The sequence below is a fragment of the Homarus americanus genome, unplaced genomic scaffold (assembly GCF_018991925.1).
Source record: "Homarus americanus isolate GMGI-L3 unplaced genomic scaffold, GMGI_Hamer_2.0 scaffold24523, whole genome shotgun sequence".
NCBI classification, from domain to species: Eukaryota; Metazoa; Arthropoda; class Malacostraca; order Decapoda; family Nephropidae; genus Homarus; species Homarus americanus.
The window spans coordinates 3,579,790-3,647,847 of record NW_024744357.1 but is presented as its reverse complement, the minus strand read 5'-3'; the positions used below and the strand labels follow the sequence as shown (position 1 = coordinate 3,647,847).

Below are 68,058 nucleotides of genomic sequence, written 5' to 3'. Positions count from 1 at the left end.
TTACCAAGGTTGGCGCCACCCACACCAGGGGAAGGAGGTGATGTCGAACACTGAAACATGCCGAGGTCTCATTCCTACCATCGTCGTCACCAACAGGTAAGTCACATTAATTTGTCACATAGCCCATGTCGTCCTTATACTATTGCAGGGTGTCCCATGAGTGACAGCAGATATTTGTAGAGGTGAAAGAATATGTGATATTGAGTTGAAAATCTTCTATACACATAAGCATTTTTCGGTTTACTTTAGGCGTGAGGTGGGTTGTAAAAATTACGCAGGGCAAAAATTTTGCCATGTTATATTTTATTTTTCTTACCAATTGCAGCCATACTGTGTGCTGTTGTAATCCTTATTGGTGGATTACATAAGGCCTATTAATAGCGTGAAAACCCGTTTGAAGATACTGTAATGTTCCATAACTTGCATTAAACAACATCATACGTTCACGAGTTCCAACTCCGCGCCTAGCCTCCCCCCCCCCATCCCCGTGCCTCTACCCACCCAACTATTAAACCTCATAATTTGAGCATCGTGGGTTACCACACCTAAACACTAATCGACTACTTATTCTCTCCCCACACTCCCCCTCCACCATCCCCCCACTCCACTCCTCCCTCCCCCACCTCTTCCCTTCATCCCTCCCCCAAGACTAACGTCAATCGAACATTCCATCCCATCACATTACCTTCCCCTGCATTCCCCAACCCCCCTCCCCCTATTCTACCCATGGCGACGATTTGGACTACTGTAATGAACACTCACAGAACCGACGACATGGCTCCTCCCCCTTGTATTTAGAGTTAAAACCTTTACAACAAAGGTCAATCCCACGTAACTTGAGCCGGATTAAGATATGTGGTAAAAAAACAAGCAACACCCCTGGCCACCCCCCTACCCCAACCTAAAATCATAACCACCACGTCTCTATCTCCATCCGTTTCCCTCTATCCCTACTCAGAAAAAATAATGAATGGGCCCTCCAAACAAATTAAAGATGAGGTGCACCCCACCCAAATAGGGATGGGCCCTCCATTTCCTTTCGCCTTCTTTTCTCCACATCCTTTCCTTCCTCCCATCGCCCCAGTCACCCCAACCTACCACCCAATACCATGCAGTGGGCAGAAGGCCACACACTTTCTCTCCTCCTAAAAGTCTGTTCCGTTTAACCCACATTCTTTCACTTCTAAACCTTCTTCCCCTTTCCTATATTTCGCTATCGGTATCTCCAGCCTAGACTCCGCCATTTGTAATGGTTGCCTTGCGTAATTTGTAAAATCCACCTCACGGCTAAACGTAAACCGAAAAATCCATATATGTATAGAAGTTTTATACTCAGAATCACATATTCTTTCACCTCTACAAATATCTGCTGTAATTAGTGGGACACCCTATTATAATTATATTGACAGTTGTTATATGAGCTCCTTAGTTAACTTCACCATAAAAATATGGTGTTTGATGTGCTATGCGTTTGCCGCACGTTACCTTACTCGGTTATGTTACACCCCCAGTTGCAACCTGGGAGTTTGGGTTGGGTAATGTAGTATTTTGAGCAGAAATGGAATTCAGAACGACTCAATGAACATGAAGAAAAACGTTTTTATATAGCGAACCCTAACGTAATGTAACCTATTACAGTTATATGTAATCTGGGACGAACATGTCATAGCTGAAAATTCTCAAAAGAAATATGTAAAGCAGTGGAAAACCCTATATTTTGATTATCGGCGAGGCTAACTACCTATAAACAATTAATATTTGACGATTGGCAAAAGTCCTGGGAAAATGAACCAACAAGTCATAAGCTAAAATGATCAAATCATCAGTTTATCCTTGGTCATCATCAAAACAATCCTCTCAACATCACAAAACTATTCTGAATTGTCTAAGAATTGGGCATACGCGATTGATGCATGGCCAACTCATGTCTTCCCCTAATGGAGCCCCACCTATATGCTCCAACTGCCGAACACAAATAACAGTCCAACATATTCTCATTGAATGCCCTATTTATAATCGGTATCGAACAATGTGCTTCACTAACCCTACAATGTAAGATATTATAGCAGAGACCCCAAAATTTTCCCTAAGTTCAGTTTTGACCTTTTTGAAATACTGTAATCTCCTCCAAACAATATAACACTAAATTATAGAAACACAAATATATGTTAACTAATCCCTCTGGCCAGCCCTAGGAGAGACTCAAATGGGTGTCAGTGGTCTTGTTAAACTAAATCTTGATGATGATGATGTTCACTCTACAGTCGCAGGGGTGGTGGTGGAGGTTTGGGGGTGGGGGGGGAGGATCCACTTGCAGTTCACTATGAATACATGAAATAGGAAGGGTTTCTTGGGCAGTTGATCCAAAAAGATTTACCAAAACGTTATGTCAGAGTAGTAATACTTAACCTAGGTGTTACTAATACCATTAATTTACTCTAGTATATAAAAGCCTGCCTCAGTTACCACAACATAATATTACTCTGCCATTTCAGATATGCCTGCAGGATGAGCAAATTCGTCGGCAGTGATTGCTGAGATAGGCCAAATCATTGGGATGTGGAGAGCCGGGGCAACTGTGTCAAACATTGCTCTCGAAGTGGGGAGGAGCACTAAGACGATTAGGCAGTGGATCCGCCGGTGGGAGGAAGAGGGCTCAGTGGAGACGAAACCTCGAAGCGGGAGGCCACGAGTAACGTCGGCAAGGATGGATGCCATGATCGTGGCAGCTGCAACGGCATATCCAATGCCAACATCAGTGGAGCATACAAGAAATCTGGGCCTCAACTGCCATCACATGACGACGAGACGCCGACTTCATGAAGCCGGGATCGACTGCCATATTCCAGCTCACAAAGGGTGGCTAACACCTACTCACAAGGAGTGTCGACTCGGCTTTGCATTGGAACACTTTCCACATAGACAAGAATACTGGAGAACCATTATATTTACCGATGAAACGGTGTTCAGGTCAGTGGGAGCCGAAGCAAGGCAGTGCTGGCGGCCCCCCAACACATGCTACCATGAGAAACACATTCAACATCGTGCAGTGAGTGGTAGGGTGTCAGTGTCATTCTGGGGGAGGATGTGGGCACATGGGCCAGGTGAACTGGTCAAGATCAATGGCTGTTTCACTGGTGAGCAGTATGTAGACATCCTGGAGCAAGTGCTAATTCCTATGGCAGTTCTAGCCCCCCACACTATCAGGCTGGTTCATGACAACAGTCCCATTCATACCAGCAACATAGTGAAGGACTACCTCCAGGATCACCCTGAAATTGAGGTCATCGACTCGCCAACACTAGGATGTGATATTAATCTGATTGAACATATTTGGGCCATGATGAAACGTGATTGGGATATTGGGGAGCAGCGAACCTGTGCAGCAATAGAGGCCAAAGCTTACGGCTTGTGGGAGAGTATACGTCGATGACCAGGGGTGTGCCTGAAGCTGGTCGACTCCATCCCTAATCGCCTTGATGAAGTCCTGAATACAATGGGTGGCTGGACCAAATACTAAGATGTATGTATTGGTGTATTGTTTGGATTTTAGTATTGTTTGTAAATACATTTAATATATATTAACTCACCTACAGTGTTATCTTAAATCCATGTCCTTAATGATGTCTTAAACTATATCACATGAAAATTCATAACAAAGTAACTTAACAGCCACAAATTATGTATTGTGTGGTATACGTACAATAATCTGTATGACACGTCGTGGAATGTGTTGTCTTATAACACAATATAATTATATAGTTACAAATGCTACCATCATTGAAATGCTCATGATGTTCAGCACACAATATTAACGGTAACGTGTGTAATTCCACTTTTTCCTGGCAAGCTCAATCTCTGATTAGATTATATGAATAGACGTAGGAAATTCGCCTGACCTGGAGTGAGAGTTGTGAACTCTTGGAACAATCTACCAGAAAGTGTTGTGACGGCACCGAGTGTGAGCTCTTTCAAGACAAGACTTGACCATCGCTGGAGTGGGTTCAGGTACATTCAGGAGCCGGTGCATGCTCAGTACTTGCCAATAGTGAGTAACAGAGACATGACCGATTGTCCAAGTGGCTAACGAGCCAATCTTTTGGTGAAGAGGATAAAAGAAAACTAAAAGTGGCATTAAGTGTCATACTTAATTGTACAGCAACTGAGTTAAATGTAATTTCTGTCATTGCAGGATTAGCCTTTCTGGCACGTGTTCCACACAGGCCTAAGTTGCCAGTTAGCCATATATAAGCTCGTGCACGGGGGAGCGTCACATCTCTGACGCTTCTCCATCATTATCTCCGGAATGTGTACGATTCTCCGCCCGCCATTTTAAGACAGTTTAACTCGGTGAATTTTGTGAATATCAGTGTTCATGCTGTAACAGTGAAATTGTCATTTACCCAGTGAAAGAATTAATGTAACGTAAATATCGTCTGTCGTTGCTAAACGAAAGATTGTTTGTGATTGAGTTATTATTCACATCTCTGACGCTTCTCCATCATTATCTCAGGCACTGTCTATGTTGCCACCACTACCAAGGTTCGGTAGCCGCCTATGGGCAAGATGGTCGTGGAAGGATGTCTTTAATATGGCAATACTAGAATCTGAGGACGGGAACAACCAGGGAAGACCGTGCTATGATACTACAGCGAGTCTACCCCTGGCGTTACTAGCGAGCGAGCCTCGGCTGTGTGTAGTAAACTACCCTCGCAGCGCCCAGTGGGCTCAGTATTGTCTGGTTCATTGATCTTCGTTATATGTACCGAGCAGTATTGGTATTACCAGTAATACCGTGTTATCAGGGCTGTTGGGAGTGCATCCTCCATATGGCCTACCAGCTGAGTCCTATCTAGTATTATTGTTGTTTATTATTGGGGATAATTAGCAGAAATATAGTTACCCCAGGTTGAGGAGTGAACCCATAAAAGTTTATAGTATCAGAGTAAATATGTACGTGAGTCGAGTACATCAACTAAAGGAAAAGTGCCATGTTATTCATTCCGAAATAGCATGTTGCTATAGATAATATTTTAATTCGGGATATTGTCAAGTTTGTCATGTAACCATCTGTATTGGCATTGAAATAATATAATGCTTGTTTAATGTTGTAACCAAGAATTGAAGATTTAATTTGTTACTTGTAAAAGTAAGACCTGAGGAAGGGTCCAGTCCTATCTGAACGTGTAAAATAACCATCTTATTTGTCAAAGAAATAATACAACAGATGTTTAATGATGTAATAAGTAATTGAAGATATATTTTATGAATGGTAAAGTAAGACTTAAGTGGACCAGTCTTGTCTGAGTGAACTTAATTAACATCTTATTCACTCCTTATGTTAATAAATATTAAATTAGTAAATAACGAGTATCACCGCTCTATTCCTTCTACCCACTGGTTCTCAGAAAATAACTATTGTAACTCACATGTCTAGAAGCTTGTGGGGTTTTTGGGATGTTTGGTTCACACTCAGGATGGGATGGAGAAAGGAAACTCACAATGTGCTCTCTATATACATGTTGTATTGGATGTACAATGCAGCTTGGTGCTGGGAAGGCAGCATGGTTACAAGCGTGATGTAGAGAGAGCTGGTTGGTGAGGATGCTCAGAGGAGGACCAGCTTGTGGGTCGCCATGCTCTCCGGCGGGAGCAAGGACCGCCAGGCAGGCGGAGGTGTTGCTAGCTGGTTGGTGTTGGTAGAAAGAGACAGGTCACCACGAGGTCAGGTCTTAAATAGCGGGGGGTAGGCGTGGCTTAATAGTTGACCCCCGCTCCGTGATTTGTAGCGGCGCTGGTTGACCTAGACCACGAGGCACACACGGTGGAATTCGTGGGGTCGGCTACGCAGCGACAAACAGCGTTTGGAGGGGAGAAATCCACTACAATACTCCCCCTTCCCTCCAGGCGGTGTAGGAGACTTGTTGTCTGCAGGGTTGCATAGCACATGTGAGGCAGAACGGGCGGCGCATGCCTCATGTGAGACAACGGCGATGGCGTGGATGAGCCGGCCGCTGGAGACAACTGTCTAGATACACAATATCTGTGGGAGTAGAGAGGGAGAAAAAGGGTGTGTGGGGGCAATTAATGTTGTGCTTCCCTCACGGCAGGTACAGAGTCGTCAGATGCGCCTGCTGGGGTGTGTGGGCCTGGGTCAGGAGCAGGGGCTGCGTCAGCGGAAGCGGATGAGGGCTCGTGACAGCAGCTGGGTCCACGACAGCAGCAGGGTTCAGGACATTAGCAGGGAGTACATGAGGGAGAAAAGAGGGGTGTGTGGGTCCGCACTCAGGAACAGGGGCCGCGTCAGGAGAAGCGGCAGGGGGTACTGCTGGGCCGGGGTCGGCGTCTGAGGCAGGACTGGTGTGCTGGGGTCGGTAGGACGTGGTGCTTGGGGCAGGAAGGGGAGCTGGTGTCTGCTTAGAGAAACAGTGCTGCTCTAGGGTGTCTAACCTGCGGTGCAGAGGCAGTAGTTGTAGAGCCGATGAGAGCTGCTTCTGTGTGGATAAGCCAGTCTTCCATGTTGCTTGAAGACTGGGAGCGTGATCAGTTTCTCCTCCATCCTAAGTGAGTGCGAATCTCCGGGAGTCACCAATTGTGGGGTTTTTGGGATGTTTGGCTCACACTCAGGATGGGATGGAGAAAGGAAAGTCACAATGTGCTCTCTATATACATGTTGTATTGGATGTACAATGCAGCTTGGTGCTGGGAAGGCAGCATGGTTACAAGCGTGATGTAGAGAGAGCTGGTTGGTGAGGATGCTCAGAGGAGGACAGCTTGTGGGTCGCCATGCTCGCCGGCGGGAGCGAGGACCGCCAGGCAGGCGGAGGAGGTGTTGCTGGCTGGTTGGTGTAGGTAGAGAGAGATCACCACGAGGTCAGGTCTTAAATAGCGGGGGTAGGCGTGGGTTAGTAGTTGACCTCCGTGATGTATGGCGGCGCTGGTTGACCTAGACCACGAGGCACACACTGGGGAATTCGGGGGTGCTGGTGGTAGAGTGGTACCGCTCTTGCCTTCGCAAGCGAGATGTCACGGGTTCGATTCCCGGGCCGGTGGAAGTTGTTTGGACACACTTCTTAGCCCCCATTAGTCCCTGTTCACCTAGCAGTAAAGTAGGTACCTGTTGTAAGTCGAAAGTTGCGAATTCGTATTCAGGGACAAGTTGTTGGAGCTTCCAATAACTTGATGACACAAACCACTGACTCTTCAGGCTTCTACGTCCTTAACTCATGGGACATAAAGGCAAGCATGAACTTAGCATGCTTCCCTGTTGGGCACTGTAAACGCTTCTGCGCTTCACCTTACACAAGGATGTAGGGAGTGCCCAATAAAAAAAAAAAAAAAAAAAAAATGTGGAATTCGCGGGGTCGGTTACTCAGCGACAAACAGCGTTTGTAGGAGAGAAATCCACTACAGGCTAATCCCCGTAAAAAAAAAACTCGCTGATCAGCTTGTTTGCCGTTAGCCGCACCTTTTAGGCATATCTCGTTCCTGCAACACTTGATGGTGCTAGTGCTAGAGTGCTCTAGGCGTCTGACGAAAATTATATAAGCACCAGCGAGCTGCCCACTTTGAACAACCATGATTGTTGGTATCTCCATAGCGCATCTTTTCCGACGGAAATGAAGGCCAGATTCCTTTGAAACAAAAGAAAATACATAGGAAAACCTATTTTTTTATTATTTTCCTTGGTGTAAGTTTGTAGCCAAAACGAATCTGACTCCTACAAATACGTACCCCCCTATGACAGCTGTTGTCTCTGTAACTGTCTTTAGAAACTGGACCATACCAAGTACCTAACTTACCCTTAGGCCATACTACCATTCCTTATGTTTCTGTTCATTTGTATATCATACGTGGACCTGATCAGAAAAAAAGTTGTTCAATAATACATTAAGAGCTGGTGGTGGGCGTCACGACAGGCTGACTTAACTCTGAATATTTTCAAACAGACTGAACGGAGCTTAGTCAGCTTAGTCATGTTTGGAAGTGAAGTTTGAAAATACGTACAGATTCTCGTTCTCGTTAAACCGAGGCAGCAAAGTAACTGAACCGCATCACGATGAAGACGTGTATGTAACAGTCGGTATATATAAGGCTGAATCAATGACCAAAGACCAGTACATTAGGGGCAGCTAATAGAGCCACATGACAGTGTCCGGGTAAGTCTACTGTACTTGTATTTTAAACATTGGGTACGAGGTACAAAATTTGTCAAACTTATCGTAGGACTTACTGTATCCTGGCATTGATGAACAGTACTGGCAAATACTAAATTATATAGTACCTTACCTAACATACAGCTGAGATAACAGCTGACAAGACTATAAGCTAAATGTTAAGTTGTTACATAAGTGTTCTTGTCTGACTATTACTACTGCAAGAGAGCTTTAGTATTACCAAGGTTTATTATTTGGCTGTGGATATTTGTCCGGGGTAAATATTCGTTTAGTGGCTTTGGCTCCTTTTTGTTATGATAATAGGTTTTTTTTTTGTGTACTTAAATCTGACCTTCTCTTGTTGGGCAAATGAGCGAATTTTGTGAAAAATAAAAATTTCTCTTTATTTTTTGACAAAATTTACTAATTTTCCCAAGAAATGAAGGTCGGATTATAATAAAACACACCTAAATACACAAAAAAAAACTATTCTCATAACAATTTCAACTCCCAAATCACTGTTGAAACCAAACCAACCAAACCTAATGTGTGTGCAGTTTGAAAAATAAAAGCCGTTGGAAACTCGGTGCACATATTCCAAGCCTTGTCACGTCACAGTGGATACACACCGTAGACTCAGTTCCCATGCTCCAAGCCTTGTCACGTCACAGTGGATACACACCGTAGACTCAGTTCCCATGCTCCAAGCTTTGTCACGTCACAGTGGATACACACCGTAGACTCAGTTCCCATGCTCCAAGCTTTGTCACGTCACAGTGGATACACACCGTAGACTCAGTTCCCATGCTCCAAGCTTTGTCACGTCACAGTGGATACACACCGTAGACTCAGTTCCCATGCTCCAAGCTTTGTCACGTCACAGTGGATACACACCGTAGACTCAGCTCTCATGCTCCAAGCCATGTCACCGGAGGATAAGACATTGTCTGAGAGTGGGTGACTGGCTGTGGGAAGAACATCAGCTGACTTGATTTATTTCTGGTAACGTTTTTACTTATCTCCATGCATACTAATTTGCCCAAGAAAAGAAATATATTCGTTTTTTTTAATACGAGAATAACCAAATATGAAAGTCTTGCTGCAGCCATTAAACGAATATTACCCCCCCCCCCTTTCATTGGTACCAGATATCAAAATAAGGGTAAAATTGCAGATTACAGCAACCAAAGAATCTGATAAAAAAAATGTGTTACCTAACCTAACCAAATGTAATATATGAAATTGATCATAGTAAAATAGTTATACCGATTGAGTGGAGTGAATTTCAGGATTTTTATGGTTGCTGTTTACTGCAATATTTCTAAAATAAGTATTTTCTTTTTAATATGACAGAAATATAGGGGGTGGAGCTCCTTGGTTATGAAGGTAGGTAAGGTTAGGTGGGTTTTTTGGTTTGTTAGGTCAGGTTCTGTTAGGTTTTAGAAAATGCGGGCTTTTTTAAAATACTTTGTATGTAATAATGATAATATCTGAAAAAAATTACTGAAATCGAACAACTCCTTCTGGTATTAGCCCTCTGCTTCAGTATTACCAAACTTACCTAACCAATAACTGGACAAGCTAATTATTGATGAGATACCTTCTGGCGATTTTTCATTGAAAATTATTTTAGAAATGCTGCAATTTCACCGCATTATGTAGTGGACACTATTGTAGTTTGGGTAATTGTCTTTAAAAAGTAGTTGTTTTTAAATTAAGCCTAACTTAACCTAAGTTGAAAAGAAAAACAAGCTGCAGAAGCGTTGTTGAAGATGCATCAACCTAACCAAAGACTCCTACCTAAACTTATCTATCTTATTAGCCTTGGGGCTTCACCCTCTGGACGCCCCAGCATATTAACAGAAAGAACTTGCTATAGTATGTTGTAATTTGATAATTAATGTATTAGCGAACTGATCCACCAGCGATTTTTCATAGAAAATTATTTTAAAAAGTCGCAATTTCACTTTGTTTTAGTGTGGACACTGTGTTAGTTTGTGCAAATATGTTAAAAAGTTGCTATTTATAATTTTAACCTGAACTGGGAGGGAGACAGTGGGTCACTACTGACTCCTGCCTCTCTCTTGTGGATCATCATCATCATCTTTGACTGCTGGCTGTGGTCTTGGGGCAAAGAACTTGTCCAATGTGGTCTGTTGTTGACAGTACAATTTTTCAGTGTACAGCTCCTTATCGCCCTTCATTGTGTACTCCAATTCTCTTGCAAACTTGAGGCTGTGTTCATGATCTGGATTGTGTCTCAGTGGTTTACATCACATCTTGCAGTTGACTAAGCACTTTAGACAAAACTTTTGTTGTCAATTCACGGGCTGTAGATTGAACTTCTGTACAGGTATCCTCCTGTTCCTCACCAACACCTCACTCCTATTCCATTAACAAGTTCCTCATTGGACTAATGGTCTCTGTGTGACTGTAATAGATCAACCACACCATCCTAATCCACTTCCTCGAACCCTGCACCATTTGCTAGAGTTACAATTTCCTGCTGCACCTGATCCAAGGTCTGAACCTGAGGAAAACCTTGGAAATCATGGACACATTCTGGCCAGATATTCTTCCACACACCATTCATAGTTGTACATTTGACTTCATCCCATGACTCAGCAATGTTTTCTACAACATTCATGATGTTAAACTCTTCCAGAAATCTCAGACTGATTGCTGATCTTCATCATCAATTGAGCTATAAGTTGTCTAAAAGTCCTGCATAAATATTAATCTTACCTTGATCCATAGACAGTAGCAAAGAAGTTGTGTTCTTGGGCACCAGGAACGCTACACGATCTTTGGAAGCTCTATACCCAGGAGCTTTTTCCTCCTCAATTGAAATAAATGTCTTGGCGGGCTTGTGCTTCCAAAAGAGGCCTGTTTCATCAACATTGCACACTTGTTGAGTGTATCCATCAGCCTTATTGATTGCCTTTAGTATTGCTGGATAATTATTAGCAGACTCAGTACTGTATCAGCACTGGCTGCTTCACCTACCATCTTAATGTTGTTTAGGTTTGAGTGTTTCTTAAAACACTCAAACCTCTCTTTGCTGGCATTAAAGGGTTTTTCATCAGAGCTAGCACCTTGTTCCTGGTTTAAAATTTGCATACAGACTCTTATCCTTTTACTGAATTATCATGGTGTTAATGGGTACATTTTGCTTGGTCTGGTCCTCAATCCACACCCTGAGTAAGTGTTCCATGTCATCTCAAAAGTTATCTGTGCTTGTAGAGGTTGAAGACTGTCTCCAAGAATTCATATGTCAACATAGACTACAGTACCGTATTGTACTGTACTTGGGAGTTTGTGCAAGTGTTCAAAATGCACCAGAGAATTGACTGAACAAGAAATATGTGCTTCAGTGCAACGACCAATCGTACTCTTATGAGCAGAAAGATGTAAAATTACATAATGCAGTTTCAAGAAAAGTGTTTTAATTGGTATCTCATATGAAAGTCAGTTCTTTCTGCTTAATATGCCAGGGGGTCCGTTAGGAAGTTTGGTAAGGTTTGCTGGATAGGTTAGGTTCTGTGCATTGTTGTTTTCATTTTCTTGTTTAGTATCACACAAATAGCATCTCCAGAAATTTTGGTGCTACAGTAAAACCCCCATAATTTAAAATTATAGGAGCTCTAGCCCTTAAGAATTATGAGATTTTACGAAATATGAGGGACACCTCCCGTGGGAAAACAAAAAAAGAAAAACCTAAACTTCGTCCATCTGATTAAATTTAGTGTCTTTAATACACTTTTTAGTGTCACCACTTTTAGTATTGACTATGAAAGGTCTCCTTTATCTTTTTATTTGTTTGTATCATCGACTGTTGTTTGGCAAACACCAAAGTGTTTGCAGAATAATTATCTCCCTTGGCCAGGTTAGGTTTTAGTTTTGTTTTTAGCCCCACATTTTCCCTTTGCTTCTAAGGCCAGACCACCTTGGTGGATCAAGATTGACAGGGTAAGAAGGGTATTAACTCAAGTACAGTAATATGGAAATTCCCAAATTTTCAATATCACCTATGTGTTCAGCATGAAAAACTGCTTTATTCTGCAAACATCAGCTTATGAGTTAGTGGTTGTGAGGTCATTACCATATCAAGTACAGTACTGTAACCAGTCCCCATACCACAATCCTCCATAATTTATTTTGCTTCACACTTTAAAATTTGTTTATAATATTGATCTTCTGATTAATCGTTAAGGAAATATGTTTCCTTTTTAATGGATTTCCACTCACAGATGGTTTCGGCATGAAAATGTTCACTTTACTGTACCTGTACAGTATTTGAAAATAAAGCGAGCACAAACACTCGGGCACTAGATCCAAGTACAGGTTGGACCTCGTTAATATGGGAAGCTTGGGACCAGACCGGTTCTGGATTATTTAAAATTACGAACCATCGAAGCCGAGGTTTAAAAAAGGCACACAAGGCCTTGACTGATGTACCACTGTCTAATTTCTTCAGTATAGACACCTTTTCTAAAATAGTTAAAGTCGCTTGCTTACTTTTCACTGCATTACAACCACTTCCACTGCTTGCTGGACTCTTAGGATGCATATTTAGTGGTACATTATAAGTATTTAAAGGTAAAATAGTGGCAGCAGCCACAAGAAGTGAGCTATGACACATCCTGAACCATCGAAGCTGCCGGACTATCAGGTCCTGGATTAACGGGGTCCAACCTGTACAGTAATAGCAGATGCTGACACAGTTCAGTAGACTTGCTGGCTAGCCATTTAAAATAATCTGGCTGATGGAGTCTTGGATGGTTGGGGTTGGGGTCTGGACTATCAAGACCTGCTGTACAGTACTGAGTTTAACTGAGCCAAGTTTGGTTTATTTTGCAGGAGAAGAATCAGGAGATGAAGACTCACCCAAATCTGAAGAGTTTGGTGAATGGTGTACAGACTGCTGAAGAGATGGAGAACATGATTGGCACAGCATTGTCTTATCAAGACATGTTTGATCACAGAACCTCACCCTGGGAGATGCACAAATGGGAGCAGGTTTGTACATTGTGATACATACTTGTCAATAACAAAATGGGATTTGCAGAGTTTTGCAGGTTAAATTTACAGTACAGTACAGTATATTAATACAGTGACCCCTCGGTTAACGAACTCAATCCGTTCCAGAAGGTCGTTCGTTAACCGAAAAGTTCGTTAACCGAAACCATTGTTTCAATGGGTTTTTGGGTAATTGGTTCCAGCTCACCGAAAATTTCCTAAATTCAACAAAAATGGTAGAAAAGTTCACTTACTTTGAGGTGTGTATGTAGAAGGCTCCTGGATGATGATGATGATGGGAATTAGAATGGGGGTGGAGGAGAAGGAAGAAGAGAAGGCATTGGGGTGGAAGAGAAGTCACCCCATGGTGCCATTTCACCCATAAAATTTTAGCTCTCTGGTGTAATTCAAGATTATTTTCTTTAAATCAACACTGCACTGCATTATATATTGTCAATATGTAAAATATATTTCAAAATGACCAATAATTTGCTTGGAAACACAGAAAAAAAGTGTTTAGTTGAAGAGAGTCTCAAGCAAGATGTTACCTCCAGTGAAAACAGAGAGAGACTAACGCCTGTTTGCTGTGTTAAGAGGCTGGATGCCGCGCATTAAACTAGTCACTTTACCTTCAATTATGTTCAATAATTGTTAAAATGACTAAAAAATTGAATATTAAACTTTTAAAATTATTGAATAGTATAAACTTCTTGATATTTACTAAAATAGTAAGGAATTTAAGCCCTAGAACCGATTAATGTATTGGCGGACTGATACTAAAGCTGGTTGCCCGGTCAGTGCAAGCGAAAACATGTTGAGGTCGGTTCGTAAGAAATTCGTTAACCGAATTTTTGTTCGTTAACCGAATTGAAGATCCTTATGGAAGGCAGTTCGTTAACCGAAATTTCGTTAACCGAGGCGTTCGTTAAACGAGGGGTCACTGTATTTGAATAGTTTAACTCCTATTTCTGTTGTAAGTTTATGAAAGACATTTTCTGGTCCTTCTTAACTGAAGGAGCTAAGAATTTTTAGTATAATATGTGAGGATGTGGCTAATTGTTACTGTACTATGTTTTTTTTTTTTTTCTTTTTTTTAGCTGACAGTACAAGCCCCACCCCCTTGCAGCTCCTTGGCTCATACATAAGTTTGATTATTATTGATATATTGCAAATAAATCCATATAAAACTGTTCAGGATACCCAGTTCAGACTCACTCTAATGCTGAATATAATGTATGTAAAGATAAAACTACTTGAACACATTAACATTCAAGATATGATTGGAAAAAAGTTTGAAATAAAGAAAATTTAACGTCAGTCACAAACAAATTCACGTTTTCTGAGAACACATTCATCATTACTTCTTCTCGTTTCATTAATTATTATGTATACCTGTATCAAGATAAATGACACCAAACTTATAAAGCAACGGATAATAATGAGCACTTTATAAAGAGTAAAATAAAGTGTAGAGACCACTTATTCATGTAAAGCTGTTTGTTGTTTAAGATGAATGTTATGGGGGTAGCTTTTAATGACTGCGTTTTATTAAATGGATTCGTGTTCTAAGATAGGGGCGTACCCAGGATCTCAGTGGGGGGTCATCAGTGGTGGAAATGGGTTAGGCGAGTGCAGCAAGCCCTTACAGCTGGGGAAATCTTGTGACTATATGAACTGGTTATTTGGAAATATCCTAGGGTCAATATTTAATACTTTATCTGATACGATGAATTGCAGGAGGTCCCTGACTTACGAACGCCTGCGATACGAACGAGGTTAAACTTAAAATTTATAGTACAGTACAGTACTGTATTCTATTTACCTGATGACTTATTTTTTAATTTCATTTACTGTATTTTGTCATCCTATTTCTTCATTTGTTTTAAATTAAATCATTTTATATGTATATAAGGACTTAGGCTATAATATAGTGGGATTTTAAACATTGTTCTGTAAGTACGTCTGCACATAGCATGTGTTCCTACTTACATACAAATCCGACATAAGAACGTCTTCAGGAACGGAACCCGTTCGTAACTCGGGTACCCCCTGTACTTATATATAATAATAATAATAATAAACATTTTATTTGTAGCTGGCTTTCAACAATATTACATTTAGATTACATGTTGCTATTAAAATAAATATTTTGAATAAGTTTTTAGTTGAACAAAAAAAATTATAAAGGAGCATAAATTGAGAAGTAGGTACACACTGCATACCCATGTACCACCACTGGGGGCCACACTGAAACATCAATACTATTATATGTACTTTTATTTTTTGCATACTCTCTAGGCTCCAAGTAAATAATACAGTACAGTATCTAATTATAATTGACATGGGGAGTATATATGGTTGGCAGTTATTAAATTAGAAAAGGTAAACATATTGCAATTGGTAAAAATATTAAATTCAAAAACAGGAACAGAATAATAATGGGTAATGAATCTACAATTAAAAAACATTGGGTAAAACCGGCACTATAAAGGCTGCTCAAATAATCAGTCGTAATTTAACAGCAGAACTGATGGTAAGATATGAATAAAAAAATGCAGACACAAAAGTTAAAGCATGAAAAGACAAAAATTTATATGCCCAGAAAAATCATCAATCACACTATCAACTTCTATAGTAATATTATTATGAATTTCCGTCAATGTCGACCTCTCCAGATGTTCTTCACTCATTGTAGATCTCGTGTCCATTTTATCTTCCTGAGTGCTGAGTATGGCTGCCACAGTCAGCAGCTCATCACAGGAACAGTTGTTAGCAATTGCAGTAGTTGTTAAACATTAAGGAGTTGTGAACATGCCTTGGTTGCAGCAATAGCAGCGGCTGGTCTGTCACGTGTCAAACTTCCTTTCCATTTTGTTTTTCCACATTATTATTTCACTGCAAAGGGCAGATGGGTTGGGAAGATCACAGATCACTGAGCAGCGTTTAAGTTCCAAAACCCCCCCAACCATCAAACCCATTGTAACCTCCCACCCCCTCCACCCTGGGTATGCAATTGTTCTTTGAATGTTACATTACTTCAACTTATAGGAGGACCTACAAAAACTCAAGATTGATCTTGAAAAAGTAGATCGTCTGTATCACATAAAATTTCAAGATGATGAAGTGGAGCAGCGCGACTATGAGCTTGTAGCACGTGTGGAATTTGCACCCAAGACCTGGATGTTCATTGAACTTGTGGCTGGCTGTGACTACACTGGATTTGATTGTAGAGGTAAGTGTTAGAAAAGACATTTCAGGATTGAATGTTAGAGGTGTGCTGGTAACAGTGATTATTAGAAATATACAGTAACCATATTATGTGGAGAAAGTCTGTTTCCCCACCTGCAGAAGGCTGATGGCAGATGTACGTTTGTCTTCACAGAAATAAAGCATAAAGTGAAAAACTATAAAGCATTTAGCTCAAGAAGTTCCTTTGCATTCAGGTTATTGAACTTTACTTAATGGAATAATGCACCTACACTGTCTCAGAATTGTAATTATCTCCCTCTCAGAGCTGGACACCTCAGTTCTAAAAGAAGGTGTCTGAGAGTAATAATTGTTGAAATATAAGACTACAAAATCACTTGTACTGTACCAAGTTAGACCCTCCTTGAAAGGCTGTACCTCTGTTCTGCTCCATTCATAGAAAATATAAACAAACCAGACTTCTGTTTTCACTGTCCTCTCACTGTTCAGTCTGGCTGCTGTCACCTTGACCAGAAGTGGTGGCAGAGCTCGGCTTTGCCCTGTATTTTTTGTTTAGCTTTTAAAGGAAACTATATGATGTAGATATATTTTGTTATAACTTAATACCTTTTTGGCAAATTATAGCAGTAGTCATACTTATGTTATTATTCAAGGGAATTCTCAATTTAGGTTGATTGGTAAACTGATTTGAGTAACCATTGATCAGGGATTTGGACTGTCCAAAGTATTCCATGAGCTCCCAGATCATGGGACTGGATGTGTACCAGTGTGTAAGTGAAGTTCTTAGGACTCGTACAGTGATCTGAAATACCCTAGAGGTGATGCTCCACACAGACTGATAATTCACCTGACAGGGTTGATAGTCTTGAGACATCATGGTCTGCACCACACATCAGCCACAAAGAAGGCATTTGATGTCTCCTTTATTTCAGTGTTTGAAATTTAAGAAACTTTTCAAGGGAGCTGAGGCTTTCATGGTTAATTATGGGGCAAAACTTGAGAATATTCTTGGGGGCAGACTGCCATTGACAGCAATGAGTGTGCTTCTTCCATAATGACTGAAAGGCAACTGTAGGCCTGGTGATGCATGTGTAGTGTGAGGAGGCCTACCGTAAGATGTGAAGCAAATCTTGGTGCACAATTTTAAAACATTGGGGTGAAAATCTTGGCATCATATGATGAATGTTGCAGTTTAAACTGTATGACAACATTATTTTGGTGTAGAGATTAATTACAGTAATTTTCAGGAATATTTATAGAAAGAGAAATTTATTTGGGGAGCAGGATCCTATATCAGGAATAATTCTGTTAATTCATGACCACATACATAGTCTCAAGGAAGGCAGGGGTGTGGTATGAGAGAAAACAATTCTCCTTACCTATGATCACTACTGTAGTAACTTGTCTCCTCTCTTTTCTTTACCCTCATCTCCTTCCTTCAGCAGCTGAGTTAAGGAAACCATAAAAGATAGATGTCAACAGCAGAATGAATATACAGTTGTACCCCACTTAACGCGGTCAATAGAACCCAGAGGGTCCCGCGTTAAGTGAACAACAGAACAAATGGGATTAACTCCAATAGAAACCAGCCTGACCCCCAAACTCCACTTTTTGAAGACACATAACTATGTTGTAGTAAAAATAACATCTTAATTTTATGATGGTACATGCACACAATTAATACTTAAGAGAAATAGAGAAATACAGTCGCCAAGTTAATGTCCATTCAAATAATGGACTCGACTCCCTCCCCCTCTTCTCACACTACACTGCTGGCTCTTCCCTCTCTGAGAAATTTTTGGGGGAAAACCACTAAATTTTAATAAATAATACCTCAAACTAAAGTTAGGATAATACAATTGACATTGCTGGATTCCTTGTAAGACCAGGAATATTTTGAATATAAATGTCATATATTTTGCACAAAAGATAACATATTTACTCAGAGAAAACATTTTATCTAAAATTTGTATGTCTAATGCAAAATATATGATGTTTATATTCAAAATGATCATCAAATTATAAGAATTCCAGCAATGTAAATTATATTCTGACCGGGTAATTTGTATGAATTTTATGAGCTAAAACAAATATCTTCAGTTAATAAAAAAAAAAAAATATTCTTCACGACACTATCTGTCAATCAAAGTACCCCACCTTGCCTCCCCCCCTCTTCCAACCGCGCGGTCAGTCCCAACCCTCCCCCCCACCCCCCACCAATCCTCCCTTCAAGAGAAAGAGTGGGTGAAAAAAATAAATTTTAACATTTTGTATTAAATAATACCTCAGATTAAAGTTAGGATAATATAATTGACATTGCTGGATTCCTTGTAAGACCAGGAATATTTTGAATATAAATGTTATATATTTTGCACAAAAGATAACATATTTACTCAGAGAAAACATTTTATCTAAAATTTGTATGTCTAATGCAAAATATATGATGTTTATATTCAAAATGATCACCAAATTATAAGAATTCCAGCAATGTAAATTATATTCTGGCCGGGTAATTTGTATGAATTTTATGAGCTAAAACAGGCAGTCAGGCAGGGTGGCGGGTGGGGCAAAATCTAAAAATAGCGTCTCGAGTCGAGCCGGACACTCACCGCGTATATGTGGAAAAAATCCGTGTTAAGTGAAAGTTCGCTTCTGGTGAGGCACCGCGTATATGAAAAAACGCGTTAAGTGAAACCGCGTTAGGCGGGGTAATACTGTACAAGTATTCTCTGAAAAAAATTGGAGATATGACTCAAAATTCACCAAGTATGAAAGTTGATGATAGCAAAGACCATGATGCACTGCCAAGTGGATCTGTAAATGGCACTACAGTACTTGTACTGTATTTAGTTAATACAGTACTACAAATCTGCTCTTGTGGTGACTTCTCCTGATTTTGTTTAACCCTTAAGCTCCGGGTTAGGGTGCTGCTGGCAATACCCCCACTCGGGGTTAAATCGAGAACAAAAATCAACATTTCCAAAATTAATAAAAAAACATGGTGGGAAAATAGGCGGACGTTCTGGAACGTCACCCGGGGCGCGCTAGTCGGACATTCTGGAACGTCACCCGGGGCCTAAGGGAAAGATTCTTGTTGTCTACATTAGCCAAGAAAAACAATACAGTATTTTCTCTCTCCCTTTAAGTCAGATTTTATCTATTTCCTGTAAACTTTTTCCTCTTCTGAACAGTTTGTGCACTAGTTAAAATGGCTGGAGTTGTTCTTCTAGAGCCTGGGGATGCCACTTTTAATACTTCATTTGGCTAATGCCAGAGAGAGGGGGCCCTGTACACAGGTGGTTAAAAGGGAAACACCAAACAAGATTCCCATTTTTGACTCCAGTTCAGCTCCTTTGATATAGATTTAGATTTTTACCATTCCTTTCCTGGTATATGAGGTTGTTGTAGAGGTTAGATTAAGGGCCGTGTTCCAGGAAATGTTCTTCCTCAGAATCTGCCGTATAAACAAGCTCCTATAAATCAAAGGAAGTATGAAGACTCCTGTAACGCTGTGTTATGACCCTTGGGTAGTTCGTTACATAAACACAAACTACTTAAGTCTTTCAAATATGTCGGTAATTATTATTATATTCTTAATCCCAAATTCTCCCAACAAAGGTCAAGTTAACAGGTCAAAACCTTAACAAATAAAAAAAAAATATGAACATTTATTAACTTATTCCCACCACCACATATGTAGACAAAATAAAATAAATAACAATAATGATATGATGTTTGGAAGTGGCTGAGTAAAGGTCCAACAAGATCACACAAAATCAATATCAAGCAAAACAAATCTCAATTGTCAAATGCCAACTCCCAAGACTGACTAGAGTGTACCAGTAGGTCACCGACGTCACCTCTCTACCGCCAAATACTAACGTACTATATCCTGATTGGCCAAAATATAAACTTTATCTAAATTACCTACACTTATCTAACCTATATACAATAATACAATAAAATATAATATACTCAAACATAATACAATAAATACACAATGTAATAAACAAAGTTAATACTTAAATGACGAATCATTCAGTGTGGATGAGTAATTAGCGGAACTGCTCGAGCTAACCACACACCATCTGAATCAAAGTATTTCATAACAAGAACAGAAACTTATGGCGGACACTCGTAACATCCTGTATGAGATATTCATTTGTTCTACTCGTGTCTTTATATTGGCGTCTTGTAGCATCATAGCCACATACTAGTGATGTTGGGATCTTGTAGCATCATAGCCACATAGTGATGTTGGGATCTTGTAGCATCATAGCCACATAGTGATGTTGGGATCTTGTAGCATCATAACCACATAGTGATGTTGGGAACTTTTAGCATCATAGCCACATAGTGATGTAGTGATGTTGGGAACTTTTAGCATCATAGCCACACAGTGATGTTGGAACAAACACTCCTCAAGTTTAATTTATGTTCATCAATGCTTTACTGCCATTTTCCATGCTTGTGAGGGTTAGCCAAGGTTTATGTATAAGGTACATAATTTAAACTGTATATTCTCCCCCCCAAAAAAAGGAACAAAAATCTCAGGAGAATATGAAACTGTTACTGCACTGATGTGTATTAATAAAGAAGCTTAATGGAGTATTTGGATTTACAGGTGGAGGTGAAATTTATGTGAGCTTTGATGCACAAGTGTTCCTGAAATCTGTACTTAATCGGGATTATTCCATTCACCGGATCTGGCAGTCAATGGTGGAAGATGATTATGAAGTTGGTAAGTTTTTCTTTTTTAATTTTTACTGAATTATTATTCATGGCACTAAATATTCTGGGTTAAGGTGAAGCATCTGCATACTTATCTGTTCTTTATTTATGCATCACTTGCACGACAGTTAAAAAATTTTGAAAATTTTTTTGTCTTCATGATAAGTATCGATGTATTTACAAATCTCTGTCAGTATGGATGTGATCGTGAAGATATAACCTGGCTGTGTGGTGGCAGACAGCACAGGTAATGAAGGTAAGTGTTGATAAGTGAGGTATTATTTTAAGTGTTGTATGGTAAGCCTCAATGCCTAGTCTGCATTCTTGGACAGTTAAATTGGGTCTTTTACCAGCCTTAATTCCTTTGAATAGAAAAGGACAGAAATGAGTGACTCGTTGGATAATAAAACCAGCAGTAGAGCTTGTAAGTGGTAACGTAAAAGAATGAGTTTGAAAAGCTTGCAAGGTTATTAACTGAATCATTTATTTGTTTTATCTAGTATGTAACTGTGTTCAACAAATGGGACATTGTTCAAACAGGACCTCATGCTAGTTCATTTAATAACCTAAAATTTTGGAATTCAGGACCACTGGACTAAAATTTCCACGTGTCTCGCTGAATTCACAGGAGTCCAGTTTAAAAAATTGTCGGTCTGTGACATAATTGGTTTGAAATTTGGGTAATAGTTAAGGACAAGGGTCAGGGTTTACCCACTAACTGCCTAACAAAAGGTATCTGTAGAAAAAAAATTACATCTTGCTTCAAGAGTAAACCTGTTGTCTTCTTGACAATGCCATCTTTGTGTAGCCTCTGACTGTTGACAAACACTTCCCACTGATCGACCAACCTCAAACAGTAGCAGTGGAACAGTTCCAAGCCAGCAACCAGCCTAACTTCCTTTTCATATGAATCTACCTAAAGTAACCTAATCTATGTAACTTAACTTTGATTAATAAAAATAATATATTTCTCTAATAGGATAGGTAGTTGTTTATTTGGTGAATCTTACATACAGTAAGTAATCATATAACAGGATGACCTGTGGTGTAATGGTCAGCATGTTCGCCTCGCAAGCGAGCGGACTCGGGTTTGATCCCCGGGCAGGGTGAAACTATGGGCAAGTTTCTTTACGCCATTTGCCTCTGTCTACCCAGCAGTAATTGGGAACCTGGATGTTAATCGATTTGCGGATCGTGTTCTGGGGTAATGGTTAGCCAGTGTAGTTCGCGAGTTGTCCTGTCTTCTCGGACTATTTCTTGGCACTGGGTCATGCAGCTCGTTAACTTATGGTGTGGTTGTTGTGTTGGCGACAGCTTCTACACCTAAAACAAATTCACGCCTAGGTGGCCCTTGGGCCGGCCATCCTCGTTACATGAGGGGCAACTATTATTATTAATGAGATAATATGTTGCTGTAAAATCATTCACTGGAAGGAAGTTGATTGATGACACTGCTGGTGGGAAGCCGTTGCCTTTATATGGATTGCCAAACTAATACGGCCTTGTGAGTTTTGCGATTGCGTTGTTCTAGGGAAGGGACGAGTCCTTGAAAAGTTGACCGTAATGTGATCCCCATTTTCTCATTGACTTCCATTATATAATTGGAGATGCATTTCTAAAGAAACATTTTGGGTAAAAAGAAGTGATACAAGCACACTTATGAATGTTAATAAACATTTTTAAACTCATACATTGATTATTTTATGATATAATATGATAATAAATACATAAAATACTGTACTTAAAATTTAACTCGCCACAAACGATGCTGAGTGCTGTGTGAGGTGAGATGGTGCGATGGGAATTATTGGGAGGCATAGCAAGCCGTAATGTCTTTGCAATCTGGGGCTAAGTTTCTTCTTCTGCCTCAAGCTCCATAAAAAGTCAAGTTTTATATTCAGCTTAATTCCTTTACGTGCTCTTTTAGCGCTACTGCTCTCGCCTGCTCTTGGTGGCCTCTTTACATTCATCTTGAGTAAGGTTAATACACTGGATAGCTTGAATAAGATATGTATATAAGTGTTAAACCGAAGAGCTGGGGTTGAGGGATCAAATGTACATGTTGGGTGATATAAACAAATGGAGTCCAGTGGTGTGGGCCGAATTCAGTGATCATCATTCACAGACTCGATATGGGCGAATTTTCTCAACCTGAGTTTCCGAAATGTGGGGATACCTGTATATTTTTGCATGTTAAAGGTACTTGTTCGTTCTGGCTCTCGTGCTGAAGTCCCCCATTTTTGCCCTTTCAGCCCCTTCACTCCCACAATTTCAACCAGAAAAAATGCTCAAGTGTTTCTTAGAAATAAAGAAAATATAATATAAAACTATAAAATAAGAAAAATAATGAGTGAAAAGGAATTACAGTATAAGTAGGTTAGTACAGTAGGTAGTGACGGTTGAGGGTGAAACGACTCCACAAAAGTTCCCCCTCTGGGAGGCTTCCGTTATCCCGACCCCGTTAAGAACGAAATTATGTAATTTCACCATAATTCCTACATTATTTAGGTACATTTGGTGCCTGGTTAATAAATTTCACACTCAACTAAGATGAGTTATTGTGTTGTATTAAGTTCCTGGTGACATGTTACATAGACGAACAGCTGACCAGCCAGCCAGCCGGGCAAGGAGCTGGAGTACGTATATAACTTTTTTTTGTACAATATCTATGTGTTACTGTAATTTAATGTCGTACTGTATGTATTATACAATGTTTAGTTTTTTATTACAGTTCTGTGTTACCAAACTACAGTATATTTATATAACAAAAACAGTAATGTATCACACAATAGTATTTAACTTATGATTTAATAATAATAGCTCATCTTTTGTTTCTCAAGAGCACTAGTTCTTCTAAAGAATTCACAAGTGCTCGAAACACTACAAGTCAAAGACTTGAGAATAAAAAGAAATACTGTACTACAATAAGATATCACCGTACGCTATTTGGCACGCTCCGTGATCTTTGACAAGAATGAGAGATTGGAGACCGGACAATAATTTGACATATTTTTAGTATCAACACCAGGTTTCTTAAATGTGGACACAATAAAGCCTATTTCTTGAATCGCACAAAATTGCCCTCTGCAAAATATTTATTTATGATTCTACAAATAAAGTCTGCAACATGTTCATAAGTGAGTGTTACCTTAGATACATTTACAAGATCAAGACAACAAAAAGTCTTCTTTGAGTCCTTGATATAGCACAAAATATTGTTTACCCCTAAAAAACAAGGACAAATCTGAGGCAAGCTGAGCATCCTGAAGTGAAAGAAGGCATAATAGTTCCAGACCTCAGCCCATTCATAACTGTATAAAAAAATTTTTATCACTGCCACGAGACGCATCTTGACTTATGTAGTCTTCAACTTTGCGTGCCCTCACTGAATTAACAACAGCCTTATGCGCAATCATATACAGTACTCTGATTTAGTATGGTCTGTTCGCCGCCTACGCCATTCTTATTCAGCACTTCTACGATCCCTACGAAGAGAATTTAAGATGAGTCATACCAATGAGTTATCTCGTACTGTAATTCTCTTCATGACCTCTAGATATTAATAGTTTGAAATGGACTGGAAGACATCATTATGTAATTTAACCTTCTCCTCAAGACGAAAAAACAGAGTTGTTTTCCCAGTTCAAAGAATGTTTGACTTCCTGATCAATCAGGGTCTGGTCAATGTTTCTATGGCTCCTTGAAGTAATTGTTATACTGTAAGCAGGAGGTTTTGGGACATTAGAACCAAAAGTAACCAAAGCATGGTCAGAGACTGCTGGATCTATCGGGGTAATTGCAACATCTAATACACGAACACAGTCACCAGGAGACAAAACTAGGTCTAGAGTGTGTCCAGAAAGATGTGTTGGACATGAGACATAATTGACAAAATTTTTTAAATCTAGAATTTCCAAGAACTCGGAGGAAAAAGGTTTCAGAGATGGGTTGTCAGTTCAATAATTAAAGTCACCACATATCAACGGTCGCCCGTTCTTTCCTGAGAAAGTCTCAAGAAACAAGCCAAATTGATCCATGAACTCTCTCTCTGTACCTGGGTGACCAGGTTGATACACAATAGCAATTCTAATAACTTTGTGATCAAGATTTATTAATGCCTCCATAAATTCAAAGGAGTTGAGCAGGATCACAGAATAGATCAGCTCCATTCTGCCACCTGGAACTCCTGCAGCAGGTCTAGGAACATGAACAAGAGAATATGTCTTGGAAAGAGCACTACCAATAATGTTGACGTCTCTTTCATACAACCACGTTTCAGTTACACAGGATATCCAAGCTGAACTCCCTCAGAAACTCATTAACGTGACACACTTTGCTTCCGGTCACACGGATATTAAGCAGACCTACTTTTAATAGGTTCAAGGGGGTGCTACAAATTTTTTGAACAAATACGGTCAGTGTTTTCAATATTTTTTTTCTGTTTGGATGTCATCATAGGGCAATCTTTGCTTGAAGCAAAATGACTGACTGACTGATTGACTCGGGTGGTACTGTAAAAGTGGAACAAGTTTGCACAGCAGGATAAGGTCTTATTTGAGCATGTCCTAGACATATGACTGCCTGCACAGAAGGCACTAACTGGAGAACCAGGCTTCCTGGGACATCCTGAAACAAAGTGTCCCAATTTTTGGCAGTGGTAGCATTGAGTGACCCAAAACCTGTCATAAGCTTTGCATCTGTTCAGTCCAGCATAAACGTATCCTTGAAACTTTTCTATGGAATTTCGTACTTCAGGTGACATCGTCATGACTGTGGTTTACTTTCTCCTCTTATCTTGCAGAAGCAGTTTTTACTTTATTTACTCGTGTGTACATTTTATATTAATTAAAAGGAGTTTGTTTGTTTCTTTCTTTACTTAATATCATTTACTTACTTGTACAGTACTCATCCATCTATTACTGGGAACTTATTATTGTTATTATATTAGTCAGGAGAAATATAGAGATATCTGCATTCATAAATTTATTCAAACAAAAGACATGATATGAGGTTATACTGTATGTCTCATCCCTAGCTGTATTTGTAGCTACTGTATATTGCTGCTTATAAGACGACCTGGAGTGTAAGTTGACCTCAATTATTTCAACTGAAACTGTTGATCTTGGCCTACAGTTGGCAGGTAAGTTGACCCTCCTAAACTGCAATTTGAAAGCAATGCCCTCAGTGTTAGCTAAACTTGCCAACGTTTAATTTTTAATAGTTCTCCCATGTTTTTTTGTTTTTTTCAGGAGGGCAACTGTTATTGAGCTTGACTTAATGTTGGTGTTTTCACTGGTAGGCCTCAGTCACTTAGTAGTGGGATGCAACTTAATTTCTAGCACTCACAAATAAGCTTTACTTAACTGTAGCATTTTCAAAATATTAAAATATCTTTTGATGTCAACTACGGTTCTTTACTAACCAACGTAACCTGGGCACATGAATGTGGTGTGAACAAATCGGCCACATCGGAGTAAATGTCCCACCGAGGCTATTAGCCCAAATATCAATCGCAATAATACAGTTCCTGCAATTGTAAAATATTTACGATACACTGTACACTAGTTATGTAATGACAGTTTACTTGTACTGATAGTTTATTATTAAATATACAGTATTGACAAGTTAAAAAGTTTTCAAACTTAATAATTATGGTACGTACATGATAACAAAGCATGTTTTACATTGTACAATACTGACAGTATATGGTAGAACACTGTACTGTCAGTGTATGGCAACAAGCGAACAAAGTCTACAGCCTCCGGTCATGGTAAATGATTAAAATAAAGGTGTTATTTTATTTATAACTAAAACATTAAAAAATTAAAGTTGCTTAGAAGTAAAGCTAATATTTAATGCCAATGTAAACCATTCAAGTTTCAAAATCCTTCACATTCTGGTTCTTTTTGTTAGTCAGTGTCCCTTAATTGTTAGACTCATAAAGCAGTTCAATATATATCATATAATATACAGTAAAGCCTCGAATAACGACGGTAATGTGTCCTCCAATATTGCAGTGTAAGGTGAATCATTGTATCATGAATCATTAATTATCATTAATATAAAGCAATAATAATGAGATGCGTTCCCCAGTGTGACCTTTCCGTATCTTTTGTGTGGCTTTTTACCCTCTTTTCCCCCCAAAACAATACAATTAATGAAAATTGCAATCTAAATTCTTTAAATATTGTTTCTGAATGCACTTTATACAATATAAATAAATAATAATATGGTCACACAAGAGGAGATGGGATGCCATTGTTTTCGTTTGTGTTTACAGCCGGGAGTCTGGGATGATAGTTCTACACGAGAAAATGAAGAAAATAAGACCCTGGTTGTAGCTATAGTAAAATTAATGTAAAAAAATGAATATTATATGTTTTAAGTAACGTTATTTAATGTTAATAAATGGAACAATCGAAGTAGCTAACCACTAATGGCAAAGAAAAAAAAAAGAGATGGATTGGGAACACCAACATATACGTGCACATTTAGGGATACCGCGTCATTTGTCTTAAGAATATGTACAAAAGCTTCATTATTGTTTATTACTGAATATGTATTTGATTGAATTAATCTTTATATATGCAAAATTAAAAATACAATTCATTGATAATACGTAGAATATTAAAATACACAAGAGGATAAGAGACGACATTGTTGTCAGTGTTTACACCCATAATGTCAGTTATCCACCTGAAACTGAAGAAAATAAGACCCTGGTTGTTGTTGTTGTAAAATTAATGTAAAAAATATGTATGTTTTAATTAATATTATTTGATGTACAGTACAGTAGAAGTAACCATTGATATTAAAGAAAAAGTAACTGATAGTGGAACGCCAATGTATACGTGTGCACTCAAGGAAACATATTCATTTATCTTAAGAATATGTACAAAAGATTCATTATTTTTTATTACTGAAAATGTATTTGATTGAATTAATCTTTATATATGTGAAATGAACAATGCAATTCATTAATAATACATAGAATATGAAAACTCACAAGAGGAGACAAGACAGCATTGTTTTCGTGAGTGACGATGGTTCTACATTAGAAATTTAAGAAAATAAGACCCTGGTTGTAGCTGTAGTGAACTTAATTTAAAAAAGTGAATACACCTAGACCCCGACTTACGACTCACGTGGACTTACGACCGTCGGGACTTACGACCGCCTCGGATATAGATAAAAAAAAAAAAAAAATTTAAATGACACGCATTTTCTATACCGAAACGTTTCCAGTTAATGTAGTCTCCATGTATAATTAGAAAATTATGGGGGCCCCATGTGCATTCAGCTGACTACATTAAAGGTTAAGTGCTCAGTCACACTGTATCCATTCCTTATTATTTATTACTTTCACTGTACTGTATCCATTCATCATTATTCATTACTTTTACTGTACTGTATTTCATTGTAGATTTTTTATTAAATTTTTTTTTTATCTATGTCGGACTTACGACCTGGATTTGGGTCCCTAACCCCGTCGTAAGTCGGGGTCTAAATGTACCTGTATCTATGTTTTAAGTTAATAAATGGAACACTAGAAGTAGCGAACCACTAATGGTAAAGAAATAAGGGGAGATGATTGGGAACGCCAGTGTATGAACAGTAAGTGCATACATGTGAAAACATATCGTCATTTCTCTACATGTGATTATGAAAGCAACACTTATTTACTGTTCATATATGTTTTAAGCAATATTTACGAATAATAAAACAAAAATTCTACTTATCAATGGTGGTAAAGTCTAAAACATAAGGACAGCCAATGAATATTGTGCGAGTTTTTACTCAGATGACGAAGTCATCAGGTTCACCTCTGGCTGAAGCTGTAGGTTCACTCTGGCTGAAGCTGTAGGTTCACTCTGGCTGAAGCTTTCCATAAAGATATCATAGCTGTTGCTGAAACTGTTATTGAACCTGAAGTTGTTGCTGAAGCTGCTTAAGATGCTGAATTTTATGGTTTAGCTGACATTGGTGGTTTAGTCCTTTGAATAATAAAGCTGTCGAAGGAACCTTTCACATCCGCTTTCTTTTCTTATTACACATCTTTATGTGGAGGTCAGATAATTTTTACACGTCCCTGTTGATTTTAATGCTTCATTCTGTTAATGGATCCACTTCGGGAAATAATATTATGTTCATTGCTTGCTCCATATAATATCCACAGACCTCTCACCTTTTTCATATCGTTTTAACACGTCTATTTTCTTGGCTAAGCTTGTACACTTTCTTTTAGCTTTTGAACCAGCACTATCATATCTTGCTCATGTTGAATAGGGACACAAAAAATGCCGTAAGAAACCTGAGAATGTTTTTCTCCTTTTCCTGTTCAGATGCTGGCGTCACCCTCACAAGCTCGGCAGCCTCCGTGCGCAAAGCGTGGTTTTTTTTTATTGTATAATACATATTGGGATTCAGTTATTATTTATATGGAAATGTAATTTTACATTATTTTTTATAATATCTTCATCGTAAATATGAAGAAAATAATGGTGTAAATTGAATTGGGTCCCAAATTAAGCAGGGTCTTAAATGTGAATCGTCGTTAGTGGAACCGTCGTCATGGGAGGCTTTCTTGTACTGTATACAGTACTGTACATATAAGTAATAATAATAGCAGTTCATAAAAATAAATACATGTAGGATTCAAGGATGACTGGACAACTAAGAGAGAGAGAGAGAGAGAGAGGGTGTCATTCATCTGTTGACCTCATAGTTGCCAATGTAGTGTTGTTTTCACCCTACCTTTAATGCCACTTGTGACAGTTTTGGGCATTTAACCAAGTCATTGTTAACAATTATTGACATTTTAGACAATGTCTTACATGTACCGGTATTCCTCCAGATTTTTTTTTTAATGTATTTAGCGACTTTGCAGCAACTTTAGGGATGAATCTAGTGACATTCATGAACAAGTGTTGTCAACATTGGTTGAGCTACTGCAGGCTAGCCAGCTGTTCCCAGGCACCTGCTTTATTTACAACTTTACTCTACATTTGTGTGAATGTTTACAGAATCCAGGTGCATTACATGAATGCACTGTAAGTGCATTTAAAAAAAAAAAAAAAAACTTACAAGTAACTGCTCTAATAACGCTTGTTTTAAGACACCTTAGTTAACACTGAAAGATATTTTAATGTTTTGACAGGTGTCGGTATATGTGAGGGCTCCCATAATATGACTAATGTAAAAACTGACCTAAGGCTCAGTTCTGTAACTGTTACCCTTGTGGAAAAATGCTACATAGGGTAACACTTGTTGGTGAGAGCTGGAAATTTAGTTGCATCCCGGTACAGAGTGACTGAGACTTACTGGTGCTGTAAAGTTAAAGTCTGATGCCAGTGGTGGAGACATTTTATACCAGAGCTTCAAAAGTCGACTTACAAGCCGCAATATACAGTAGATACACTGCGGGAGGAAATTCACTATACTGTACTGTATACCCATACGATTACAGAGAAACATCCATCACTTACTACGCCCATTATTGTAATTCACCAGATGGCCACGGGGTGGCATTCGGGTAGATGATGCCTCATCAGACAAATGAAGTAAGTGATGCGTTCCATATTCCAAGTTGTGAGGATGATGAATATTGCTAATCCCAGTTATCCGGCACCTACGGGGGTTGAGGCTGACGTTGTTCATGTTTCTGTTAACCACTGGGTCAGGAAGATGGTAGAATATACTGTACTGGAGTCTGAATGGTGCCACAAGGTTTAGAGAAAAATTGTGGTTCATGGGAATTGAGTGTTTACATTTTTAAAAGGGCACAGGACATTGCCAACAGTCACTATCAAGGGGGGATAAAGCCCAGGATGAGAGGCTTCACTTGTCACAACTAAAGGGTTAAAGTTTCATTTCTTAATGAATCATTAAGTATTTTAATGTTCTTAAAGGCAGCATTATACGTGAAGGTCGATAGCTTTTTATATTTGTTGAGCAGGAATTTGCACAGTAGGGAAGCTACTTTTAATATTTTATTTGGCTAATGCTAGACAATTTTATTCAGCACAAGCGGTTAACCCTATCAGCCTCGGAGCCTGAGACAATTTTATTCAGCACAAGTGGTTAACCCTATCAGCCTCGGAGCTTGAGACACATGCATGCATGAAAACTTACTCTCAGCCTCGGAGGTTTTTGCTGAAAAATTAATTTATTTTATTATTATTTTTTTTTTTTAGGGTTCATTTCACTGCCATGGAATTGTTTTATTAATTGTAATGGGGTCTCCTCTAGCGTAAAATTGTCTGAAAATTGTATGAAACCATAAAAAATTTTAAATTCTTGAAATTTAAGCCACTTTTTTTTAGTACAAGTTGAAAAAGTACGAAAATGTTTAGTAGCATCTCGATTTCCATTCACATTTTCCTTGTATTATGGTGTTCATTGATATGTACTATATACTAAAATAAAGAACAAAGCATGTAGAATATTGTGGTACAGTATAAGGAAAAATAATATTACACAAAAACTAGTGGAATAATTTAAAGGGCCGAGCAGCACACCCTCCTCTCTCTCTCTAATGGCCAGAGTGACACCCGGCTTCATGCTGCATTGCCAAGCACATGATGACCGTCTCGGGGAAGGTGATAAGGCCCACACAAAGAAAATGACGTCTGCCAAATGGTTTCCAAAGTTCAGTCAGTTTCACTGAATAGTTTTTGAGTTATTTGAAGTGTTTTGGAAATATAGGCCATTGGACGTGGCCACGTTGGCGTCGCAAGGCTGAGCTTAAGTTTTTTCGCCTTTTATGTTTGACGCCACAATGGCGTCCCGCGAGGCTGAGAAGGTTAAGCAGGGACCACTTGTGATTACTAAACAAAAATGTAATATCTCCGTTAGCCGGAATCCCTCAAACCCGGAACTCTTCGATAGCTGGAATTTACATTTTCTCGGAAAATCGTTCCTTAAGCTGTAATTTTCCGGAAAATTCCAACTCTGGGAACGAATTTCTGAGGGGCACATTATCCGGGAAGATTAAGAAAAAATTTTCCCGGTACCCAGAAGAATCCGGGGATGGGGGGAGTTTTTTTTCCAGGTTTGAGAGATGAAAATCAGGGTCATTTTCTGGAAATTCCGAGAAAATTTTTCCATTACCCAGAAAATTCCGGAGATGAGGGATTTTTTTCCAGGTTCGAGAGATGATGTAATGGGCAATTTCTGGAACTTCCGAGAACATTTTTCCGTTACCCGGAAAATTCCGGTGCTGAGGGATTTTTTTTTACCGCCTTTGAGAGAGTTGCCTCATTACCCGGAAATCTCTCATTCCCGGAAGTGCTCTGCACCAATTGTTCCGGCTAACGGAGATATCACTATATTATCTCTATAGCCACATTGACACTGTACAGTATCTGCTTCTCATCAGTTTCCACTGCATTTAGTGTGTTTCTAAACTGTTCATAACTAGATTATTTCTGCAGTCTCGGTAATAGATGAGCAATTAAACCTGAAAACCCTTTTTTTAATGAAAAATTAGCAAATGGTCAAGATTCCTTCCTTCCTCCTAGGGATAAGGAATAGAAGCAGCAAAAGCAAGGATTGAGATCAGTCTTAATTTATATAAACAGGTGAGCCTCCATTACAGACTTGTGAGCTTTATGATTAAATGGATGGCACACTTTCTCTGGACACCATTTTATAGGTGAGGAATCCAGCTATATGTTGGAAAGATAAGGTACTGTTGTAGTCTAACTGCTATGCTCAAACACAATTGGGTGGACATCAAGGTACTAAATGTGGTCAGAGTTTTTTCAGGACCATTCTCTCACCCCCAATTATATACTGATGTTCCCAGAGTGATTCCTGATTTTTATTGACATTTCAGTACAGGGTCCCCGACTGATGAACCTCTGACTTATGAACGCCTTGTGATACGAACGAGGTTAAACTTTAAATTTACCTGATGACTTATTTTTTACTTTCATTTACTGCATTTTATCATTCTATTTCTTTTCTCTTAAATTAAGTGATTTTTAGACGTATATAAGGACTTAGGCTATGATACAGTGGGATTTTAAACATTGTTATGTAAGTGTGGTATGCACATAGCATGTGTTTTGACTTACGTACATTTTCGACTTAAGAACGTCCTCAGGAACGGAACCTGTTCATAACCTGTGAATCCCCTGTGTATCAAAAATACAAAATCAATGTGGAAGTCTTGCAAAGTTCTTGAAGAGTACACACTTAATCCCTATATTATATATGTATTTAAGAAGAGTTATTATAATATGAATTTCTTACCGTATAAAAAACCCATTTTTCTTTTCTTTCTTTCTTTTTTCAGAAGAGCCATCAGAGCATGAGCTTCTACCCTTCAGGATGTGGAACAGTGTGCCCATGCTTAAGTTCCTCTGTCACTTGGCACTTTACAGTCACCAAGATAAGTTAAATCTGGAGAGCTATGGTTTGCCCAAGCCCCTCATTGCAAGCATCACTGAGTTTAATAAGATAAGAGAGACAAGAGAACATCATGATGATATCTTTCAACCATCGTAATCTCTCTGTTTAATTTATCTATTTAGTACAGTAGTATTTATATAATGATTATATATGAAGTAGCTGGTGGGAGAAGTGAGAGCCTTCACCATTCTTTCGGTGTTAGTTTTCTCTTGTTCTTATTCCTTAACCACCTCCCCTTGTAAGTCTTATCATCACCTTTCCTCCTCCTTCACCACTTGTACATATTCGCTATAACAGCCATCGTATATTCCATACAGTCTTATTCTTCAGGATAAAAAAAGATGTAGAAACGGCCAGTAACTAATGTACTGGAGGGATATTGTCACTTGCTTCACCTGCTGAGAATATAGAAGGAGTAGCTATAATGGTGAATGATAGTATTTCTCAGAGGGATAATACTGTACACTGGGTCTTATGGTAAGGAGAATTGTATTGTTCTTGAAAGAGGTACAAATACTGGGAGTGGAGGAAGGAAAGGCTTAAAGGAGATATGATAATTGGTGTCCATGTATATTTAGAAATTTTTACATATGCGAGAAAAATCACTTTCTAAGGTGTGAGTGAGGGTAGAGTATCAGAGGCTAAGTTCAACCTTGAAGGATGTAATGAATCTATATAAGTTGTGCTTTTACCTTATAATTCCATCTCAAAGAGGAACAAGCTGAGCCAAATTGATTTATAAAAAAAGTGTAGGTAAACTGGTGGAACAGTAGAAAAAAAAGAAACCCTGGTCTTTAACATTGTTTTACGTAATTGATTATTAGACCAAAATACCAAATAATTAAATTGGATTTTGGTCACTGTTATTAAAGAATCATCGGATGGACCTTATCCTCCACTTTGGCCACATTTTACTTTTGGTTAAAATCTTCATGTTCTATGAGTGTTTATATTATTATTATTATTATAATAATAATAATGATATTATTATTATTATTATTATTATTATTATTATTATCATTATTATCATTATTATCATCATTATTATCATCATTATTATTATTATTATTTTTATTTTTATTATTTTTATTATTATTAATATTTTGCTGTAGCCTTTGAAAGTTTTCCAACAACTTTTTTTATTGTTAGTGCCCCAAAATGTGTCCTTCCTTCTGCTTCCCTACACCCAAGGTATAGAGTTGGTCAATGAGGAAATGTTTAAAGTTGATGGTACTGTACAAGCTTTAAGGGAACAGGATGTCACTGGTGTAGATATACTGTACATTTATATATATGTTGGGCTCAAAGACCGAATTCGCTCAATGAGGGAATTTTTATTTCCTCCAGCTCTGAATAAAAACTTAACTATAAGTTAATTTCTGATTCTTTGTGAACAACAACCATCTCGTTGTGGACGCTACCAAAATAATCCAGATCACAATGTGGCATCAGAACCTTTACCACATTGCATTCTGGACAGAAACGTGGCAACCACAAAGCGTTATTATAATTATATCATGTTCTGCAATGCTGAGACTGTCCATAATGCGTTGTGGCTGTTTTAGAGGAACCCAAATAGTGTATTTCGCTTTCTGGCATTATTGTTGTGCCCAGAACCCGTTGTGGTCGCTTTTTCCGCTCATTGAGCAAATTCGGTCTTTGAGCCCAACATACAGTACATATAAAGTAGATCAGTATTATCATACACAAGATATCAGTCTCTGGGATACTTTTGTCTTTATTAATACACTGTAGTGAATACTTGAGTTAATACAATCTCCAATTTAGTGCTCTGACTGAGCTTCCACTTATATCACATTTTCATTGGTATTTCTCAATTTTCATATTCAGTTAGTCACATTCTTTGAATCTCAACTTATGAAATATTACTGATCATATAAAGTAAATGGAGGAGTGTGCATTTCCTATGACATGAGACTGTGCGGCTGAAGTATATAAACACCGAAATCAAAAATTTCCAGAAAAGTTAAAGTTGTGCAATGTTCAAAGCACCATAACTCTTTAACTAATGATGATAACATTGTCATTATTTTTTTCACACAACTCCCGAATGTGGAAAATAATGATTGTTTTTCAATTTTTGGGGGAATATGCATACTGTATTAGTTTAAGGGTAGGCATAAACAAGATGCAAAAGGGATTATAATGTAATGTTTATCAATAATTTACCATAAACATGTTTTATATTGATAAAACAGTGACATGGTAGCATTTTTAGACTGTAGTAGTTATCACTAAAACACCACAATAATCCAGGTAAGCACATTAGTAAAGTTAATCCTGGCACCTGCTACAGAGTAAAATGTGGAATGGAGGGGGTTGGAAATGCTGGGCTCTGGCCTGCAAGACTTCTGTCAGGAGTCTTGGTTGGCCAAGCAGTGGCAATTTTGCGATGGTGACATGCAGTGTTGTCGCTGAATGGCTGCAGCATCAGGGAGTGGAGAGTAGACATGGATCTTTCTGCAGTGATGCCTTTAGCCCAACATATGTTGTGGAAATTTTGGACTTTAGGACTTTACACTCTTTTGGCTCCATGATGAGTTATTTTTACTTGGGACACCTTGGGACACCTGCGATGCCACATACACTTCTGTTGTGCACAGCCTCATATGACTTAAACTTATTTCTTTACTTCCTTATACTTGAGTTGAATATAAAGTATTATTGGTTGCGATTGAAGCATTAGTTTAAAGGTAACTTAGAATTTTTTATAGTCATGCATTTGACCCTCATGGCCATTGTACTACTGTACAATGTTATCCATTCAGAACTGTCAGGTTTTTAATAGACTGAAATATTTGGAAAAATTTTTATGTGTTGTAAGATTTGGAGAGAAAGGTTATAAGATTTTTATTTTGTATTAATTGTAATTTTTTTTTTTTGTGGAAAGTATTTTATATTTCATGCAGGTCTCGCCAAAGTTGAATTCTTCACTGAAAATGACTTCCATCGTGGATGAACGCTTCTGTGAACTATTTGTTTAAATAGCCCATAGTTCATCAAAAATATATCAGAAATGACCATCAGTGTGTTAAAACATATTGAAATTCAAAATATATTTTCTCCTATTGTAACAAACATTATTATTATACTCCACCACATTTAGTGTGTTGGGAGGAGGTACTGGAAAGGATTGGGTAACACTTTCAGTTTGTATTACAGTACTGTACAACCCTGGTAAAGTTATCTTGGCCATAAAAGTAGATTCCTTGCATCAATTTTATATAAAGTTGTCTTTGTTTCTTCACCAGTTGTACCACATTGTGGAATGGACTTAGTGATTTAATTTAAATTCCTTAAGCCTTGAGGGTCCAGAATGCAAAGCAGTTTAAGAAGCATTCTTTCCTATGTTTAGCAGAGTAGTGAATGCAGTTAATGTATTTAGAAACTAAGGGGGTCATATACGTCATTATTAGAAAGAGTTTATTTTGTATGAACACTCGCCAGTAGCAGCATCCTTAAGGCAGGAGAAGAAGTAGAACAAATCTTGAAATATAGCTTGAGCCTCAAAGTGAATAAGCTGTTAATGCTCTGAGTTTTATTGTACAGTACTCAATCTTACACTTAACATTTATTGGTTGTCTTCAACAAACCTGACTGTCCTTGCTTGTGCTGCAGAGGAGATTGAACCACTAAATGGCGGCTATGATGTGGGCTGATTATCAGTCGAGTAGAAGCAAGCTGGAAAATGCCCCTAAAACACTGATGATGACGTTGGATGAGTTGACGGTCAATGGGTAAATAAAACGCTTAAATTCACTATGGTATTGATATTTTTAAATAAGTTTGCCAAAAAATGTCAAAAATAAGGGTTAAAGTTGCTAGAAAGTCACGTGACTGTGAAAAGCTCTGTGATTGGTTGTGACGTCACTGGTTGGGGCGAGCTTCCCAGCAGGAAGCAGCCAGCTGAAATTGTCCAATCTTCTCAGCTGATCAGCTCGATAAATAAATATTATTAGATAATTAATTGTGCTTTACTGTGCAACAGAGTAATCCTATTTTAAATATGTAAATGCTACTAAGCACATAAACTAATTCAATGGATATTAGCTGCCCATACAACAAATTTCACCATATAAACATTCTAAACAATATTGGGATTATTTTGGTTTTGGTCATCTGGGGAACCTTAAGATTTTAACTATGGGATTAAGTACTTTAAAAAATAAGACACATTATCTCAACAGGATTTCTGTCGCAAAACATTTTTCGATCGCATAAGAAAATACAGGTCGTATGTTAGGTTAGTTTAGGGTATGATGAGTTATAAGTTATAAGGTTAACTTAACATACACCGGTAAGGGGGGGAGGGGGGGGGGTAGTAACTCAAAACTAGTGATTTCCAAAAGAAATTAAACTTTAAATCATTCTTAACGCATCGCAAACCACCAGAAAAAAAACATCGTCTGTATGTCTAAGTACAGGGATGACCAAAACTTAAAATTTACCCAATGTAGCCTATCTCGAATCTAAACATCAAAATACTTAGGGGAGTTAAAGTAAAATTTTACCCATTAATTAATATAAATGATGACATATCCCAGTGGTTCATTAATGAATCATCAAAACAATAACAGCATTATGTTGTCGTGTTTATCTAGCATCAGGCATTCTCAAAACAAATTCCAAACAATGTCATCACTTCTAAATGTACTCGTATCTCCATCTAGTACTGATATACTCTGCAAATGCACTGACAAAAAAAGAAAAGGTCTCCCAGGTAAGAGTACATGACAGCAGAGCTGGTGTGAACATGGGAGTTTTTTATGTCCAAAAGAACATAAGAATGGAGGAATCTGCATCGGGCCTATTGGCCCATACTGGGCAGTCCTCATTTACACCCAACCCCTATCGCTCATATATCCATCCAACCTATGTTTAAAGCTGCTCTTCACGGCACATTTCTTCACTCACGAAATGTCCATTACTTAAGCCATAATAAAACACCCTGAAAACTTACCTGAACATGACATTTGGGGTCTGAAGAGGCCATCCTTTGTACTACCTACGACTGCAGCTGTGAGTTTGAAACTAGTGACATCAATGCAAATGGCGGTCCTGTTTCCAGAGAAATAAACTTATCTCGACTATTATTGCAGGACTTTAAACTTTTATTACAAATTATATATACCGTATCACTCTACGAACGTGGCAGAGTGTATTTCTTGTGTTTACCCAGAACCGTCAACTCGTCCTCTACTGAGAAATGTGGAATTTTTTAACATGCTCAAAAGAGACCTCAAAATAAATTTTTGGTAAAGCATTCTTTTGATACAATGCTGAACTCACTGAATGTGCTTTACATTACAAGGAAGGTAGTATAGTTGGTCAGCAGTGGAAACATCCAAAAATTTGGAAAGTGGTCTGGATTAGTGACCAGAAATCAGCCCGGGAAAGAAATTAAAGCAGTCCATTTCCTGCCCATGAGAACTTTGCATTTAATACTAAATATACAGAATCTCTGTCTACAGTGTAATTTGTTGTTTTTGTGCAACAGTAACACCTTACTGTATATTGTATTATAAATTAGCAGTTTCACTCGGAAATTTTAAGCAGAGATAGATAGATAGGAAGACAGATAAATTATATAAGTACTGTAAATGAATACCAACTGCATAACCCAACCAGTGGTATCATGGCATCATCTTAGTTACTTAAAAAATAACCATTATATTTTAACACAGTATTCATGGTAAGATATACATAAGATAAATTACTTTGGATACTTAAATGTGATACTGTACTATACAAAAATCAATGCTGCTTAAAACAAGGTAGAGGTTTTGACAAGTCATTAATCATTATAGCAACATCTCAAAGGATCAACATAGCCTAAAAAAATAGGGGCTTGGCAATTCATTACTTCCTCAAGCTATTACCTCAAGAATCATATGTGTAACACATATACAGTAGTACAATAATTATATATACATATAACAGAAACAGGCAACCATGACATGGGATTATTTTGGGGGAACCACCCAAAAATAAATATTATTTGACAAAGTAATCATCAAAGTTTATAAGGGGAGCAATGAGTGTATATAGTCATCTGAATAGGCAATTCCCCACTCTCTGAAGTTACCAAATTGATAGCATTTACTGAGTCAACTTTCTGTAGAACATCTTTCTTTACACACATCAGCATGAATGCCCCCAGGTGGTCTTGTGTCAAGAAACTGCAAAGTTTTGTTTTGATGTGTTTCGGTTTAGAAAGTGAACTCTCACATGCAAATTGTGTCACTGATATTGTTAGAAGCTTATAAAGTACAAATAAGGTGGTATAAGATCTGCTGTACATTTTATACTGTACAGGTAGTTCTGCTATAACGCAATAATTATGTTCTTGTAAAATATCGTGTTATAGAAAATCGCGTAATAGAAATAACAGGGCTTATGGAGAAAATAGGGTTAGGTGCAAATTACTCGAAATCGAAAAAATTTAGTAGTTAGCCTAACACAAAGGATAGCACAGTCTAAATAAATGTTACATTCATATCTAATAATGAAATCATACAGTAAATGTAACACTTTACTTGATGGGGGAGAAGGGTGATTTTGAGGTTGATAAAATCGAGCTTCTCTTCAAGTGTTATATCCTTTCTTTTACGATCATCACCGGGAATTCTATCACCAGAACGCTTCTTGTTGATATTCTTCTTTACTATATTCACAGTTAATACAGTGGGGTATGCTATAACGAACGGATCCTACTACGAATATTCCTATAACGAACGGTTTTACCTATAAAATTGAGAATGCTATAACGAACGAAACTCCTACAACGAACATACTGTAATTTAATTTTTTTTTTTTTTCTAATTTATTGTTTTATTATTACAAATATTAATGATATTCTTTATTTCAAGGGTTTAGATGCATATTTATGCACTTTTTTACAATTTTTACAATTTTATATTATATTTTTCAGTGTTAAGTGGTTGTATTTGGGGGCCTGGATCGGATTAATCCTATAACAAACGAATGCTATAACGAACAAGGTTCTAGAACCAATTAGATTTGTTATAGCATACCCCACTACCACAAAATTGGAGAAATAGTAAGCAAAATCGCGTTATAGCAAACAAGCGTTCGCGTTATACAAATATCGTTCCTAATTCATAAATCGTGTTAGAGCAAATTCGCGTTATCAAAACACGCGTTATAGCAGAACTCACTGTATTAGGAACAATCTACCAGAAAGTGTTGTGACAGCACCGAGTGTGAGCTCTTTCAAGACCAGACTTGACCAACACTGGAGCAGGTTCAGGTACATTCAGGAGCGGTGCATGCCCAGTACATGCCAACAGTGCGTAACAGAGACGTGACCGATCACCCGGGTGGCTAGCGAGCCGATCTTTTGGTGAAAAAGATAAATGAAAAGGAAAAGTAATCAGAGACGTGACTGATTGCCCAAGCGGCTAACGAGCCGATCAGTGGCGAAGAGGATAAAAGTTAAAAAAAAGTATGATTATATTTCAGTACAAAATAAGAGTTAAGGAAATATATAGGGTATTAAAATAAAAACACTTTATCATCAATAACAGGTAAACAAGGGTTGGGTTTGTGTTACTTGAAAATTGTTCACCTGACCACCTTGAAATATATAGAGATGTTTTACTTAAAAGTAAATGCTATTCAGTTTCATCAATATCCAATTTAATGTAAAACAACCTAATGAACAAAAAGTCACATGCAGTGTGGTGAGTTGGAGATGTGTAGCTGTGAGACCAGTTGGTGTAGCTGTGAGACCAGTTGGTGTAGCTGTGGGACCAGTTGGTGTAGCTGTGAGACCAGTTGGTGTAGCTGTGGGACCAGTTGGTGTAGCTGTGAGACCAGATGGTGTAGCTGTGAGACCAGTTGGTGTAGCTGTGAGACCAGTTGGTGTAGCTGTGAGACCAGTTGGTGTAGCTGTGAGACCAGATGGTGTAGCTGTGAGACCAGATGGTGTAGCTGTGAGACCAGTTGGAGGAGATGTATAGCTGTGAGACTGGTAGTTAATCTGTGTGGTGATGATGATCTCATCTTTAGTGAGATGTATAGTGTACATCTCCCTTTAATTAGTTACTGGATGATGCTGTTGTATTTTTTGATGAAATGAAAGTGTGTGTTGAATTCCATCTACTGTACTGGGTGTTTGTTGAAGGTGAGCTGCATCTGTCACTGTAAGAGGCAGTTGACATCTCTTGTTGGTTAGTTACCATCTGATCTACTGTACTTTATACTGTACCGTGCTATATCAAACACACCAAACCATAGAAGTTTACAGAAAATTGGCAATTTTGGTCAGAAGAAGTCAACTTTCTATAAATTAAGTTAGCGGTTAGGCAATAAACACAGTACTGTACTGTACTCACTTGCAACATAGCACAGTGACTTAACAGAAGAGTAAACAAGCAGTTCTGTACCTGCTTAAGTGCGTTCAAGTGAATCTACCTCCTGATGTGAGTCAAAGGTTTACGAGGTTATCTTAGATGATGGAAATAAGGGTACAAATTAATGTTTAAAATATTTGCAATAGATCCCCAAATCATCTTGGTGTAAAAGATGTGAAGTGTTCAGCTAATATAGATATGTTTGGTACAGTATATTCACATGTCACATATACCCTGTACCATAAGTTGGGGGTAAATACTGAATATTTTGATAATACTGTATTTTGTTTTATATTTTTTACATTCTTAAGTATTTCCTGATTTTGTACAACACTGTAGATGTTATTAAGACTAAGTTCTTCATTCCAGGGTGTGTGTATGTGCTTTATATCCTTTATTATTAATGTTATTATGAATGATGTATAGTACTGTATATTGATTTCAATGCAAGAAAGAGATGCTGGTACAGTTCCATTGTTCTGCATTTGCTACACATTATACTGGGTTCTTTTCTTTGACAAATATAATCAACAATGCAGTACAGAGTCAAGGTACTTATCAGCACTGTGGACTGATCAGAACTATCCATTTCTGAATGTTTCCTCACTCTAATGTACTTTCAGGGAAGAAGCATGTAGTTGAAGAAATTTTTGTATGGTAAATGGCCTTCTGGTACTTGCAGTAAAGGATGCCATCTTCAAAGGTACAGTATCATAATTGACTGATGGCTGTTTTTGGTATATGGATAATAGGAATGGTCAGTACTGTAATTAGAATGTAGTTTCATTATCCGTGCTGTACAATTTTATAAGGAGAGAAGGGAGATCACCGCATGAACAACTTCTTGCCTTAATTAACTTGAGATTCAAGATAGCATATAGTTTCCCTTTAAGCAGTGAGTGGAGAACTGTATGAAGGCCTTGATATGACTAAACCTTTTCATTTAGGAGGATGCTGTTTTATAATGATATGAAGATAGTATGAACAGATGATAGGAATATTCTGCATGATACACAAAGATACAGTATACCTGTACTGCAAGAGAGATATGATTGGATTTTGCTTTTTTCCATCTTTTCCCAATTAATGTTTCTGGCTATTGCCCTTAAGCCAGACAATATTTGTACTAACTATAGGGCTACTTTCTAGGGGTTTTATATCATCACACAGCCTCTCATGATGTGAAAGTTGACTGGTAATCTATTTGGATATACCAACACCCTTCTTTCATGAAGGGCATTCACACACTTAGATGGTCCAACCCTCATAATACCTCTCAAAAGTGAGATGCTACCTCATTTGGAGTACTGTCACTCCATCTGGTCCCAAGGATATGCGAGAGACTCAGTTAATTGAAAATCTTGAGAGGAGGCCCAGCAGACAGGTGCCCTCTCTACAGCACCTCCGTTGCCTAGAGATGTTGGAATGCCTGCAGTTGCTTAGCTTGTACACTAGTCGGGCAAGGGGTAACTAAATTGAAGTCTATAAACACTTCTGAGGACTTCACTCAATCGAGTGTTCACACTCAGAGCTGGCAGATGCCCAGTTCACTAGAGGTCACAGCTTAAGGTTGAAGTCACAAGTTCAGAAAATTTTCAGGGCAAACCCTTTTGGAGTGAATTTTGTGAACTCGGAATAATCTGCCAGAAAGAGTTGTGATGGCACCGAATGTGAGCTCATTCAAGACCAGAATTGACCAACACTGAAGCAGGCACAGATTCATTCTGGAGCCAGTGCATGCCAACAGTGCATAATAGAGATGTGACTGACTGCCCTAGTAGCTAACAAGCTGACAAGTGGCACAGAGGATAAAGTAAAGTATCACACTGTACTGTACCCCAAAAGGAGACAATGTAACTGCTGTCTTCTACAGGCTAAGAGGTCTTTATTTGAGCTTGGACTATTCATCCAGCATTAAATAATTTTAAGGTACTGTATATTGTCTTATCTTGATTTCTAGTTTAACCATCATTTTGAATATATAGTTCTGAGCATATTGTCCAAGAAGGTGGTTGGAACAGACCAATTCCTCCTGTACTGCTTTTATTCTGTAGACACTAAGTTTTAACATTTCCCTTAGATTCTTCAGGGATCGGTTATCTAGAATTACCACAGTTCTGGGTGTTAATAATAGTGAGATGACTACCTACGGTATATTGGTTTGTACATATAATTTTTCATAGGGTATTTTGACATATCACCCCTCTGTGTTTGCGTGGGTGTGCTAGAAGTGGCTGACTTTAGCACTAGAGTCTGTTGATCTATTCTATTCTCTCAAACACCATACTTTGGTCCATACACTTTGCTGTATTTGCAGTTTGTAGATTTGTGTGGGTCAGGATAACCCACACAAGCATGGAATTGGCAGTAAATGACAACGATGATGATGAGGTTGAGACTCTTCAAGTGTTTTGTATTTGATGAGCCAGTATATGAACACAGGATAACCATGAGCCAGCAGTGCTTGGGCTTTTTTTTTTAGGTAAGGTTATGAGAGTTGCATGGTTTAGTGTTGTATCCAGAAATGGATTATTCATCTTAATGTATGTATGTTTATATATATATATATATATATATATATATATATATATATATATATATATATATATATATATATATATATAGGTATATATATATATATATACATATATGTATGTATGTATGTATGTATGTATGTATGTATGTATGTATGTATGTATGTATGTATGTATGTATGTATGTATGTATGTATGTATGTATGTATGTATGTATGTATATAATTTTTTTATTTAATTTTTTTTGGAGGAGTCTCTAGCAGGTGGTTCAGATACATACCCCCTTCTCCTATTGGGTTAGTGGCTTAGTTAGCTAAATTCAAGTAGCAATCAAAGTAGCCAACAGTATACTGAATTATGTGCTAACTTGGCAGAATCAGCTTTAATAAGACCTCGTAAGGGCAGCCATTGTCCCAGGTTTCACTCTTTTTTGGGTACAGCATCATGGAGGTACAAGGGTAATTAGTGTAGTACTGTTTATCCAAATGGCTTAAAAAATAGAATCCCCTAAAGATTAGACACCCCAGTTTATTTCACTGGAAGATTAACTACCCTCATGCTAATCTAACCTAACCTACCCATCCAAGTAGCATTAAAGTGCTTAATCCTCAGGTGAAATATACTGGAGTGTCTTAATCTTCAGGTGATCCAACAGATTTACTCTAGCTGACATTAACCCCTTGTGTATGGGGTCCTCTCCTTACTGAATAAAATAGTCTGATGTTAGTCAAATAAAATATTAAAATTGGCATCCCCATAGTGAAGGGGTTGTCTGATCACCAGAATCTCCAAGAAAGCATGTTTGTATTACAAGAGCTTCCTGGCTATGAGCTCTACCAGAAAAGGTGGTTTCAGAATTAACCCTCCATTGTTCAGTCTTCTACCATACTTATACTTGTGTAGTGCAGTGGTGTAATATATGTAATGTTATAAATGTATTTATTTCTGAAGGCAAACAAATAATGTTTCACATGCTTCATAGCAAAACTACTTTTTTTTAACATACAGTAATTCAAAGATTGAAATGTTGACTTTCTGATTCCTGAAATATTTCAAGACAATAAATAGTCTAGGAAAGATCTTATTTGGGAACCTCCGTGTATAATGCTAAGAATACTGTAGTTGATGTTTAAGTTTCTGATAAAGTGGGTTTCTTTTTTAATAAAGAATTGTTGTGCCATCTAGACTTATATATGGTTTATTGTGTACAGACTGTTATTTTAGAATGAATTGTGTTTTACTGGATACAGTATACAGTCGCAGAGGCAAATATAGATGCAAACTATTGTAGTTTGTGGAAGAATCCGGAAATTCTTAGATTAAACATTTCAAGGCTATTAAATTTTTATGAATGAATTAGTCAAAACTTACTTAGCTTTTATTGTGAATTTGTAAGAATAATATTGGATAATTAAAATGGTAAAACTATTAATAAATACTGTAGTGAGTTTGTGTAGTTAAAAGATTGTGCTCTCATTCATCACCGAACACCAGCAAGCAAGAAAAGCCAACTGAGAGACATTGGGAAATCAGACCTCAGTGTGCCTGCTGGTTAAGGAATAACAGCAGGCATGGGCAATATCTTCACCCCTTATACTGTGTCATTCATGTACTTTAAATTAAATTTCTTTATCTATCAATGTTAAGTTATGAAAGTACTGTACTTATCCTCTACAGCAATTATATAAAAATTTTGTTTATGTAGGGACAACCAGATGCTTATTCATCTGAAGATTATGTAACACTGCATTATGTATTGTATATCATTTAACAGTACTGTACTGTATAAGATTAATGACTAGTATAAACTATGAAATGAAGTAAGTTTATCTACGTTAGATTTTACTGCTATAATGTACTATGAACAGATATGCATTACGTATATTTTTACCTAAAATGGTGAGGATCACATTATGAATAAAGTAATAATTATATCTACATAGATACCTCACTCATACTATATTCAGGTATAAGAGGATACTGAACACATTACTACTTGGGATTCTAGTATTTTTCCAGTAGACGGCTGATACTCATTGTGTTCCATTATCGTTTGGTTAATGGGTTACTTGAACTCTGGGTTATTTCATGTTTTAGAGAATATTAAAGTCATTTCCAAGAGTAATGGTTAAATGGCAAAATATACTTGGTGACAAGGTGCTTATAACCATTACCTTGTGATATTGCTTTTGTGCATTATCATACACAAACTCATTACAGTATTTGTTAATAGTTTTATTAAATTAATGCTCCAATATTATTCTAACAAGTTCACAATGAAAGTAAAGGGAGTTTTGACTGATTCATTAATGTAAATTTATTAGCCTCGTAATGTTTACTATAAGAAAGTTGCTTGATGCCTCCACACACTACAGTAGTCTGTGCTGAAACTTGCTTCTGTGACTGTACTGTATAGAATTTTTTTTTCAGATATGAACATTACTGTAATCCTATCTTTGATATCTTTTGTTATACTGTATATCATTATACATTACTATATATTTTTATATTTTGTACAAGACAGTATATATACTGTAATACTCAGGTTGATGTAATAATATAAGCTTATTAAAAAATATCATATGAGTGATCTTTTTGTGACAACTTAATTTTTTGTTGTAAGTATGGTAGATTATCTTTTTTTTTCAGCCTTAGAAAAAGTAAAACTTGTAATTGCACTTCTCACACCAGTCATTACCAGCAACCCTTTTGAATGATGTATAAAATAATTATACCTGTATCAGACAATAGACTGTTTCTCCACCACTTGTGCCACACTTTAATTCTTAAATCTCAATTTAACACCATGTACTGAACTACCATATTTTATGCCATAAAACTCACCTTTTTTTGTCTGCAAAAGGTTAATAAAAAAAAATCAGCCTGTTCCTATTTGTGAAATTGCAGTCTCCTGTGGGCTAAAGAATCCCCCAGTTGCTGTCTCCTGTAGGCTAAATTCTACCAACCCCAACTCCAGAATTACAAATGTTATTGCTTACTTAAACACAGTATTATTACTTTTAATTAATTAATTAAAAAATAATTACAGTATTGTAAACATAAAAGCTACAGTTACTGTTTAACTACTGTACTGTGCTGATGATAACCCAAGACAATAATAAAGGTACCCAACTCTTCAAAGCAAAGCAATAACCATTTCTGAACTTTTATCATACCTGCAACATTTATCTTTCAATCCACATTTGCATACCCGGTATGTTAACATCGCTGGCGGCACTGTATCCAAGTTAGACTCATGACTGTAACCACCAGGCTACCAGGCCGAGCTGACCTGTTATGGTTATTTTTCAACTTATAATTTAGGGTAGATACAGGTATTGACCATTATATGATGGGGTTAGGGACCTCAAAAAACCATCATTAAGTGATCGATCGTAAATCAATATTAATTACTGGGGAAAAATACCCCTGTAGTTTCTTTTCCCGAGACCCTGAAGAGCCCAGAAAGGTTTTATATCCTGCTGCTATAATGATTGAATAATGTCTAAATGCATTTAACTTATAAATAGATATAAAAACCATAAATTTATATCAAATGAAGACAAAAACAATAAATATATACAAAGTAAAGATTTATTTTCGTTTACCTTACATGATATGCTGGCCTGACGACCCGGCAAGCAGCAGGATTTCACCTGTTGTGAGAAATGGACAACAGTTTGGCGGCGAGCTTTGCTGGCTGGATCAGTGCCCAAATAAGCTTCATATTAGGTGTTGGATATTCAAGTAAAAATTGAAATGAATCATGAAAATAATAATTTAAAATACAGTATAACGCATCAAACTGTGACAGGTTTCTATTTATTTGTCACTTTATAACTTGTTTAGTATGTATTATTAAATCATTATTCCGGGTCTTCTTTTACCAGCCAGCCACCGCCAATTGTAAACAAACCTCACAATGCACCCATGGTCTTTTCTTTAACTTTTGCAGATGCCTCGCTTGTTTGTGCAGTTGAAGAACTATAGCACAATCCTGCAAGGCCTCAACTGTAGTAACGGGATCCGTGGCAAACCTCGTCTAGATACTTGTTATTGTTTTCCTTGCATTGGGCAGATGCGCCAACAAAACATCCCAGTGTGATGAAAACGTCTCTTTGTTTTGCTGGCCAGACTATGTTGGGAGGAAAAGTGCCCAGTGTGCTGCTGTCTTAACACTCGCTCAGCTCACTCACAACACCTTAAACAACAAAGTTTATTTTGAGTTCTTTTTGCTTTTCTAAGAAATATTAAAAGATATATTTGATTAAAGATTTTGTCAATATTTAATTCTTCTTTAAGAAAACAAAAACATTAAAAATACATACTGGTTATACACTACGTGCACTGATTTTACACAACACATATTTAAAAAAAATTCTTAGACTATTTAACCTACAAACACTCATCTGGAGAAGGGGCATGAAGAATGAGGTGGTCTTCCTCTGCTTCTGGTTATGGATTGTATCTAGGAGTCATCTGTAGGTACAAGTGTGACTTGCCTTTGGTAAGCAGTACCCTTACATCTATATCCTTTCCACTTTAACCTAGCCCGTAAGTCACACCCCACGTCTATAGCTACAAATAGCTGATTGGTTCCCCTGAGTGTTTTACCTCACCCCGGATTGCGCATATTTTATATCGACCTTTTATGATAAATATTTAAAATTTTCTAATGTCCTCTCTGAAGTGCTAATGCTTTGAAATCAATTGTGTTTCGATAGTCCAGATATTTAACATTATTTTAGATAATAACATGTCTGCTTACCAATAATTGTGAACACATTTAGTTTGAATTTTCTATGAACCAATCAGCTATTAGTATAGAAGAGGGGCGTGACACATGGGCCAGGTTAGTGTGGAAATACTACAGTGAGATGCAGGGCAAACTTTCACTTGTGTGCAGCTGATTACTTGTAGATAGTTAATTACTTTTATTCTTTTTGTTACTGATCGGCTCGTTAGCTGCTTGAGGGGTCGATCATGTCTGTTATTTTTTTATTTTTTTTTTTTTTACGGGGATTAGCCCACCCGGGCACAGGTCACTGACCCACATCAGGGCCGTGGGGGCGAAAATGTAATAATAATAATAATTCATAGTAAATAAAATTTATAATAAAAAGTAAAATAAAAAATTAATGGTAATAATAATAATAACACTGTGATGATAATAAATACAAAGAAATGCAAGAATGAAAAAAAAAACCAACAGTGGGAAACGCTCTATGTATGTTGTTTTGTCATGTAATAGAAACAATTGAGACCCTACAATTGTGTGTAAATGAGGCAGAAAGTCAGATGAGCAACCTGGGACTTAGTCACAATTTTCGTGATGCCATATGGCAGCAGGGTCTACCATTAGACAACACATTATGATGCCAATATCTTCCCAGGCGGTAGTACCTCCCTGTTCGGTAGCTGGCTCCTGAATGAATGGGATGGGCTTACACTGTCTAATAACAATGGTCAACTGTAGTAGGGAATCAGTGGTCTAGAAATAATAGGCTCTCAGTGTTCTTGCTACTGAGAAATTCCGGAATGTCTGTTTGGATATTTTGGGAGAGAAGCACAGTGAAATGATTATTACAGCACGGGTGTGTATGTGTGGGAAGTGAACGGATGTATTGAGACAGAAAAAGTATAAATGTATGAAATGAGTCTTTAAAAATGAGAGTAGTGGTTAGTGCAGATGCTAATGGATATGCAAGTCATATACAGTACAGTAAAGGTCTAGCTTAAATGTTGGAATAAACTGACATAGGCTATGGTATGAAGAGGCTACACTATGCAAGAGAATAATTACCTTTGGGTAAACATGGCAGCAATACGTGTACTGTACACGCTAATGACATTAGAATCAGCAATTGATTCATGAATTCACACAAAGCTATGAGGCAAGAAAATTTGGAAAAGGAGGAAATTTTTGTTCCAATATCACACTACTGTACAAATGTAAAAAAGGAACCTTTAGAATGCACCATAGGCAACCAGTTTGTGTAGAAGCCATTGAGAAACAGATTGGACAGATCGTCATTTTGGGCATAGTGAGCCCACCAATTTTAAAGCCATGTGCACTTGGTATTAGGAGATATTCTGAGGTCAATAGTAATTAATTTTCCTTTACAAAAATGCCTGAGTACAATATTGCATTAGAGAAAAAGTATTGGAATTTTCTGATGAAAAGGGGGGGGGGGGTCCGGACACCCCTGGATCCGCCCCTGGCCCTAGTCTCTGAAGGTTGTGCTACATATATGAAAGTTTATAGAAAGATGAAGTTAGCTGGAGATCTACAGTAACATAGCCTCACCTTTTACCACCATAATATAACAGATATTGTCGTGAAAAGTAACATGAAAAATGTAAATATAGTTACCCGGTAAGTAGAATTAAGTAAAATATACCTGTAAATGTTCTTTATACAAAATACTAGATTATTACATAGCTAAAATGTTTATGTACTATACAGTCCACCACTTACAAGCCACACAGACTGGCAGCCTCGAAATTCATAACCAGCAACTTCGCTGGGTGCACCCCTCCCCCTCCCAGCCTCCAAAAACACACAAAACAGGCAATTAATCGGTGGTCAGCCAAGGTGTAAAGTCAACGCTTATCCCCGAACATGTTAGCATGGATAAATAAGTTTATAAAAGGTGCTACTGCGGGGTTTCATGATGTTGTCTCACACTCAGGATGGGTTGGAGAAAGGAAACTCACAATGCACTCTCTGTATATATATATTGTATTGGATGTACAGTGCAGCTTGGTGCTGGGAAGCTGCTGCGTGGTTAGGAGCTTGCTGGTTCGGGAGTGTGGAGTAGAGAGAACTAGTTGGTGAGGGGCTTGCTCGGAGGAGGTGTTGCGTGCTGCGTGGCTGTAGGTAGAAGAAGGGACAGGTCACGGCGAGGTGAGGTCTTATATAGCGGAGGTAGACATGGCTTGATAGTTGATCTCCGCTTTGTCAGACGTCGTTAGTAGCCGACCTTAGACCATATTGTCTTAGTTAAGAACATGATAGACTGTATAACAAGTTGAAGTTGGAGTTTCGAAACAGGCCACTGCTCATTTGCACAGCATATTCCACCAATGAGCGTTGAAGGAGAATTGAGACGCCTTCGCTCGAGAGTATATGGATAACTATGTCTACCCCTCAGTAATTGGGACCTGGAAGTTAATCGATTTGCAGATCATGTTCCCGGGTAATGGTCAGCCAGTGCAGTTGGTGAGTTGTCCGGTCTTCCCGGACTATTCCTTGACACTGGGTCATGCAACTTAACTTGGGTGTGGTTGTTGTGTTGGCGACAGCGTCTACACCTTAAACAAATTCACGTCTAGGTGGCCTTTGGGCCGGCCATGCTCATTACACGAGGGGGCAACTAATATTAAGGATTAAATTTGGGCAAGAATTGTGTTCACGGACGAAAAAACATTTTCGTCCAACAATAATGGCCGTATCCATGTGTGGTGCCGAAACAACACAAGGTAACATATCCATAAAGTTATGATTGTAACCTGTAACGGGGTTAATTTTAGTATATTTTATATCAAATTACTTATGAAATCCCGCATATCTTGCAGTAAATAACTAACCATAATTTGACATGACAGTAAAAAATATAGCAAAGTGTTATGATCCACATTATTTTAAGGAGATAATATATGCTTAAAATAATGTGGATCGGCACAATATCCACGAAGAACAATGGAGTGGCCGAGTGAGGGTGAATGTGTGGGGGTGGATATCACAGAGATTCACGAACAGCTCAGTAGCGAAACCATTAATTATTCCCCCCCCCCCTTTCTCTGCGGGATAAATTTTCCTTTCACTCTCGGCCCCATAATATTTGCTACTATTGACAATCACAAGGTAAACTATTGCTACAAACTGCCATTTAGTAATTAATAGTTTGATTAATTACACAGATTAACTAAGAAACGCCTAACGTCTTGTCTTTGAACACCTTTCATCAATTAAGTTTAAAGTGATTGACTTTCTTTAGTTTGTCTGCAGTCTGTCTAAAACATTAAACCACACAATATATCAGACAGATGTGAGAAGTCTGTTGGTAGCTTTGGTTTAGCCGTGGTCTGGGTTAATCGTCCTGAGACAACACACGTCTTCGAAAAGCTATATCGTTATTTGATATATTAATACAGCTTTATCTTATTTCCGTTTCTATCCCGTCTGTATGTTTGTTTTAATAGGCCAACATAGCGGGATAAACGAACTGAAATATTGGTATATAATCTTGTATAATACATTGCCTTTTACTATATAATTAGAACAGATAAAGGCAAAGACCTCTAAAGTTACGTATGTGGATAAACGAATGAGTCCGTTACAGCACTGGCAGGAGGTTTGGTCGGTTCGTTCAAGTTTTGAATCTGCTTCGGTTTCGGATTTATGAGAATGTCAACAGAGGCCTTTAAAGTAACAAGGCAAGAGCGAGACGTAATTCAGTGCTGTCTCTGCCCTAGTGCCGATAAGGAGTTACACGAAGGCGTATAGGCAAATAATAGCCGATGAGGTGAAGAGACTGAAATTGACGAGGACTGAAAAGTATCTCAAGTGTAGTAAAGTGTTTGTAAGAGTCATGGAGTGTATCAAGTGTCACAAAGTGTTTATAAGTGTTGTAAAGTATTTGTTATGAAATTTTATAAGTGATGTGAAGTGTTTGTGTCATGAAGACTTTATAAAGTGTCGCAAAGTAATTTCTGGTGCCAAAACACCCCTACGTGACACAAGAGTGGAGTATAGTGTTGTTAAGTTGCATAATATTTTAGTGTCATGAATTGTCACATTATATCACAAAGATTTGTGTAATATCCAAAAATTATATAAAGTGTTTTTAAGTACCTGTAATTCTATTAAAGTGCCTTTAAGTCTAATAAGTGTTGTATAATGTTGGAAGATGTGGTGCACAATGAAAAAGTGCGAGAAAGTGTCATGGTGTGTCATGAAGTGTCCTAAAGTGTTCAAGTGTTTTACAGTATCAGTGGTCTAAAGTGTTCTAAAGTGCCGTAAAAACATAGTGTCATGAAGTTTTGAAGTCTCGAGTAATTATACAGTGTCCAATCAACATCCATTAGTGTCATATAGTGTCTCAAAGTGTCGCAAGGTACTGTGAAGTGTCTCAAAGTGTCGTAAAGTGTCATCGATGTAAAGTGTCAATAAAGTGCCATTAATACTTTAAAGTCTCGCAAAGTGTTGTAAAGTGTCTTAAACTACCGTAAGTGTGTCATGGAGTACAGCAAGGTGTTATCAAGTGCCATGAAGTGTCATAAGTGTCAAGACAGTGTCAGGAGGTGACCCTGTATGGCACCAGGTCTTAAGGGACCACCAACACAAGGTAACTAACTACATACAACTGTTGTGTTCTTGACATGTTAAATAAGTTCTCGTAGTCATTCATTTGGCATACACTAATGCTTAAGATCATTGGTTCTGTCTTAGTTGTTCCTGTAAGTTAAGTGTGAATAGTCATATAGGTGTGTGTGTGTGTGATGGACGGCAGGTAATGTCAACTGCATTTTTCCTTTCCTTTTTACAGGTAAGTGAGTTAAAACAGCTCTTCGAGGGACATTAACACGCCATATCTCAGGTACGTCCAAGTTATCAAATTCGTTGGTTATCGTTTTATCCACCAGCTAAGTCTGGAGTCCTTCGCTTCCCACAACAGTTTTAAAGGAACGTTACGCTTCTCTCCTCCATCTTTAAAGACGTCGGTGTTCCTCATTTATCAATGAGTCAACGTGATGCCCCCACTCTTTCACGCGGGAGTCTGACTGACTCCTTATCCTTACACCGTCTTTGTGGTCGCAACTACTCGCATGTGGTCCCGTCGCTGTCTACAGTATATGAAAGTCTCCCCTTACCCCAAGCCGTCTGTGAGGGTATCGGAGTCCTCCCTCCCACCTTCTACCCACCAGAGGCGCGTTTTCTCAGTCGTCCGGGAGCTAGGTGAAGACGTTTGATAGCTCCCCAAACAGAATGAGCTTCTTAAAAGCATTTCCGAGGCCTCTCACGCCAGTCATACAAAGCATTATTGGAACAATGGGGTTGGGCAGTGTGCTGGGGAGCTACTGGCTCCCGAAAGAAAAAAAATAATAATACTACTGACGACTAACCCGCCAACGTTTATATTCTTACTATATTTTCATCAGTGAGTTTTGATATGATATTTTTGTGTGGAAATTGCCTCCTTTGGTAGATAATCATTGACAATTAATGAGATGACTAGGCGTGCAGTGCATGTTTATGAGCCACACAGACCGGGTGGCTGCTCTCACATCCACAAAAGCAAAATTACACCATATCATAGCAAGTTCTTTCTGTTTAATATGCCGGGGGATCTGGAGGGTGGGGACTCGGGGCTAGTAAGTTAGGTAAGGTTAGGTAGGTTTTTTGGTTAGGTTGATGAGGTTCTTCTAAAAAAAGCTTATGCTGCTTGTTTTGTATCAACTAATGTTAGGTTAGGCTTAATTTAGAAATAACACATTTGCCAAAACTACGACAGTGCCCACTGTAAAATACAATGAAATTGCAAGGTTTTTAAATTCGTTTCTTTGAAAAATCAGCAGCAGGTCAGCCAATAATTGCCTAAAAACAAGTTACCATATGTACTTTATGAAAATGCACGGAAGTAGTATTATTTGGTTATAAAGATAACGGAAATAAGTTTTGGGGAACTTTTTGGCTTCTACTGTAACTAACACCATACGTTTAATTTTAAAAGAATATGCTATACCACCAGGGCAAGCAACTGTATAATGCCATATATATATATATATATATATATATATATATATATATATATATATATATATATATATATATATATATATATATATATATATATATATATATATATATATATATATATATATATATATATATATATATATATATATATATATATATATATATATATATTATAAACAAGGTTAAGTAAGGTTAGCTTATGCCAAAATAACTATTACCTTTGTTTAAACTAACAGTAACCCACCAAAATGCATTAGAAAAAGCCTCATAACTAATTTCGATGAGAATTCTCTTTTATATATGAACACAGGTCTGCACTAGGCAGTCGTCAAAGTAACATAACCAATGCATATGCCTAAACCTACATTTTTAATAATTTCCTGTTTTATTGTCTAGTAAAATTATGGTAAGACAAGTCATCAATCCAGTAGACCTAAATATTTAAGTAATTCAAAGTAAAATAGGCTTAATACACTATCTAACCTATAGGTAACATTGTAGTAGGTTTATCTCAAACTGTTATTTTAACAAAGTAATTATGTTACCTGCTTCTTACATATTCCCAAGTTCTTTTCAACTGCTGGACTGACTGGGAGTTCCGACACAAGGAAGTTGATATACGATTCTGCAATTTCTTCCCAAGCTCTTTTCCCTTGTAAAACAAACTTTGGTAGTCACCCAGTTGTTGGTAACTAAAGGTGGTTAATATTTAGAAGTTGCCAACACGTGTTTATATATAGGGAGAAAGAGAAAAAACATAAAAAATAAATTATTCTATAGCGTTTCCGTCGGAATTTTATATTTTTCGAGTATTTTAACCGATAAAATTACCCATAGTATTAGTTGTTCAAAATGGGTAGGTTTTTGAAGTAGAGGGAAAATGTGGGGTAAAATGCTAAAGAACACCAAACAAACCTTTGAAAACCTTACCTAGCATTTCCTAACTTGTAAAAATGTTAAGAAGCACTTTCGAGTTTTGGGAGCCTTCCTCATGTAAACGCCGAAAACAACACAATCACATACTAAATACCGAAAACACGAATAAGGTAAACTTTGTATGGTTTTAGGATTTTTAAAGGTTAGGAAACGTTAGGTAAAATTTTTTTTTACCTCACATTTGCTTTCTACTTCAAAGCCCTGATCACTTTGAACAACTGATATTATGGGTAATTTTATCGGTTAAAATACAAAAAAAAAAAAAAAAAAATTCGACGAAAACGCTATAGAATAAAATATTTGTATTTGTTTTTCTCACTTTCTCCCTATATAAGACTCAATATATAAGTAGGTGTTGGCAACTTCTTAATATTTACCCGAAAGGTTTTCCCTAATAAGCTGTACAAGGTACAAATTCTTGGTGTAATTCAGTGGCATTGCCTTGTCAAGTCCTGAGAAAGGCTCCCAGTGTTACCAACCGTCGTGAATCCGACCCAGGCCTGTGAGACGCTAGCTTCCTACGTTAATGTTCCAGCTCCCGACGTGCTCGTGAATCTGTAGGTGACCAAGAAACCCACCAAGGGTTTTTCGGAGGTAGTTTAACGTGCAGGTGTGTTAGCGAGCGATACGAGACACGATACGGGAAAACGGCCGAATTGTGTTATTTCCTAATATAGACACTTACAGTATATCAGACATCCCTCACCACTCTACTGGGTGCTTCACAGCAACAACGGACACGAGCTCAAGCAGTGGTCATAACTCGACCCAATCCAATTTCACCTTATTTTGACACCAAATGAATATCCCAGTAATGAACGAAACTTTGTGTAACATAAAATACTATTATTTGGATTTATTTTCATATAATACTATTCTATTGCATTACTAAGGGTTTTTCTTTTCAAAGTGATATCCTAAATGGAATGTGTATAGTTAAGTATGTTTGGAGTAGAAGAGCACAGTTCAGACATACATTCTTCCTTTGTTATTATTTCTATCACCACCGATTTGGAAGAGGGCATTTAAAAAAAAAAATTCTCTTGTTTAGTAGCCTGTCCAGACTGGACAGTCCAGTCTCTCTCCTCCATCACGGCCTGCAGTCTTGACCTCTGTTCCCGGCGTGGTTCCCAACGAGGTCCGTGAGGGTCATCAGCTCCACCGCTGACCTCTCCCTCGCCGGTTCCCAGGTGTTCACAATTAAACCCCAAAGATTTTCGATCGGGTTCATGTTTGCCTCTTTGCTAGATCAGTCCAACAGGTGGAGGTTCTCCTGTACGAGGAACCACTACTGAACCAGCCTGACTGTGTGGACGGGGCAGTTATCCTGGACAAATATGGGGCCGGGAGGGAAGGGGGTGGGGAGGGGAAGTCGTTAAGGATGTCAACATATATCTCGGCACTGAACTGTGACATTCCTGACACCGTGGGGAGTCATTCATCCCCACACAGTTACCTTCACTCGGCCGGTCCGTTGTTCTTCACGGATATTTTGCTGACAAGGGCGGATCCAGGAATATCAAAAGGAGGGTCCATGAAGTTGTGGCCCCCCATTTTTTTAAAATCTGATCATTAAGAAGCCTTGTGCACTTGATATTAGGATATATTCTGAGGTCAATAGCAATTATACAAAACGCCCGAGTACAATACTGCATTATGGTTAGTTATTTACTGCAAGATAAGCGGGATTTTATTAAGTAATTTGATATACAGTAAAATTAACTACGTTACAGGTTACAAACATAACTTTATGGGTATGTTACCTTGTGTTGTTTCGGCGCCACACATGGATACGGCCATGGTTAATTTTACTTTTATCTTCATCACCACTGATCGGCTCGTTAGCCAATTGGGCGGTTGGTCACGTCTCTGTTATGCACTGTTGGCAGGTACTGGGCATGCACTGGCTCCTGGATGTATCTGAACCTGCTCCAGTGTTGGTCAAGTCTGGCCTTGAATGAGCTCACATTCGGTGCCGTCACAACACTCTCTGGCAGATTGTTCCAAGAGTTCACAATTCTCACCCCGAAAAAGTTTGCCCTCACAGTTTTCTGGACCTGTGGCTTCTTCAACCTTGAGCTCTGTGCCCTCGGTGAATACTACTCTTGCCCAAAATTCTTCCTTCTTATCGACATACTGTCGAGTGAAGGCGAGCCTAGAGGCACGGTGGGCACCTGTCAACCTCTGATCAACGCTCATTGGTGGAATATCTGGTGCCCGTTAATTAGCTCCAATATCATATTACAGATTCTATCATGTTCTTAACTAACACAAATGCTTAGATATCTTTTTAAATTAATTTTCCCTGCTAAGTTTTCGGGGGTAAGCGTTGACTTACACCTTGGCTGACCACCGATTAATTGCCTGGTTTGTGGTGTGTTTCTGGAGGTGGGGGGGGGGTGGAGGGATTCACCCAGCTAAGTTGCTGGTTAGGAATTTCGAGGCCGTCAGTCTGTGTGGCTTATAAGTGATGTGGACAGTACAGGTATACAAACAAGAGTGAACAGTAAGTCATTTAAACCAAGGAAAGAAAGCACTGAAAAAAACATCACCTGTTTATTGCCAGTAGGGCTGAGTAATGTCTGTTTATTGTTACTGTCCTCACACACTCAGGTACGCCAGCCAGGTGGGGCTTGAAGATTCTACCTTGGGGGATTAAGTGACCATCTGCCGCGTATAGTTACACAACTCTGGGTGCGTGTAGTAGCGTGTTAAGCCAGCCCTGCTGCTGTTCATGATGGTCAGTACACACACACACACACTACTACTGCTACTACTACTACTTTTTGTTTTATCGTGGCCTCCAGCCTCCTCCAATAGCCACACCTTCGCCACCATTTTATTACCTTAATATTAAATATCCTAATACATAAGTAGCTATCCTATCTGTGTTGAATTAGTTGAGCCGCAGATCAATGCGGCATTCAGTGACTGTAGCCTCGTAGTCAATATCAGCAGCAGTTGTCGGCATTGGGGCAGAAGCTCTCGTTCCCCTGAGGCAGAGCAAAGCTGACCGAAGGAGAGAGAAAGACAGTCGACATCTCATCCAGGCTGTAACATAACTTTTGGGCTGCTGCTTCTGTTCGGAGATCACCTCCGCGAGTCTGGCATAGAAACATCTTGCACTTGGTCCCATCCCACCAGAGGTTGTGAACACTAGAGGAGTGAAGCTGCCTTGATCAACGTTCTGAACACTCTCCCCATATTCCCTTATCTTGTCGTTCTCGTTCCTCCTGTGTGCAGCATCGAGAGCTAAGTTATTGTGACATGCGGCCATGGGATCAAAAATCCTGACTACTACTAATACTACTACTTTTTTTTTTTTTTTAACAAGTGGCCTCCAGCCTCCCCAATAGCCACACCTTCGCCACCATTTATTTACCTTAATATTAAATATCCTAATACATAAGAAGCTATCCTATCTGTGTTAAATTAGTTGAGGCACATGATCTGCGGCATTCAGTGACTACTACTACTACTACTACTTTGCTGTCACTCGGAATCGAGTATGAAGATCATCCACTCATCCGTCGCAATAGGACTTTTGGGGGTATAAGGGTTTTGATTATGATGAGAAGTATGATGAACTGGATGATGGCTCTGCATGAGTTGATTTATGTGGTGAGGCAGGACGCAGGCTGCAACCACACATCTTGGCTCTCCCTTTTCCTGATCCAGTGGTGCAAGTGTTACAACGACTGGGGAGAGGGAGAGTTGTAATGGACTGCCGATAGACCAGTTTGTTGGGTTTCGCCTTAGTAGCCCATCCATCAGCATTGCCTTCGTCCGCCGGTGTAGTCGTTGGGTTCCCACGGTGGTCACTTCTTTCGCCTATACCACCGTTGGAGTTTTGTTGGAGCTCTGTAAGCATGTCTGCCTGATGCGGGGCTCCACCACAGATTTTTCGTTTGGGGTTTACTCCCGTAGCCTTATACCTACCAAGGTTAATCCGCAAGGCAGTGGGGCAATGGTTGGTAGGTGCCAGGACGTGTCCACTTGCCAGTGGGCCTATGCGCCGTCCCTCTTGGGCCCACTGCTACTCCGAGATCCCCTGCTGATCTAGCCTGGGCCCACGAGGTACCCAGTTTCTGTGTGTTGCCACGAGGATCCACAGCAGGAGTCTTGATGGGGAGGAGGCTGTGTACTGGCAGGGGAGGACTTATGCATGTTGCTTCCTTGTTCCCCACGAGGGCTAGCCACAGGCGATAGCTGAAAGCGAGAGGAAGCAAGCGGTGCTTGCACCCTAACACTGACATAATGCTGCCACACTAGACGCATTTCACCACCCTGTGTGCGAACACACACACACACGCTCACACACATACACACACACACACACACACACACACACACATACACACGCACACACACACACACACACATACAAGCACAGACACACACACACACACACACACACATACAAACAGACACAACACACACACACACACACACACCTGTTGTCTGTCGCTTTTGGTCCCGACATTCTTCTTTACATAATGTATTTTATAAAGAATGAGGAAATAATTATAATGAACTAAGAGAGAGAGAGAGAGACATGGAAGCATTTTCAAGTACTTGTCATCTCGTGTATATTAACCAGCACAAAGCTTACCTCCTCCTGCTCCCCCTCTCCTCCCCCTCCTCCTCCTCTTCCTCCTCCTCTTCCTCCTCCCTCTTCCTCCTCCTCCTCCTCCTCCTCCTCCTCCTCCTCCTCCTCCTCCTCCTCCTCCTCTTCCTCCTCCTCCTCCTCCCCCCCCTCCTCCTCCTCCCCTCCTCCCCCTCCTCCTCCTCCCCCCCTCCTCCTCTCCTCTTCCTCCTCTCTTCCTCCTCTCTTCTCCTCCCCCCTCCTCCTCTCCCCCTGTTAAAGTCGCCGTCCTGGATAGACCTCTTAATCATTCGTGTTCATTTGTATTAAGTTTCAACCAACACAGAAAAGTTTCCTTAACTCATCGTCCTCACTCTGACCATTTGTACCTGATTTCAATTAACAGAAAATCTTTAGCCATCGTCCTTATTCCTTTTTGATTCGCGTATTTATAATGTCTTAGTAATTGAGAGCATTGGAAATTTTTTTAAGGTGGATCTGTCGAGCATTATTTTGATCTTAGATGTGAATTAGGGAACAACTGGGTTTATTAATATCTCATTGAGGTAAACGAAAGAGCCTTCACTGTTGTTGTGGTGGGGGTGGTGGTGAGTATGTAGTGGTGGTGTTAGTTGTGTTAGTGGTGGTGGTAGTGGTGGTGTTAGTGGTGAGTGGTGGTGTTAGTAGTAGTTGTGGTATTAGTGGTAGTGGTGGATTGATTGGTTGTGTTAGTGGTAGTGGTAGTGGTGGTATTAGTGGTAGTGGTGGTATTAGTGGTAGTGGTGGTGTTAGTTGTGTTAGTGGTGGTGGTGTGCTACGTTAGGTTAGAATAGGTTAGGTTAAGTTAGGTTACGTCACGTCAAGTTAGGTTAAGCTAGATTAAGCTGAGGTCTCGTAGAACTGTAAACTTTAAAGCCTCTCCATCATCCTGTATAACCCAGCCTTAATCAAAACACTAATAACAATACTTTCATAAACTGTATATAATTTTGTTTACATTTTGTGCGAAATAAAACATAATTTAGTATAAAGTCCCTCAAGGAGTATCTAATCACCCTGTTCATATATAATATTTCTTTACGGTAGTTTCAAATCCCTAATTATAGTACAATCTCGTTTGACGCAAGAGCAAGTAATACCCGTTCTATTTTTACAGTTCCATTGAGACCTTCACCATAAAGCGAATTAGTTTCAATAATCTCAGTAATTAGGGATTAATCCAAAATACCTGAGCCTCACCCTGCCGTAAGTTAACTATGATCTGTGTTTACGTGTGGGCGAGGCAAGGTGGGTTTGTTTATCTTGCTTTGCTACAACACTGTTGATAGTTCCTGATCATATTATGATACGCTGACCTTTGTAGCGTTAGCAGCAGCAGCAGCAGCAGCAGTAGTAGTAGTAGTAGTAGTAGTAGTAGTAGTAGTAGTAGTAGTAGTAGTAGTACACCCAGGACTGCTTCCTTGCCACTTTAGCTCTTCAAATACTGGCAATAATACGTCTATTCTGTCAGAGGACACGCACAAACTAAGCACAAAGAAAATGCGGCAGCAATGAAGAGAAGATTGGCAATGTGACAGAATGGGGCCCTTGATGATCTATGTGAAGCAAGAACACTGCAGGAGATGAAATATTATGAGACCATGGCGATGCATATTGGGACATACATTTACTTTGGTATATAGTTTAACATAAGTAATGCAATGTGTATTTATTTCGCCGTAATTAATATGATGTTCGGTTCCCAGATGTAGTAGGATCAGTCTACCACAGCCACGCATACCAACTCTCCCGGGACACCACGAGTTACATGTAGCATTTCGGAAGTCACCGGACCCGTCCTGGCAGATGCTGTACATTGTTTTGTACCTGTACTGCCAATAAACATGCTGAATTAATGTGAACATGCATGGCAAATTTATTGAATATATATGATTCCATCTACCTATTTGTCCATCCGTACGTTTCTTACTTTATTTGTACTTTTAATTTTTTCTTTTATCTTCTTCTCCACTGATCAGTTCGTTAGCCGCTTGGGCGGTAGGTCACGTCTCTGTTACGCACTGTTGGCAGATACTGGGCATGAACTGGCTCCTGAATGTATCGGAACCTGCTCCAGTGTTGGTCAAGTCTGGCCTTAAATGAGCTCACACTCTCGTGCCGACATAACACTCTCTGGTAGATTGTTCCAAGAGTTCACAACTCTCACACCGAAAATGTTTATCCTCACAGTTTTCTGGACTTGTGGCTTCTTCAACCTTGAACTGCGACCCCTTGTGGAGCGAGCGTCCGCCAGCTCCAGGTACTTACACTCGACTGAATAGTGTTCTCTGAGATGTGTATACACTTCGACTAGGTCTCCCCTCGCCCGTCTGTAGTATAAGTTAGGTAGTTGCTGGTGCTCAAATCTCTCTGGGTAGGTGAGGTTCCGTAGAGCAGGCACCAGTCTGGTGGCCCTCCTGCCTGCCTGTCTGTGTGTCTGTCTGCCTGCCTAAGCATTTTATCCACCATTATTCACAGTTATCACAGAGCTCCATGAGGTTGGCTCCAACACCACCAGAGGTCAAGAGGTCAGCTCCAACACCACCAGAGGTCAAAGAGGTCAGCTCCAACACCACCAGAGGTCGACGAGGCCAGCTACAACATTACTAGAGGTCAAAGAGGTCAGCTCCAACACCACCAGAGGTCAACAAGGTCAGCTATAACACCAGAGGACGACGAGGCCAACTTCAACACCACTAGAGGTCAAAGAGGTCAGCTCCAACAACACCACCAGAGGTCGAAGAGGTCAGCTCCAACACTACCAGAGGTCAAAGAGGTCAGCTCCAACACTACCATAGGTCAACGAGGTCAACTCCCACACCACCAGAGGTCAAAGAGGTCAGCTCCAACACCACCAGAGGTCAGAGAGGTCAGCTATAACACCAGAGGATGACGAGGCCACTCCAACACCACCAGAGGTCAACGAGGTCAGCTCCAATAACACCAGAGGTCAACAAGGTCAGCTCCAACAACCACCAGTGAAAGACTTAAGATTGTTGAGGCCGTAATTGACCTCAGCGGTGACGACCTAGTCACCGCAAACTTTTATACCTCCCCTCTGCACATGCTCACTAGTCTATACACCTTGAGGGTCTGGAGGAAGATACAGAGTTGATAATGTTAAGAGCTCTAGGGATTTATTAAGAGAAAAAACTCACATTATTGTTGTGATGAGGTTGTATTGATGTTGTGATGTTGTATTGATGAATGTTTTGTTGTTGTGATGAGGTTGTAGTGATGAATGTTTTGATGTGATGAGGTTGTTTTGATGTTGTAATGAGGTTGTATTGATGAATGTCTTGGTGTTGTAATGAGGTTGTAGTAATGAATGTTTTGATGTGATGAGGTTGTAGTGATGAATGTCTTGATGTTGTAATGAGGTTGTAGTGATGAATGTCTTGGTGTTGTAATGAGGTTGTAGTGATGAATGTTTTGATGCTGTGATGAGGTTGTAGTGATGAATGTTTTGATGTTGTGATGAGGTTGTTTTGATGTTGTGATGAGGTTGTAGTGATGAATGATTTGATGTATGTTGTTGTTGTTTGTGTAGGAAGAAAAAGGTTATGTGAATGTCTATTAAATTCCCACGTCAGGTAGCTGTGTGTCTCTTGTGGTTGATCATGTTTACTTACAGCAGACTACTGATAGCCATCACTAACTAGTTTTGTCCATGTGGCGCAAACCACCTACTGTATGCCTGTACCAACCTACTGTATGCCTGTACCCACCTACTGTATGCCTGTACCCACCTCCCCTGCGCCTGTACCCACCTCCCCTGTGCTTGTACCCACCTCCCCTGTGCCTGTACCCTTACTCTATGCCTGTACCCACCTCACCCTGTGCCTGTACCCACCTCCCTGTACCTGTACCCCACCTCCCCTGTGCCTGTACCCACCTCCCCTGTGCCTGCAGCCACCCACCTACTCTATGCCTGTACCCCACCTCCCATGTGCCTGTACCCACCTACTGTATGCCTGTACCCACCTTCCCTGTGCCTGTACCCACTTACTCTATGCCTGTACCCACCTCCCCTGTGCCTGTACCCTTACTCTATGCCTGTACCCACCTCCCTGTGCCCTGTACCCACCTACTCTATGCCTGTACCCCACCTCCCATGCCTGTGCCCCACCTACTCTATGCCTGCCCCACCTCCCCTGTGCCTGTACCCACCTCCCCTGTGCCTGTACCCACCTCCCTGTACCTGTACCCACCTCCCCTGTGCCTGTACCCACCTCCCCTGTGCCTGTACCCACCTCCCCTGTGCCTGTACCCCCTACTCTATGCCTGTACCCACCTCCCATGTGCCTGTCCCCACCCTACTCTGTGCCCACCTGTGCCTGTACCCCACCTCCCCTGTGCCTGTACCCACCTCCTGTGCCTGTACCCACCTCCCTGTGCCTGTACCCACCTCCCTGTGCCTGTACCCACCTCCCCTGTGCCTGTACCCACCCCCCTGCCTGTACCCCACCCCTGTGCCTGCACCCTCCCTCCTGCCCCACCCACTCCTGTGCCTGTACCCACCTCCCTGTGCCTGTACCCACCTCCCCTGTGCCTGTACCCCACCTCCCCTGTGCCTGCCCCCTCCCCTGTGCCTGTACCCACCTCCCCTGTGCCTGCACCCACCTACTCTATGCCCCCACCTCCCCTGTGCCTGTACCCACCTCCCCTGTGCCTGTACCCACCTCCCCTGTGCCCTGTACCCCACCCCCCTGTGCCTGTACCCCTCCCCTGTGCCTGTACCCACCCTACTCTGTGCCTGTACCCACACCTCCCCTGTGCCTGTACCCCACCTCCCTGTGCCTGTACCCACCTCCCCTGTGCCTGTACCCACCTCCCTGTGTGCCTGTACCCACCTCCCCTGTGCCTGTACCCACCTCCCCTGTGCCTTACCCCCCTGTGCTGTACCCACCTCCCCTGTGCCTGTACCCTCCCTGTGCCTGTACCCACCTCCCCTGCCTGCCCACCTCCCCGTGCCTGCCCCTGTGCCTACCCCACCTCTCTATGCCTGCCCCCTGTGCCTGTACCCACCTCCCTGTGCCTGTACCCACCTCCCTGTGCCTGTACCCTACTCTATGCTGTATCACCTCCCTGTGCCTGTGCCCCACCTCCCCTGTGCCTGCCCCACCTACTCTATGCCTCCACCTCCTGTGCCTGCCCCCTCCCTGTGCCTGTGCCCACCTCCTGCCTGTATCCCTCCCCTGTGCCTGTACCCCCCTGTGCCTGTACCCCTTCCCCTGTGCCTGCCCCACCTCCCCGTGCCTGCACCCCCCCTGCCTGTACCCACTTCCCCTGTGCCTGTACCCACCTCCCCTGTGCCTGCCCCTACTCTATGCCTGTATCCACTCTGTGCCTGTACCCACCTCCCTGTGCACCCACCTCCCTGTGCCTGTACCCACCTCCTGTGCCTGTACCCACCTCACCTGTGCCTGTACCCACCTCACCTGTGCCTGTACCTCCACCTCCCTGTGGCCTGTACCCACCTCACCTGTGCCTGTACCCCCACCCTGTGCCTGTACCCACCTCCCTGTGCCTGTACCCACCTCCTGTGCCTGTACCCACTCACCTGTGCTCACCCACCTCACCTGTGCCTGTACCCACCTCCCTGTGCCTGTACCCACCTCCCTGTGCCTGTACCCACCTCCCTGTGCCTGTACCCACCTCCTGTGCCTGTACCCACCTCTGTGCCTGTACCACCTCCCCTGTGCCTGTACCCCACCTCCCCTGTGCCTGTACCCACCCCTGTGCCTGTACCCACCTCCCTGTGCCTGTACCCACCTCCCCTGTGCCTGTGCCCACCTACTCTATGCCTGTACCCACCCCCTGTGTCTGTACCCACCTCCCATGTGCCTGTACCCACCTCACTTATGCCTGCACCCACCTCCCCTGTGCCTGTACCCACCTCCCATGCCTGTGCCCACCTACCTATGCCTGTACCCACCTCCCCTGTGCCTGTACCCACCTCCCTGTGCCTGTACCCACCTCCCTGTGCCTGTACCACCTCCCCTGTGCCTGTACCCACCCCTGTGCCTGTACCCACCTCCCCTGTGCCTGTACCCACCTCCCCTGTGCCTGTACCCACCTCCCTGTGCCTGTACCCACCTCCCCTGTGCCTGTACCCACCTCCCCTGTGCCTGTACCCACTTACTCTATGCCTGTACCACCCCACCTGTGCCTGCCCACCCACCTGTGCTGTACCCACCTCCCTGTGCCTGTACCCACCTCCTGTGCCTGTACCCACCTCCCTGTGCCTGTACCCACCTACTCTATGCCTGTGCCCACCTCCTGTGCCTGTACCCACCTCCCTGTGCCTGTACCCACCTCCTGTGCCTGACCACCTCCTGTGCCTGCACCCACCCCCTGTGCCTGTACCCACCTCCCCTGTGCTGTACCCACCTCCCCAGCTCTGTACCCACCTACTCTATGCCTGTACCCACCTCCCTGTGCCTGTACCCACCTCCCTGTGCCTGTACCCACCCCCTGTGCCTGTACCCACCTCCCTGTGCCTGTACCCACCTCCTGTGCCTGTACCCACCCCCTGTGCCTGTACCCACCTCCCTGTGCCTGTACCCACCCCCAGTCTGTACCCACCCTATGCCTGTACCCACCTCCCAGCCAGCCCACCGACCACCTCACCTTGTGCCTGTACCACCTCCCCTGTGCCTGTACCCACCTCCCTGTGCCTGTCCCACCTCCCCTGTGCCTGTACCACCTCCCTGTGCCTGTACCCACCTCCCTGTGCCTGTACCCACCTCCCCTGTGCCTGTACCCACCTACTCTATGCCTGTACCCACCTCCCCTGTGCCTGTACCACCCACTTGCCTGTGCCACCTCCCCTGTGCCTGTACCCACCTCCCTGTGCCTGTACCCACCTACTCTATGCCTGTACCCACCTCCCCTGTGCCTGTACCCACCTCCCCTGTGCCTGTACCCACCTCCCCTGTGCCTGTACCCACTCTATGCCTGTACCCACCTCCTGTGCCTGTACCCACCTCCCCTGTGCCTGTACTCACCTCCCTGTGCCTGTACCCACCTCCCCTGTGCCTGTACCCACCTACTCTATGCCTGTACCCACCCCCCTGTGTCTGTACCCACCTCCCTGTGCCTGACCCCCTGTGTCTGTACCCACCTCCCCTGTGCCTGTACCCACTCTGTGCTGTACCCACCTCCTGTGCCTGTACCCACCTACTCTATGCCTGTACCCACCTCCCTGTGCCTGTACCCACCTCCCTCTGCCTGTACCCACCTCCCCTGTGCCTGTACCCACCTACTCTGCCTGTCC

At 40.0% G+C, this 68,058-nt stretch overlaps 1 protein-coding gene across 2 annotated transcripts; it reads left to right on the top strand.

The window, feature by feature from the left end:
- The first annotated feature begins 7,760 nt into the window (after positions 1–7,760).
- LOC121877701 lies at positions 7,761–44,505 on the top strand. Of its 2 annotated transcripts, none has more exons than XM_042383526.1 (5): positions 7,761–8,159; positions 13,017–13,175; positions 16,224–16,407; positions 21,007–21,123; positions 42,547–44,505. In XM_042383526.1, exons 2-5 carry the CDS (start codon positions 13,032–13,034, stop codon positions 42,582–42,584), a joined length of 483 nt encoding a protein of 160 aa, XP_042239460.1. In that variant the 5' UTR covers positions 7,761–8,159; positions 13,017–13,031; the 3' UTR covers positions 42,585–44,505. The 2 variants fall into 2 exon arrangements, with proteins under 2 accessions (XP_042239460.1, XP_042239459.1); XM_042383525.1 differs by lacking the exon at positions 42,547–44,505 and adding an exon at positions 33,412–34,822.
- Positions 44,506–68,058: the final 23,553 nt, after the last annotated feature.

What these genes read in the sequence shown, in the direction of transcription:
- LOC121877701 (XM_042383525.1), top strand. Translation starts at nt 13,032, where the DNA reads ATGAAGACTCACCCAAATCTGAAGAGTTTGGTGAATGGTGTACAGACT. An exon ending in AGATGCACAAATGGGAGCAG is followed by an intron (nt 13,176 to 16,223) that starts GTTTGTACATTG and finishes TTCAACTTATAG; the next exon opens with GAGGACCTACAAAAACTCAA. An exon ending in GGAAGATGATTATGAAGTTG is followed by an intron (nt 21,124 to 33,411) that starts GTAAGTTTTTCT and finishes TTCTTTTTTCAG; the next exon opens with AAGAGCCATCAGAGCATGAG.